Here is a 72,089-nt window from a genome sequence, read left to right as displayed (position 1 = left end):
ATGCTGAGGGCTTGAGCTTTATTCCATTTTGGCATAAATGGGGAGGGAGGGAGCTTTATCATTGCTGAAATTAGAAGGAGATGAGAACTGTGAGTTTAGCTAAACCATCTGCAAGTGGAATGCTTCACCACTGGGTTATTAGGATGAATGTGCACCAGGATCATGTGCCATGGTATCCCACATAGCAGTAGGAGTTGCTAGGCTACCTCCAACACCAGGAATGCAGAAGCAATGATGTACTTCCATCTTTCTCAATTCTGAAAAATAGAATAGGTTTTGGCATAAAATGGAATGTGGCACCGAGGTAATTTCTTAGTGGAAAGACCAGAGGAAAGGTGTCTTTCATCTCAGTGGCAGTGGTATACTCCTGGTTGTGACTTACAGAGGGCAGAGGTGGGACAGTTCACTGGCGTGCCTTTGTGTGGGAGGATGCGTGCAGCGTCTGCACCCCAGAAACTTCTGTCCCAGCCCTGCATCCCCAAGCCAATGGACAGCTGGTACTCTCAGTCCCATTAGTTGGTCATTCAGAAGCTCCTGACAGCCCCAGTGAACTTGGGGGGGGGGGGGACATAATGGAAACAAATCTGACAGGTCTGTTGGAGGCTCTCAGCTCTCAACTGGTGCTGTGTTTTGAGCTTTATTATCATTGTTATTGTCATCATTCTATTCATAGGTAATGTCATAATTTACAGTCAGATGTTATGCAAGCTCTATGATTGATTCTGCTTGCACCTTTCTATAGGACTAATAATGGATCTTCAGTGAGAGGCATGGGGAAGGGGAGTGGTGGGAACTCCCTTATAAAAGTAGCCTTTCCTTGGATGCTCTCTTCAAGATAAGGTAGTTTCATCAAGCTTATGCACTGTGATCCTGTTGTACTAAGACAAAATGTGATGTCTGCACGATGAGAAGGAAGGCAGAGGTACCTGCCAGCCTTCCCCCGCAAGGACAGTGAAAGGGTTGTCCATGGGTTATGTTCCAGACAAATGGACCTATGGCTACACCACTGCTGAAGAAGACTGAGCACCACGGAGAGCAGAGGCTAGAGGGATCAGACAGATTTGTGTGTTAAGAGATGCTCTGTCCTTCCTTATCCAGTCGTATTTCCCAGTGCCCGTCTACATGTTACACCAGAGATCCCCTTCCAAACTAAGCAGAACAATCCCCAGAAATGTTCCAGACCAGGCTGGATGGGGACCTGAGCAACGTGGTCTAGTTGAAGGTGCCTATGGCAGGGGGATTTGAACTAGATGATCTTTAAGGTCCCTTTCAACCCAAACCATTCCGTAATTCTGTAATTCATATTTGACCTCCTACTGCAAGCTACTGATAGCTGTGAGAGCAGTGGCCAGATAATCCTTTTCAGCATAGAAATCTACAATATTGGCCAGTAATGCATGACTTCAGGTCCACAAGGAGTAAAGAAATGCAGCATCTCACCCAGACTACAAGAAGGTTTTAAATGGAGATTTTCAGTTGAGACATGGGACTGAGTTTGCCTTGAAATTCTAAACCCTCAGAGAGATCTGGGGACGGAGATGGAGATTTTAAGCAAGAAGGTGGAAATGAGCTTTTGCAAATTAGAAATATCTGAGTAGATAAGACAGAAGAAGTGGAAAGGTCTGGCCAGAGAGAAGATAGGGCTGGAAGGAGAAAAGGTGATTCTCACAGCAGAAGGGGAGCAATGTTGGAAGGGAAGACAAGCTCCTATGCACATCAAGGAATAGGGTCAGGAATACTCAGAGCTGCAAAAAACCTACTGTTTTCATCACCACAGTAGCAGCAGTCCCTGGTGTTCTTCATCATTTTGATATTCCTCAGGACCTCATGAGGGCTTGTGTTCATCTTATTTTTTCTTTCCTGCTCTAATCCCTTCTCGTCGCAATCTACCAGTAGAGCAGTGACAAAGGCAGATTGAGTACTGTCTCTTCCCAGCTGTGCAGCAGATTGCTGAAAAGTAGAGCCAATGGAGCTCCCATGAGGGGGGCAAAAGATTGTTAAACCATGGCGTATATTTCTCTAACTCTTCTGAGCAAATATCACTGCCCATCTGAAACAGCTGGCATCATCCCCACTGGAGGGCAGAGACCTTGGCACCATCCATCATGGCAGAGAGCACTCAAAGGGGAAGAAAGTGGGCAGTAGTGAGGGCTTGGAGCCAGGCCCACTACAGGAGAGGAGGATTTTAGGAAAGACTCCCGTTGAGGTGAGGCAGAGGTTCTGTTTGGGAAGATGGGCATGGCGGGCAAACTGCAGCCATCTCCCACAAGCACTCACTTCAGTCATAGCAGAATAAAGACGGAAGTTCAAAGGAGCCACATACATACAAAAAACCTTCTGTGAGTCTTGCTATTTTTACTGTGTTTGGATATCAGACCTGGAACAGTCTACAGCATAACAAGACTTGAGCATCACTTCCACATTTATCCTGTTGGATTCGGATGCAATAATGTTGAGCATTTAGAAGATAACATGAAGTGACCTATGTTTTTATAACTGCTGAAATTTTTAATGCTAGAAATACAACAGTGTAGGCATTGATATCCCTATTCTTGAGTTGGTATTAGAGTTAATAGAGAAATGTGCTTGTTTTTAAATGTTATTCACTTGGAATGCTTGTTTGCATTTAACAAAGCAAACCAGAGTTGTATTTAAATGTTAAAATTGAAAACCAGCCTACTTTTTCTCCAAGTACCATTTCAAATGGCAAAGAAAATTTTACACAAACTAAAGGAGCCACTACATTTAATTCCTGAGACGAATTATATTTCCTCAGCTCATCTTCTGGTTTGGTCAGGTACTGCTGAATCAATCTAGTTCTGGGACTTCCCTTGCTTGTTATAGGCCTTGACTTTCATTATTTCATTGCTGTGGCATTGCAACAACAACAACAAAAAGAGTTGCCCTGCTGGTGTAGTGCTGGTTAGAGGTAAAGGCTTAAAATTCCTTAGCATCATGTTTACTGTCTATAAATCCAAACCTGAAATGTCAATTCATGTGCAGAAGTGGCTTCTTTTACATGCTGTGATGTTACTTCTCTCTGGTTTGGGTACCCTCATGGTTATCTGAGGACTCTGAGATACTGAGTTTCATAAAATACTGAAATCTAATTTTACTTTCTGCAGAGTGATGTGGAATGTCATGCGTGTCATACCGAGGCTTCCAGAAGATCTGCTGTGCATGCGTTATACAGAAACACTTCAGGTGCTTCACCATTTCTGCTGGTTTACATCACATACCATGTGTTCTGCTTCCAGGGGGCAAGAATGTATTAAGGCCCCAAAGGAATGCCTTTAAAGAGACATTTTGGCCTTCAAAAACCATAAAAGAATATCATTACCGTGTGGAAATATTTGGGCAAGAGGAAAAAGGATGAAAAAAGCCACAAATGAATTTGAACAGAATATAGTGAGTAAAAATCAAGCAAAAATAAACTTAGAGCAGAAATGTGAAGATAATCTCAGAAATTTTACATGGATGGATAACTTTATAGGAATCATGGAGGAAACAAACCAAAACAAAACCCCAACTGTCTCAATGCTTGATAGAAGCATTCATGGCACTACATCAACTTAAACATGGTTCAATACCAGGGTGATGGACTTAATGATGAATGGGATCATTCCCGTAAGATGGAAGTCTTGTAAGTCTTCTCTCATCCTTTCACATTTTCCTGAGGAAAACTGTGCACTGCTGAAAATGTAGTATCCAGTATCAAATAGTGCTGAATCCCTGCCCAAAAAAACTTCAAGAATTATTGGGAAAATTGTGATGAGCATATGCCAAACAATATGTTCCCATTAACTCAAGTGTCTTCATTCATGCAAAGACTTCCATGTGAGAGAGATGCAATGTATCTCTGAACATCATTCAAGTCTTAAAAAATACAATGGGAAAGCGTATTTTGAGACATCTAATTTGTTCAGTATTTTTTTGTTTTTAGATGCAAGTCCTGATAGTTAATCTCATTTTTTTATTAAAAAAAGCCAATGACAGCAAGTCCACAACTCAAATATTAACTGAATTGTATCAATACTATGTTATAGTTATACAGTCACACTATCTCTCCTAACCCACAGGCAGGCTATTTAAAAATAGTAATTCCTTGTGGAGATGGAAGATAGTTTCCTTCCTCACTCAGATTTATTTTTCTTTTAATGTCTAACAATTTTTCACGTATCTTTTAGAGTTTATGTGTCTCTGAAAAATGTGATGGAAAGGTCTCAGCACACGCACACTTCTCTAAATCACTAAAAGTTAGCTCAAGCCTTGCTTCCTCCTTCCAGGAGCTCAAGCCAAATTTTCAAAGCTCAACAAAATCTCAGTAAGACATGGCCCCTGAAAATGGATCCTATCTCAAAAAGGCATTTTTTAACATCTTGCCTTACCTAGAGGTAAAACTGTAATCTTCCAGTCTGTAAATCATCTCAATGAGATGAATGATAATTAAGTTTCATGAAACCATGATGGAGAAATCCTGTCATTTTGTGATAGTGCTGGTAGTGAGGGCACACAGGCAGGACATATGTTGTGGAGCTTGCCTTGGTGATCCTGAAAAAAGAATTATTAAAACAAGACTGTTTTATGGTCTTCCTGCATCTTTGCCATTCTGCTCAAATATTTGAACCTTGAAATCATTAAACATATTTGAGAATGAAGGGATTTAGAGAAGAGTCTGAAGGTGGAGAGAAGGTGGAGAGAAGACTGGTACTAATGCCTTGAGGTGCCCACCTAAAAAACAGAGGCTAGAAAAACGTAAGAGAATACAAGTAGGTATTTATTTGAAGGGCCTTCAAAGGCACACCCTGGGCAGTCAAAAGGCTACACCCAAGATGGACCCTGTGTCACGGGTTCTTCACACTTTTATAAGTTTGGTCCATTTGCATATCAGGGTTAATTCTCCAATTGTAAGTTCAGTTAATGATGTAATTACCCCAAGTTTGCCCCTCATCTCAAGGCTTTAGTTTACACATTTTGGGGCCTGGTGTCCTTGAAGAGCAAACCTAGACAGGTTTGTTATGTCTAACCATCATGAGAGAGCAGTAGTTAACAGGCCACACAAAACTTCAGTTACACACTAGGCAGTACAGGATTTGAAAAATATAAGAGTTAAAACCCAAGGTATCATTATCTCAGTTACTTGTTCTTCTTCCTTCAAAACAAAGTGTCATTTCTTTTGCCACAATTAAGGTAAAATATCATTGCAACTTATTATCACTATGACTTTTACAACCATATGGAGGAAAATTTTTTGAAGCTAGTTTTGTACTTACTACTAATAAAGAAAAAAATCTATCTCCCACGATGTTTCAAAATAATGAAGTCTCACATTTATTTTTCTTGAACACTCATTCACACATTGTATTAAACTAATTTTCTTTCATTATTTCATCATCTGTGTGTAGATGAATTTTACAGTAGTAGGAAAACATTATTTGCATTTGCCATTAAAAGTTGTTAGTACAATTATTATTTAATAACAAAAAATAACCTATCATGGAAATGAATATTTTTGTTGAAGAGACCATGTTAAATAGTTTTTAGTCTAAAAACAAAGAAACAAAAATCAACTCCACATTGTATTGGACTGCAAAATGATTTTAAAGACCAAACCAGAAATACTGAAAATACATAAAAGCATTTGTGACGTAGAGGATTTATTCTCAGGCTCTGATCATCATTGCAGAAAGTAAGAAAGGAGGTATCAAGATGAAGTGTGAAAAAAACAGGTGATGACAAATAATTCAGTAATTATTGCCAGATTGGTCCTGCAACATTTACCAGACAAAAAGTGCAAAAGACATCCAACTACTTCCATGCAAAGGGGAAAAAGCACAGGGTTTTAACGCATTCCTTCCAGCCTCCCATGCCCTCCTGTCCTTCCCTTGGGTGGCTCCCAGGATATGTATGCTGACTGGTAGGCAAAAAAAGAGGAAAATTTCAAAGTTGTTCATGGCCAGGATCATCCCTGTCCTCCCTCCACAGGGCACCAGGCACTTTCCTTTTCCTCTCCCCACCCCGGAGATTTTGCTGGGCGAGCGGGTGCCTCCACTCCTCCCTTCCTTAAAGTTCTTTCTGCCGTGCAGTTCCCTACAGGGTAAAATTAGGGAAGGGTTTGCTGTCTCTGAGGATGCCTTCTCCCCCTCACACTGAAGGGAATAAGCCTAGAAAACACCTTCCTTTTCTCTGCCCTTTTTACTCCTTCCCCTCCCCATTTTCTTCTTGTTTTTCTCCCTTTTCCTTCGCTCCCCCTTTTTTCTCTCCTCTCCCCCCTTCTTCTTTTCCTTTTTTGCCCTTTTTTTTTTGTTTGTTTGTTTTAAACGCTGAGAAGGAAACAAATGGCGCGTCGCAGCCCATGAGCGCAATTTGAGCGGTATGAGGGGGCGGAAGGGGAGCTGGAGGGAGCATGCACAGCATCGCACCCATGCATACACACACCGCCTTCCCGGAGCTCTGCTGGTCCTCAAAACTGTGCGAACGCTCCAGAAACTGCAGATAAGAGAAGCATTTGGCATGTCCTTGGGGAGGGGAGCGCCTGCCCAGGGTGGCTGCAGTCCTTTGAGAAAGGGGTGGGGAGGTTCTCTCGAGGATCTGCCTCCCCGAGGCTTCCCGGCCACTTCTTCAGCAGCTGAGAACTGTCATTTGAAACAAAATTTTAAAAATTTAATAAAACAAACCAACCAACAAACAAAACCCCTCACAACACGCTGTCAAAACAACCATCCCTCTTCCCAAACTAACGGCAAAAAGAAAAACGTAAAAAACTCCACCCCCTCTCCCCAAACCCAATAAAAGGGAAAGGAACAAAGAAAACCAACAAACAAAAAAACCGCAACAGAAAAAAATCTAAAAAGAAAATAAGTAATAAAAAAAACAACTACCGAAGGAAAGCAGGAGGCAAGGAGGAAGAGGGCGGAGGAGCAAGTATGCCGTGAAGTCGCTCTCTCGTTTTGCTACAGCCTCCCAGAAGCTCGGGAACATCCTTGCTCACCAGGACGGGTCGGGTCGGAAAAGCCCTGTCAGTATAGACCTGACAGAGAAAACATCGAAATGTTATTATTATTTGTTTTAAAGCAGATGCTGTCACTCGTCTCCCCCTTCAAATCACTTGAAGCTGTAAACTAAATTTTTTTAATGTGTGGCATAACATTAATGGTTGTAAATATCAAAATAGCAGTTTTTAGTTTGCTCTACAGAAAGTTTTTTACTCAAGCAGACTAAAATAGTTTGGAGAATAAAAGGCCTGAATAATTCAATACTAATAGCTATCACCCCCACCCAGCACAGTGTGCCACTTAGTTGCATGTATTGCATATCCATACTAAATAATGTTTGAATTACTGATTTGTTTTTCATATTTCTGTTTAGAAATCCAGAATGGTTTATAGATTGCAATTATTCCAGTGTTTGCATTGTTATTGTGATAAGAGGACCTGCTATGCAATGGCTGCATTGTAAAAATGACTTAGTTCAATGACAAAAATTGTGACGCAAATCCCTGCATTTTTCTCCCCAAACTGTGATTTATTAAATTCAGTATGAAATACAGATGTAAAGACATTTTGCATTTTTTTTTCTTTTTTCTTCTGTGTTTTACCCCTAAGTGATTATAAACCCAGAAACTGTCCTGTTCCTTTCTTTCCGTAGTCCACTTCAATTGTGGTAGACTAATATAGTTAAATTATAATTTTTACATATTTTTCCAATTTGCTTTCACTTTATATCTAATTACAACATTTTGCAGCATTTTGGAACTGATACCTCCAAAGCACTTTAGCAAAGATGCCAGGAAGATACTTAAACACTTCAGACACAAAATAAACACACTTTTTTTTAAAATATACATTGTATTAGGATAATAAATACAGTTCCCTGTATATTTAAATTTGTAACAGAAGTATAGATATTTTTAGTCAATCTCCTAATAGTAAATAGCACAGCCTATATGATTCCAAAAGAAACTGCAAAAATTCAAATGCTGTTTTAAAAAATCACCAACTTTATTATGATTTAGTCAAAAGTAACAACCACTTTTTCAGAAAACTACCACTATGGTTACTGATTAAATTAATAAGGGGAGAGTGGATGTGCATGTTTTTTTCCTTTTTTTTTGCTAGCAAGAGATGTCTTTGCAAAACCAGGGTAATTTGATTTTATGGAAGTTTCAATTGTTAATCCAAACCACCCTGAATCTAAATCAATACATTTCTGCAAGGATTTTTCAACTGTTGCTTTACTCTTTTGCTTCAATCAGAGCACCTGGGGCTTCCCAAACAGCCCTTTTCGGCTGTGTTTGTCAAGACAGATACAATGAGCTTGCCTGGGAAAAACCCTGGGCTTTTTGCAGGTATGGCAGCTCCTTTCCACAGAGAGGAGAGAGCTTGTAGAGAGCTGCCTGGCAGAGCACCAAACACTGTGTGAACTAAAGTGAGCTCTGCTGGCATCTCCAGGCCATGGGAGACTTTTTGTTTTGGTAAAAGTGCAGCTTGGGGAAGTTAATGGGAAAGGTCTGTCATGTCAGAATCACCTGCTCCTGGCAATGGCTTGAAAGTACTCAGCCAGGGGATACGTGGCTGCCAGAGCTGAGCACATTAATACTTTTCATTATTTTGCAATTTTCCATTGAGAATCAAGGCTTCATTTCATCAACTGGGCAATCAAGGGCTGTATGAGATGTCTCCCCTGTGGGTGTCAGCAGACTGAGCAACTGCTAGAAACTTTTCCTTCCTTTGGCCAGAGCAACGTTTTTACCAAGTGTTAAAAAAAAAAAAAGTTTTTAACTGCAGCCTGATTGTGCCAAAATGCACAGTAGTTTATGTTAGTTGTTGCAACCATAATCCTGTGAGGTTTGATAGGAAAAGTTTGCAGTGGTAGGGCTTTCACACCCCCAAAAGAAAAAATCACAAATAATGCTAGACAAGGTTTTAAGCTGTCTTCAGTTCTAAACAAATCACAGATATTCTTACAAAATATATATTCACAACAATTTAATTGTAAAGAAAAGACCCAAGAATACGAACACAAAGAAGAATTCCTTCTTCAGCAATACTCTGAAATTATGCTGTGGGTCAGTAGGATTCAATTTAACACAAAATAGCATGGGCAACAAGGATAGACACCACACAGATGAAAACACCAAAATTATTTCTGAAACTCCCATAGCAATTTTGTATGATTTCAGGAAAACTCTCCAGCAAGAGTAGTTTCATTCAACCCATGACCTGCCTTCCACATCAGTGAGAGGAGCATGGGGTACCACGGCTGACACTATGCCCTTTGTAGCCCCTGGGAGGGGGTGGTGGCAGGGAAGTAGTGACAAAAATCTTTATAAAAATATTGAAGATCAGTTTTCTTTTTTATTTTTTTTCTTTACAAAGCATCTGCTTTGCGCTACTTATAAATAACCTAAAAGCTGGAAAATTTACCTGTAGAAATCTCTCTAAGTTTGAAAATTTCTGTGAGGTGATGGTCTAGAGAGGTTGCTGTGGACACTCCCTCTCTGTACTCTTCCTCTAGCAATAGAAAAACTTCACATACATCCATCTCTGGAAAAGAGGAATATGGTCTGTGTACCAAAATGAGTAAATTGTGGCAGGGTTTGGGTTGAGGGGCTTTGCCACAGAGCTGTGCAGACAAGTCCTACCTTCTCACAACAGTTTTCATGCTTTCCTTTTGATGTTATTCCATAGGAGGGAATGCGAACTAGTTACCTGACACAGGAACATGTTTTGGTTTGTAGGGGAAGTTTTTGTATAGAATAATGCATGTAGAATGGCAGAAATGAGATAAAAAAGACCAGGTTAATTAAATACAGTCGAATGCCACACAGGCTTCATTGCTTTGCTAAAAAAACAATCTGCAAAAAAACCCAAAGCACTGGTAAAATTCCACCATTTTACTAGATGAGCAGTTCTCTGTTTTTCTAGTCTTGCTTACATACAAGTGAAGAAAACCTTTATTTCGTTGATGATCTGGATGCTGGAGCATGTTGGATTCTTGGTAGCATATACTGGTGGAGTGATAGCCACCCCTGAAGGGCCAGCACCAGGCAGCATGCCATCACCCTGCATGGGCTGGAGGTGGGGTGCCAGCACAGGCAGCCCCTGAACAAGTCACTCAGGGCTCACCCTGCAGCCAAGCTTCACTGGTCACCCACCTACCCCCTTCAGCAAGCAATGCACAAGCATCAGACAAGGATGTATATATATATATATATATATATGTATATGTATATATACATCTAAGGATGTATTTTACTTCTGGAGTAATTGCTGACACCTTATCTCCACTCCGATTTTGTCACTGGGATTAGAGTGTTTCATACTGGAAACTGTGGGAACCTTTGTGGTAAGTTCACTTAGTTCTTATGGGTTTCTTACTTTCCACACATGAGCTGCTATGATTTGTTGAGGAATGGTTGGAGGATCAGGGACATGGGTCCCTGGAAGAGCTGTACAAGCAAACACCTTTTTAGCTTGATATAAGCAGGCCTTTTGCTAACTGCAGAAAAAGGAAATAGTGAGAACAGAAATCATGAGAATAAAGAAAGAAGGCAAGGACACAAACACAGTGTTCTTGATAATCCTGTTATAGATAAACAACAGGACGTGCTGACAAGACGTACTGACCATGAGAGATGAGGAGGAACCCTGAATCGCAACATTAGCAATACATGTAAAATGTAGCTTTTTACCCAGCGTCAATAGAGAAGTGACAAGTATGCATATTTGAGTGTATAAAAGCAGAGTCTTGATTTCAATAAACCGAAGCGTGCATTATCAATCACACTGATTGTCTGCATGTCTTCCCTCACCGGAGTCAACAAGAATGATTATTATTATTATCATTATCAACAACAGCAATGTAAAACAAACCTTTATGTTTTGCAAATCCACACCTTCCTGAAGAGACAAGTTTTTCCCTCTTACAGGTCAAAAGGGATAAAACAGAAATATTGTAGGATCCCCTTGTTAAAATATTGAGTGTTTATTATTATCCTATTTTTTTCCCAAGAGGCTCTTCTTACATATTCAGAACCATTTATTACAAGTGAATTGTCCGTCAGCAAATTCAGAAAAAATTCCCAGAAACGATACTGGACTGACATTGAGCGGCATTGAAATCCTTTATCCACACACCAGAGCTGATGGAAGCTCTCAGCCACTTCTGCTTGCCATAGTATCCCCAAAAGTCTCAAGCAAACGGCTGCAGCCCCTTGGTAGTCCCATGTGATATGCCATGAACATGACACAGCCTAAAAAAATTAGAACCAAACCCACTTACTAACAATGTCAAATTCTCAAGTCAGCTAAGTAACATCACAACCTGTTGCTGGGGTTAGCCCTGCAGCCAGCAACAAAGTACACCTACAGCCACAGGAAACGGAAGGCTCAATTCCTCCTCTTCTTTTTTAAAATCTATTTTTCGAATCGTTTTTATTTAGTTCACTTTGCAGAGCTCATTCAGAGTCTATAAGGAATTGTTTATTTTGTAAACCTATAGATGTGCAGAGTACTGTAATGATGCAATTCAAAATTAAGAAAACCAACCTTTTTGCTTTGATAAGTCAGACTTCATTTAAAATTATTTGGGGTTAAGCAGGTGATTAAAGGTACAGAAGGATATGGCTCAATTATTGAACTCTCTGAAATTTGATTAGGCAGATACAAAAGCATTTTCAGTTTAATAATTAAGTTTACTTAATTATGCTTAATTAAATATACTTCAGCTAAGCATACTTAACGATGCTTGACACAAAACATGAGTAATTCTGCTGCCTTCATCAATGCATATATTTGAGTCACTTGCAGGAAAACAAGGAGATATTGATGCCTTAGCTTTTAACCTTTATATTTTTCAAATTCTGTACTTCTTGATGTGTGACTCTGAAGTTTCTTGTAGCCTGTTAATTTCTGCTCTCTCATGCTAGGTAGACATAACAAAGCCTCTGCAGCCCTGCTTTCCAAGGACACCAAGACTGTCCTAGGCCAAAAGTACAAACCAAAGAGCCACTAATGGGGGGGGGGGGGGGCGCGGTAAGCTCAGGGGAAAACTGAAGCTTTAACTGGAGAATTAACCCTGCTATGCAAATGAACCAAACCTATAAAAGAGTGAAGAACTTGTGACCTGGGGTCCATTTTTGAGAATAGCTTCAGGGTCCCCAGGGTGTACGTTTGAAAGCCTTTCAAATAAATACCTCTTTTAATCCTTTACTCCTGTCTAGTCTCTGTTTCTAGGAGGCCTCTTAAGGCATTAATGTTGCCACTGCATTTTCCAGTCAATTCCAAAAGAAACTGGCAACAAATGGACTGCCTTCAGCTTTTGGTATATATTTATATATACCACTCTTTTGACCAAAGGCTTATTTTTCTCAAAATATGAATTTGTTGAATGTGGGCCATTTGGTAGTATAAAGCATATACAATGTAATGGCTAAAAAGGATCTTAGCAACTTTAACTAACTGAAAATTTGACTCCAGGCACTGGTATTTTTGGTTGCTTCTTCGGGTGACATAGGAATAATTAAAAATAAAACAAAAATTCAGAGTCAGCCAATTATTTTACATTTCAATGATCAATGTTCTCTGTTTTGGACCACTGAGGTTGGCCATGTAGATCTACTCCCTCACCCAGAGGTCTCACAGTTAATTCACACATCATTGAAAATGAAAATACATGAAAAATTATTTGAAAACCATTATAAAATTAATTTTTGTCTTTGAAAATTGGGCTGTCGGTAGGTTACTCGTTCTTACACTGCTCTGTCCTGAAAAGATGGTTGTCTATGCTTAGAGTGATGTATCAAAGGCTTTCCATGAGCTGTAAATCTCAAAGCAATGCACAAGAAGCTGGCTGTTAACACCGATGCACTGATGTGTTCTAGGTGCAGCACAAGGTTTCTAGAACACTTTTGTTAGCACTGTTACATAACAGCTTCATTCTTTGCTGTGAGTGGTGAGGCACTGGCACAGTGCCAGAGAAGCTGTGGATGCCCCATCCCTGAAAGTCCAAGGCTCGACTGGACGGGGCTGGGAGCAACCTGGTCCAGTGGAAGGTGTCCCTGCCCATGGCAGGGGTGTGGAATGAGTTGAGCTTTAAGGTCCTTTCCAACCCAAATCATTCTATGATAGCAGTAAAGCTATCATAAAGTAAAGACCGTAAAGCCCCACTTCTCACCTGATTTCCCTCTTCCTGTATTTATTTTTGTCATTTTTTGTTCAAAAAACAACTTAGAGCACTCAGGCAAATCAGCCAAGACAAGCTTAAGCTGCAAAGAGAACTTAAAAGGAAGAGCAGGGCAGCTGTCTGTTACAGCCATAACCCTCAGCTGTGCACTCAGCATCTCTCAAAACTAGATGAAGGGAGTTAAATTATCTTATCTCAGAAGCTGATGGGCTTGCTCCTCATGCAGGGAGACACATACACATTCTCTGGGCATCAACACCATGAGGTGCATAAGCACTGATGAATAGCTCAGTGGCAAAATGAACCATCTATCAATCAAATCCTGCTGCTGAGGCCAAAGCTCAGCAGTTTTCAGAAGGGATATTTTTCTGGGAATTCTGGAAACAACCAAAAGATATGTATGAGGTGGCAGCAGTTCTCTGTGTTCAGAGGGAAGAGGTGGGTGGTAGATGGGAGGAAAGAGCACTACATCAAGACGTGAGTAATTTTTCTGTTTTGCTTTGTTACATACACAACCCTACACAGGGGGTTCAATGTTCAAGAGCAGGTGGAATGATGAACTAATAACCTGCAGAGGAGTGACTTGCTGTAGTGCCCAAAAGATGCTAGCAATGGCAGTAAAGGGAGGAACAAGGTTTCGGGGAAACATTCCTGGAGCAAGCAGAGGTATCCCAAATGGTAATGATGCTGCTAAATTCTCAGAAAGGAGAGTATGATGAAAAGTTACAGCTGTGAAAGGGTGAGGAATATTCCTGGTGATGTGTAGTGACCTGGTCAACCTAAAGAAGACAAACAGTAGAAAATAATTTTGACAGAAGAGAGAAAAAGTGATGGAAGAAGGTCCCTTGAGGTTGGAAGAAGGTACCCTGAGGTTGTGATTTGTATAACCTGTAAAATCGTGCTCTTGGAAGCTCCAAAGTGGCCCTAAAGATTAATTACTCTGACTGATTGAAATAAGCTCTGAGAGAACCAGGTACAACCAGAACAGGATTTTGCAATGAATGCATCTGCCCACCAACCTCAGCAGAGAGACAGCACAAATCTGAGGGAAAAAATACCTGCAGCATGTCTCATATTGTTGCATTTTGCTCTGCCACCAATTCCAGTACATACCTTTTTTTTATTGTCCTTGATGCCATATCAGATGAATTCTCACCTGTCCTAACATCACTTCTTCCTTCCCTCACCAGGACTTGCACTCTTGTTACACCATGTTGTGCTTCCTTGGTGGGAATGCAAATTCCCAGTGCTATGGGGGCAGCCAGGGCGCAGGCTGGGCACCTGTTGACTGAATGGTGGGTAAACTTTGCATACTACAGTAAAGGAAAATGAGCCTTTGTTGCCTTCCAACCACCAAATCTCTCACCCCTTCATGTAGGAGTCTGAGAGCAGTTTGAGTGGGGCTCTTAGTAGGCCTTCTTCACCACCGAGCTGCAATGCCTCAAACCTCTTGGAATTTGTAACTTTATGACTAGGACTTCTTAAATTATATGTGTGTAAGACTGTGCATAACTATGTTTGACTTACTGCCACTTTTCTCTTTAACACTCCTCTTAGTTAGTCCTAAAAAGGTCAGATGTATCCATGGCAACAAATAAAAACAGTCTGCCCAGTCTTACTGACAGTATTTCAAAATTACAGCTATACAGTGTACGGCATATCTGTGTTAATTCACAAATGTGTCCTTAATAAAAGTGCTCTAAATAGGAAAGCCTAAAGACTCATTATTATGGGTAGACCTGAGCAAATACTACTACAAATTTTATCTGAATATTGTTGATACTTTTTTTCTTTTTCCCTTGGGTGAAAGTTCCCATCACCATTGATGGAAGCAAATTGCTGTCACTTGCTTCCAGGCAACCAACCCTTGAGAAAACAAATACACATTTCCAAACAGGCAAACATGAGGCTAGGGAGGTAGGACCAGATAACCCCACCAGTGATCCCTTGGAACCTTGCCCACACTTTGATCCTGGTTATGATCTTGGGTTTATACTCATTCAGAAGACAAAATACTATTTGAAGCACAGCTGAGAAGATGTTGGATTTCAAAAGTTAAAAGCAACCCATGAAATAAAAGGCACATAAAATTCCAAATGAGTAATGCTGAAAAAAATATTTTTTTTGCAGTAAACTTGGTGTAAATTTGTTAGGAAATTTTACTTTATTCTGTGTAATATTGACTAGAAAATGCATTATTGATAGGATATGTGAATGCTAGTTATTTCAAGACAGAATGTTTATATTATAAATCCACAACTTTGAGGCATTCCTGCCAGACCAGGATGGACAACTGAAACTGTTAAGGAAATTGAACTATTCTCCTGTTGCTTTTCAAAATAAGATGAAAAACTAAGGGAAAGCCATGATTTACACTCAACCACACCATCATCTGATGAGACAGTTTCTCTACAATTCCTAAGACCACTTTGAATAGGAAAGTAATTTCATGTCCAGGATAGTTAGTAAGAAAGTGACAACTTAGTTGTGGTTTTTTGTTTTGTTTTGTTCTTTTTCTAACTAGAAAGTAATTTTTTTTAATCTCAGTTTTGCAAGCTGTTTAGTCTTCAGATATGTGAGGGTGAAACACATCCTCTTTTTCTATAGCAAGGGGGTGATGCCCCTTTCACATGAGTAGTGTCACCACCAGAACCAGGGAATGGTGGTAGAGCTGCACTGATCCCCCTCCCATTTGCCTGACCAGGTTGAGGGTGCCTGTGGGATGCTGCTGCTCAACAGAAATATTTATATAAGCCGAGGGACACTTACAGCAACAGTACCAACATGCAGAGATGGGAAAAAAAGACAGGAAAAATTACAAGAGCATTTATAGGGGGTTCATATGACCCTGCTAAGAGTCCTACAAAACTCACTACAACACCGCTGGAGTCACTAACAAACTGAAGCACTTTACAAAACCTGTACCTCTTCAATAATTCTGAATTGCTCTGAAACACTTGTGCTCCAAACACTCATGCTCCATAAAGTCTCTTTTAGTCACTGCAAATTCATAAAAGGCACATTGTCAAAATTATGGTAATTCAACTCCTTCATTGTAAGTGTGAAATGAAATGGTTCTGTGTTATTTTCTTATAATTTTTGCTTATCATCAGGTTAAAAAAAAAATGAAAAAAATTACTTTTCTGGATTCCTATATAAACAAATTAAAAAATCTTTGTGGATTAAAAAAAAAAATCAATTATCTTATGCAACATTGGCTAAGCTATCATGAACTCTTTTTCTTTTGTTAATATCCACTTCATGAGCAAAAAAGTCCCCAAACCATGAAGGGGCTGGAAAATCTTCAGAGATTTTCCTTTAGTATTGAAAGCATTTTATGGACAGAAGAAGATGTACACTCGAAGCATTTTGTGCTAGGTACTGAAAATATATTAGCAAATATGTTAAGCTTAACACTTTTTTTTCTGTAACTCACACCACACAGCAGAGAGCAGCACTGAATTGTCTAGATCAGACATTCTTAACTAGGAAGTTGTTCGAATAAGGGTTATCTCAGTTTAGTTACTAAAGCAAAAGAATATTGGTGTGTGGGAGGAAAAAATTCAGAATAACTCAACAGGACAGGAAAATTTATTCAACTTCAATTAAGAAATCAATTACCAAAATATCCCAAACTCTTATTTAAAGGATGGGAATGGGATAATTCAACTTCTGCTTTGTAAAAAAAAAAATCAACATAATCAGAACCAGAAAATATGGGTTTCACGACAGTTATTTAGTTCACAAATCTCTTAGTTCCTTGAAGAGAGTTGTCTTTTGGATTTTAATTTTTTTAATAAAACACCACTTCCTCTCATGCTGCTCCCTGATGAAGTATAAACTTACCTTCCCAAAGAATGCATTTATGCTCACCCTGTTGTAAAAACCCTCCTGTCTCTGCCCTGAGAAGAGGCCTTAAGAGACACATCTGCTGAAGCTGATTATCATGCAGCACCACAGTATGGTGTATGAGCAATCCCAAGCTTAAAAAAAGTGAAAAAACAGAGAAAGCTGCAATGGAGAAAAATGAGTGCATTGACAGAACTGGAAGCAAAAACTTTTTTCTTTCTTCTTCTGTTTTTTCCCTTTTCTTCTTCTTTTTTTTTTTTTTATCTTTCTTCCCTCCCCTTCTCTGCCATGGCCAACTAAATTAATCAGAAAAACTAGGTCGGCACAAATGAACAAGGTGAAACAGCTGCAAACTAAATGGGCAAAACAGCAACGAGTGAGATAGCTGTGAGGGCATATGCTTCAGAGTTCAAATTGCCAGGGAGCAGCTTCATGCAGCTCAAATCAATTTTTAAATATGCTTACTCTTGGTTTTTACAAGTGAGTTTAAAAACACGTATTTCACACTAATTTCTGAAATATGTTTTCAATCAAACAACACAATAACCCAGTCACTAAATTGCAAAAACTTCAATTAAAGTTTCTTGCCTTCTTCAAATTAATCAAAATCTATCCCTTTTGATTCAGCAGTGACTAAGTGAGCATCAGTGCCCAGATTCCCTTAAAAACTTTCCACACATGTAGTCCGTAAAACATGTATATTTATCAATGAAATACAGGTTAAAAAAAAAAAAAAATTGCTGTCAGAACATGCCAATTCTCTCAAAGAGTAATAAAAAGCATAGGATGAAGGAAGATCAGAACAGGAATCTTGCAGAAAGTTCCATACAAAAAGAAAATGCTGGCAGAAGTAAGCTATGTGACATTCCTCAAGAGTTCAAAACCAGTCCTGTGAAAAGGAACCACATGTGCTACATGAAATACAACAGAAGTAACTCTCACATGGGGATGGATCTCATACCCCTCTCTGTCCAAGCCATAGGAGGGGAACCTGCTGCCTCCTGGATTGTTCCTCATCCTTGTGGCAATGTCCAGCCCTCACCTAAAGGGTGACTTTTCATGGGGGAAAACAAAGGAGAATTCAATTGTAATTTGCAGTGGGCTAAACACTGCTACATCTAAATCCACTATCAATGTGCTTCTACTTAACCAACAGAAGACTACTTAGACACATGTCCAAGTTTAAAAGCCTTAGCAAAACAAGACCAGGGCGTCCACACACTTCTAAGAGCTCACTCGGAGGTGGACAGGCTTGAACACTTCAACCATGTAATGGTCTAACATTTACCCACTAAACGAACTATTGACATTGCTAGTTCAGATTCATTGCAATATTATTGTTCAGGAAACTTAATTTAAAAACCCTTTTATCTGAATGACCTGCTAGAAGTATATTAAAATGATTTCATTATTTTAAAATTTCTTAAAGGAAAGGTCATTTGCATAGTGATTATTTTTTACATGCAAGACCAGTGGCCATTTTTCAGCATTCAGATTCCACCCCTTCCTTCCCACCTTACATTTAATTTTTACACCCGGTAGCAGACAGGTTAAAGAAATCACAATCATGAAATATAGTCAAGTACTTCAAAAGAGTTTAAAACACAGCTTAAAAGCTAATTTTATTAAGTCTATGAGGCAGTTGTACCTTGTAATTTTTTCAGATATAATATACATCTCCCAAAAACAAGTGTGCCAAAGATAAACCCTATCCTCTTCTATGTAGTTGAATCAAAAGATACAGAAGTAAAAAAAGGATTGTAGAGACTGAAAGCAAATTGAAGAAATACATTATATTTAAGCGGCATATCCTGCCCACTTCAAAACTTACTCCTCACTATTTCAGGTTGATGTTAACATAACCTAATTTGTTCGTTAAAAAGCAGAAATTCTACTAATTCCATTTAAGCAAATAAGCCAACTTTCAGGGTACTTCTTCCTGTCCTGCTGAAGAGCTGTTCTATTTAGGATAGCTGTGCATTGGAGGCATTAGCACCTGACTTTTGGCACATTTATCTCTATTTAATGTGCATCACAGATACTGCCGCCTTGGCAAATGCAATGGAGAGAAAACACCCACAAGGTTTTTGTGTTGATTAGCAAGTTAAGAGAACACAGATTGAAAGCACTGTGTTAACCAAAATCTGGTAAAAATAATGATAAAGCATGACTGAAGGTAACTACTAATTGTGCAACAAAAGTCCTTTTTCTGTGAGTTTGGAATAACTGTGTTTTGTATAGATGCAAACATCAGGAACTTATGGAGCTGCCAGAGATTGCAGGTTTTTACAAAAGGCAGCAAACCTGGACGTAATACAGTTTTCCAAAATGATAAATTTATGCTGCGGGGTGACTTAAGTATGTTTTAAATCTTGCAACAGCTCTTTCTCTAAAATGTCTAAGAAAAGTGACTTTTCTAGTGGGAGTGAGATGATAAATAACAGTGGATTAGAGAAATAGTAATGTAGAAGGAGAAAAAGACTCAGAGAGAGAAGCTGGATTTCTTTCATTACCAAACTCAGAATAAAAGCAGACGAACAACAGCACACAAAGAAGAGGAGGCATGAAAAAAAAAATCTACAACAGGAAGACAGGGAAAAAGCCAAGCAAACTGAGAATGTATAACAGACAATGGAAATAAGAAGGAAAATTTATAGCTGTCATTTAAGAGAGAAATTAAACAAATAAGCTGTTGGAATATTCCTCTTTTTCAAAATGGCAGGCCAGGATACAGGAAAAAAGACTAGGGAATATTAAGAAAAATTAGATGTATAGATGTAATCAGGAGTGCTTGAGGAAAGTCACTGGCTACCATGTGTTGCAGCGGGGATTACTGCAACAAGCATGTATCAAACCAGGAGTCCTGTGGAAACGAAGTATGTATGGACAGATTCGTGGTAGATGTTTCAGAGATGTTTATTTCTCCAGCCGCATGGCCAAGGCTCTGCTCAGGAACTCTGCAGTCACGGGACCCGAGGGTCCTTGGCCACACCGGGGAACCCAAACCAACCAATGGGGAATGAGGCTGAGCAGGGGCATGGAAACCCCGTGTCTCCCCCCCAGGGCCCCTCTCCCAGGGCTCCATGGCAGGGGAGGAGACCCCAACATCTCACCCGTTTTATTTTAATAAAAGGAGAATGAAAACAACTGGATAAACATAACAAGAACAGTTTCAAGACAAAACAAGCCACCCTCCTGAGTCTTTAAATGTCCAAACAGATTCTCTGGAACATCTTAGGGCTGACAGAAGGGAGACAGAACTCTCTGGGCATGCTTTGTGGGGAAACTGAGGCAGGAGAGGGTTTAATTTCTTCTCTCCCTCTTTTCATCCTCCCCTCGGCATCGGAGAGGAATTGTAGGGAAATGGAATTGTATAGGGAAGCCATGGGGTGAAAAACGGATTAGGAATAAACTGGGGATAGGGTAAACTTAGGAAGGGGTTCATACTGGGTATAGGGTAAAAGGGGGAAGTAGGCTGTGGGTAGGGAAATTGCTGGGATGGATATTGTTTATAATTTTGTGCATAACAGCTGCCTTTGATGGGAATACCTCCAGGCCCAGTAACATTCGCTGCTTGTAAACCCTTCTTTCCTTGCACTATATGAAATTGTACAACTTCCCCATCTCCTATGCTTTGCAAGTAATTTTTAGGGTTATTCCTTTTAATGGCAGTTCTGTGGATGAATAGATCTTCCCCTGTATCATCTCGTGTTATAAATCCATAGGTGTTTTTTACATTGTACCATTTCACAGTTCCTGTGACTTTCGTGGCTACAACTCCTCCTATCATGTGCCTGCGTGTTCGTCGTGGCTGCTGGTCCTGCGTGGCCGCCGCCTCGCCGGCTCCGACGTCTCGGCCGGGCCCCCGCGTTGTGGCTGCTCCGCGCTCTCCGAGCGGCACTGCTCCGGCGCGTGTCTGGGCTCTGCGCGGCCCCGCGTCGCCATCGCCGCTGGCTCCGTGCCCTGTGAGCGGTTCCGCTCTGCAAACTCCACGCTGCTTTGAGTGCGGCCCCGTTTTGGCTCGGCGCTGCGCTGCGCGGCTTCTTGTGTCGCTGTGGAAACCACTGCTTCTCCCTCCGCAGGGCTCTCCGAGCCGTGTGCTCAGAGCGGGCTGCCACGCCGATGCCCCGTTCCTGGCTGCTCGTGACCCACGACACCCGCGGCGCCTGCGGCATCGCTCCCTCACTCGCGGTCGCGTGGCTGGGGACCCCGAGACAGGGATGGGGTCCGCGATAAGGAGCGCGTTCCCGAGGGGGCCGGGCGCATCCAGCGCAGGCACCTCCTCTGGTACGGCTGCAGTCATGTGCTCCCGGGATGGCAGCCGCGCGGCCTCGGCCACGGGATAAGTATGATCTTCTGCTTTAGGGGTAATGGGACCATACAAATGCTCCTCAAGGGCTTCCCTGATTATAAGGTATGCACGGAAAGCTTCTCTTTGATCCCATACTTTATCCCAGATCTTGTCCCAGAAACACCCCTCACAAGATACAGGAGGTTCGATATCAAAAAGTAAGTCTCAAGAAATATAGGAGAACCTTTGGAAAAGCCAGATGAAGAAATGTTCTAGATCTCCCGGTTGCATTACTTTTTTGTTTTGTTGTTCAAGGATTCCTTTTACTTCTAGATACGCTTTTTTCTGTGGCTCAGAGAGCCCCATTTCCCACGATTCTTCCATAGTCCAGAGAGAATATCCAAACCAAGATGAGAAGAGAGGTCTAGAGTGGTTATTTTACTAATGAATCTTCCTCAGGGATCGGTGTCCTGCCCGCATTCCTCCACCAGTTTGTTGCAGTGGGGATTACTGCAACAAGCATATTTCAAACCAGGAGTCCCGTGGAAACGAAGTATATATGGACAGATTCGTGGTAGATGTTTCAGAGATGTTTATTTCTCCAGCCGCATGGCTGGGGCTCAGCTCAGGAACTCCGCAGTCATGGGACGCCTGGGTCCTTGGCCACACCGGGGAACACAAACCAACCAATGGGGAATGAGACTGACCAGGGGCAGGGAAACCCCGTGTCTCCCCCCCATGGCCCATCTCCCAGGGCTCCATGGCAGGGGGGGAGACCCCAACAACCATGGGGTTTGTGTTTATATATAAAAAGACATATATGTAAACACATGTATAATAAACATGTGCATGCAATTCTGTGATGGTAACACATTTCAGTATTTTTCTTAAAATCTTGGGGGCTGGACTAGATGACCCCTAAAGGTCCATTTTCGCCCAAACTATTCTATGACTGTAAGATGCTAGTACGTTTCTGTAGAAAACAAGGCAATCTAATGGACCCAAGTTAAAATTAATTTGAAGTAACTTTGATGCATTGGAGAAATGGTCTGAAATTAGTATTTTTTAAAAAAGAAACACAACGAAGTGCTAAGTACTACATTTGATAAAAATTAAGACACACATACATACAAAAAAAGGGAAACAATTGTCTTGCCTAGTACTTACTAAAAGGAGCTGAGAATTATCAAATATCCAGGTAAGAACCAGAGCTGCAAAGTTGTTGCAAAAGAACAGGTAAAGTTAATTGTGATATGCATTAATAAGGCTGCCTAATTAGCACTTGGGAGGCTATTATCTTGGGGGGTAGCATCAGGGGTGGCATGAAAAGACCAGGAATACAATACTATTCTGAATGAGTATACACAGAGTGAGTAATAGTTTTGTAAATCTGTGAATTACAGATTCACGTAGGAGCATTTGTGCCTGGTGTCCTTCTACATGGGGGAGGATGACAAGGGTATGGGATGCAAAGAGAAATGGTAAGTATGTGCCTGTGCTGGCTGGCCCACTGTGTCCATGGGACAACACAGCTGATACCTTTGGAGGTTGCTGCACTGAGAACAACACTCCTCAGCTAAAAACTGTGCCAATGGAGTTCAATTCAGCTGCATTTAGAAAATGAATTTTCACAAAGTCTACCTTTTAATATATCATTGTCTTTAGACAGAACAAAGTATTTTTATTACCTTCATATTTGTTTTCAAATTTACATTACCTTTTTACTAGATGTCAGCAAAGTTTTAAAGTATTTTACCACTAAAACTTTTTGAAAGCATTAAAACCAATGCAATATATAGAAAAATGACTATGCATAGTCTGTGTTGAAGAAATTAGATTTGTGCCTTTCATGTGGCAAACCAGCCACAGCTGTGCCAATCCAAAAGTTCCAAAATTCCAATTCTAATAAGAAAAATTGATTGAATAGTGGTTTAGTTGTTGGTCCCCTGGTGCCCTACAGCTTTTCCAGGTTTTCACATGAAAAACAACACATACCATCTCACCCTGCAGTTTTATGGCATTAGTCCTGCTTGTTCTGCACTACACAATATCATCTCCAGCTTGCCCCTTTGCTTTTTAACATGGCACTCATTCCTCATATCCCAGATGGAGTCTAGCAGTGTGCACTGAAAAGACAGGTAACCACATTGTACCTTCCCGAGGAAAAAAAAATCCCTGTCCAGAACAACTGCTTTCTGTACCTTTCATTTTGTAAACTGCAGCCCAAATTCCTCAATACACAACTCAGCTGATGTCTCCCCTAATGTCCCCTTTCCCAGTTCTGTGAGCTCATGCTGTCTGTGAAATGACAGCAACAGCTTAATCCCACTCCATGAAGAAAGAGTAAATGAAAATCTGGAAAAGAAAATATCTGAAGATCTTTATATTTTACTTTTCTTGTCAGGCTGATACCAAAACATGTGTTCACTCAAAGAAGAAAACAGATTATATGACTAAAACTTGGGAGGTTTGTCCTATTCACAATAGAACACAAATGAATGCGAAGCAAATGGACATCGCTGATGCTTGAAGACCAAGCCAACTCCAACTAAGACCCTGGATTCTTTTAGTTTCTGACAATGCACAAATTCTACACATTATATATCTATAGAAATGACAGTTTCAGGAAATCATACTAATTTTATACTTGTTGAAAAGCTGCTTTGAAATTTGACAGGTGAGAGGAACGTGACAGGGGTTCGTTATCCAGAACCACTGAAAGTAGCTTGTAAAGCTTGTAATTCAGAGAGAAAGATTATTTTCCCGTCTGCTTTAAAGAGAGACAAATCATAGAGCGGTTCCCGTTTCATGAACTGAAAAGCTGACCTTCCCTCAGACTCATCAGCGCTGCATCCCCTGGAAAGCAAAACACTAATCTCAACTCTGAAGTATAAAAAAAACCCCTTTCTCTTTTTTAATATGGATGTCGACAGAACATGAATATTTCTCCAAAAGAGTGATTTTCCAGTCTCTGCATTTCATGGTCCACGAGGTAACAGCCTATTAAGGAGGCAAGCAACAATAACTGTGTTGCACGTTCTTTGAAAATTTGTCATAAAATTGAAATCAAACCAGCAACATCTTAAACATTTTCTCAGTCCTACAGTCAGACAGCACAGGAGAGGTACCAGATGCTTGCCCTCTTGGCTGGAGGCTACGTCCAGGCTTTCCTCTCCTACTGCACATAATCTGCTATGGAGCTGCACTGAATCATGCATGTTTGCACGTGACAGCAGAGGTCAACTGAAGACCTTTTAAGTCATTTGAATTACACAGTGTGGAGCTGGCAAATTCAAAAGCAAGACTTCATACGACCCTTGAAATCCAAGGCTTGCTTTCATTCCAGCAGCATACTGCAAAGGCTTTCACTGTATTTTGGGCCAAACTATGCTACTGCAAAGTCCCAGGGATTGTGGATTCTAAAGGCAGGCTGAAGTTTCAGGCTGCATGAAGAAAGCAGAAGGCTAAGCTGCCTTCTGAGACATAAGCAGATCTCCCACTATAATTTCCTTCCTCTTAACCATCACTTCAAACTCACCTTTGTTACACTTTCAGGAGGGGGTCCCACAGCTCAAATGCCTTGTAGACTTTCAAATCTTCACCCAAAATGTCAAGACTGGCTCTTCTTAGCACCATGGCACACTTTGCCTCTGCAACACAATTGATGGCTATTGCTGAATGGCTCTTTGGTACCACTTTGGGTTTAGGTTAAAGAAAGATGTTCTCTCAAGGATTTTTATTTTTACAGCTGTGGAACTATAGGAGCAATTTTGGCATCAATCACCTGCATTTGTTGCACACATGAAAAGAAAATGCAGGCGTAACCAAATCTGATATTCCAAAAATCAAATTCAAGATGGTTACAAGATGTTATTAAGTATACTTCTTAGTGCTGCTAGGATGAAACAAATAGGAGAGACCATGTAATGCTTTTAAACACATTTCTTTTCATAAGAAGCAAACACAACCCCTTTCTAAGTGATTTCCTATCAGGAAGGGTGACAGTCAAGAAGGGTGACAAATCCTTTGAGTGTACTGGGAAACTTAGAATTTCCTCCACTTACTATGTTGTACAGCCAATCTTTCTCCAGAAATGGTACAAAAATTTAAATAGTGAAACACACAAAAATGAAAACATTCATAAGAAATCTCTAAATGGTTCGTTGTGGTTAAACTGCTGTTCACATGAGTAAGACACTACCTGCATTTATATTCAAAAATTATTTTTTTTGCTGCACCCCAAAGAAGGCGGGACTAAGTGGTCTACTCAATTATTTCTAAAAGAAGTAAACAACTTAGACTAGTAGAAAAACTGCTAAGAAGCCTGGTTATTACATGCTCTTGGGAGATTCTGCAAGTTGATAAAAAGCAGCATATATCATAAAAAGTAGGAGAAAAAAATCACACTGGTAGACAACGAACATTTATTGATCTTTGGCTTTAGAAATTGTCCTATTTTGGATATGGGAAATACTATATAAAATAATGGAAGGTTTTTTTTAAACCTGAAGTACCGTAAAATGGTCTATCCTTCACAGTGCACAAATGTAAGGCATGCAGAGTACAATGTCTACTGCAGTAGACATTATATGTCCAACATGGATTAACACTTTACAAAGGCAGGCAAGTTGATGGGGCCACTTGGTAAACAGCAGATATCACAGTTTCTCTTAGATTTGCTGTGTGCAAACTAATGAGCAACTAACAGATATAAATTTCATTTTAATAAGGTGTGCATTATAAAAGCAGAGTTAAACTGTAACATTTCAAAAAATGTACAGGTAATAAGAAAGCATAACCTTGCTTCAATTTTGTGAAATTTACTGTTGTTAAAGAAATTTAGGCATTTAGGCAACAAACCAATTCTTATTATTTTTACATTAGTATAAAACGCTGCCTGAGCAAGGCAAAACCAGCTTCCTAAATGCTGTACAGTAAAAAATGTAATGTAAATTCTTACAAATAGTGAAGGAAATATTTAGCAAGCTTACTGTACCAGGTTTCCAAATAGTGTACTATATAGAGTACAGATTTCTACACCCACTTTTTAGAGCTAAAAGCTCAACATGCTGTGACAAGCCTTCTTCAGAAGAAGGCTTCCTTTGGTAGATTTGAATCAGGAACACTAGCTCAACTTAGAAGCACTTCACATGAAGAATGTATAATTAATTAATTCAGGAGCAGGGGCTTGCTGTTTCCTCACTTTCTAACTTCCCTGCTGAACCAGGCAGGTTCTGCCTTCAGCTCTTGCATTCCTGAAGGTGGAGAAGGAGTTTTAAAGTAAGGATGGTTTCACTGTTAAATACCCTAACAGAATTCTACAAAATTACAAGGCGTAACTTTTTGGAGCTTGGTGTCAGTCAGCCATATCACATTTGGTACTCTTTGTGCTCCAAATCCATAAAGATTCAGTGAACTTCAGTGTAGCCTTCTGAGCCCAAGCTGAACAACTTACCTGGCTGAAGTCACCCATATGCCTGGACAACTGGGGTATAATTAACACCCCAGGTGTCACTACAAAACTTTGTAAGTCAACCCTTTCCAAAGCTTGTAAATCCTTGCCATCAGTCATAAAGAAAACAATGCAGAGGTGGCAGGTAGCAGAGGGGTGTTAATTTAAATTAGGGGCATTCAATTACCAGTCAGATATGGGCAAAGTTGTTAGATTACCATTAAGTACAAGGAACGGAAAAGATTTCTTCAAAATCTTGTCTCCAATATGTTAACAACACAAAACCACACATGGACATAAGCCAAAAACTGTATGAAAAAAATAATTTCATAGCAAACCCCATTCCAAGGGCTACCAGAATCACCCATGATTAGGCACTTTACAGTGTATAAAAATAATGCAATATTAGTGGAGGTTGTTTATTAGTTGTACCTAAATATTATCCACTCCACTAAAAAAAAAACCCCAAAACAACCAAAAAAACCCACCCTAAACCAGAGCTTTTTCAACATGTGTTATGCTCTTCTGATCACAGATCCTGCTGAACCTCTAAAAGCATAGGAAGCAATTTGTTTTTAAACAGCAGGTAATGCAACACCAGATCAATATAACACAAACACCATTTGGCACCATCCTCACTGTGAAGCATGACAATCTTAGTACTTGTAAAGCTGTAGGTATAAAAATCGTATTTTAACAGTATTGCAGCAATAAGAGGAAGCTAAAATTTACATATATAACATCAAAGTCTTTCCCATTTGGCAAATACTTAAATGAAGGGAGGCAGGTCTTCTTGTCTTAGGTTTGTTCTAGAATGGAAAGTATTATGTGCTTTTCACTTTAAGAAAAGAAAAAAAAAAGACTATTAACTGAACAACAACACTGAATTTGTGCATTCCCAGCAACAAAGAGACAAGTAAAAGATTTAAAGTAAAATATTTACAACTTGGAAGATGTTCCCTATGCAATTTGTAACAAGTTTACCTTATGAGAAATTTTAGGCTGAAATTATTTAATAGCTTCTTTGCATTAATATTTGCTCACATAAATGGGAAGACTGAAACATTAGACAGCTTTCTGTAACTTCTATTACAGAATATTTTTCCATGTGTATTCCTCCTAGAAAACCTTACATGCTGTTTCCAATGGAACAAAGGAAAGACCAAAGACAGGAAAAATAAAAACAGTTGGCACATCATGATATGTATGAACTGTAGTTATGAAATACAATTTTTGATGCTTTTTCTTTATCCTAAGTTTTTATCAAAAATACTGTGAATACGCACTCTGGAAGCTTAGAACCTGTATGGGAGGCAGAGTTACTATGAACAGAGGAAGAGAGAATAAGGTTGGCTTTAAGTGCAAGAATTTTAAGCCAGGTTTTAAAAAATTTGTTGCAGCACAACAGAACAGTAATGACCTACAGGTAACAGGTTTGTAAAAAGCTATTCAAAGCTCTTCTGAAATGTGTATTTTATAGATAGCAGAGTTGCATGGATTGTATGTTGTTGAGAAAAAATGCTGCAAGTACAAATTTTAAGGGTTCTTGACTGACACGTAATCACATGGAAAAAATTTGGTATTTACAGGTGGATTTTGCACTTTGATATAAAACTACATACCTGCTAACACTTCAGTCTGGACATCAAACTTAAAAAAAAAAATTGTAGAAGTTTTTGACTTCTAGTTGCAGGCACTGATATTAATTTAAAAAATGAAAATATGATCCATGGTATTAGCATTAAAAATAGTTTCCATTAAAAATGCCTTTGAAATCAAAGGTATCAAAATACATATACACTGGCATGCAAAACAACATCCAGTGTGATATTACTCTTCTGATAGTCCACAGTGAGAGACTGGAAAAAGTTAAGTGCAGCATATACAGATGTCAGTGAAAGCAGCCTGGAAATGATATGTTGGCTTCATGATCTCACTTAGAGGAGGAAGACCTTTCAGTCTAGTACTAAGGAGTGCAAATGAGACAAGCCATCCACTTCACTGCTTGTGCTGCACAGGTCACAAAGCACGGCAGGCCTTCCTAAAGAAGGAGTCGCAAAAAATCACTCTGAAGCATAGACAGACCAATCTGCATCAGCCTGCTTAGTGAGATCAGGTATTTGGCTTCTAAGCTTGTTGCCTAGATGCTCTTTAGAGTAGATATCAGTGAGGTTAAAATATTGCTCTTGATTTACCATTTGGGATTTAGGCTGCAGATGCTAAAAATAACAGTCTTACTCATAATGGTAAAGATTCACATTTAATATTTGATTTAGGATACAAGTAACCTGCTGTTGTCTTCCTCCATTAAGATTTTGCTCAGCTGTAACATATTTCTCCAAGAGAACACACAATTTTGTTTGGCCTCATTCTTGTTCAGTGTCTTCATTTTCTCTGGGCACTTAATTCTTAAACCTTAATTAAAACTATCTAGTAACTTTCTAGTGACAAAATTAACTGTGGGGTTAAGTCTGGGTGGGGAAGGGTTGTGTTGAACAAATACACGTGCAAATTGTGCCATATGAAAAAGCACGAAGTGTAGTATTTAAAAACTGATCAAAATTACTCTGTGGAAAGCACAGATATTTGAGAATAAAGAGACATAAGGCCTTTTACCTTGGAGAGCCTTCCAACAGCTTTAAGATCAGATGTGTTCAAACTTCTATGTGATATCCAATATCCCTATTACCACTTAGCTGTAGTAACTGTAGTGAAGTACAGCACTTTGAATTGTTCCTTTGAAGTTAGCTGAAATTTCTGTACTTGTTAACTACTGCACAGAGTGAGGTAATGCTGCCTAATTGTTGCGTTGATGTCTTGGTAGCATTTTTGTTCTTAGACAAATTCGACTTTACAATCCAGGGAAGAATGTATCTCAGTTTAGACACCTTGCAGTACTTGTGACCCAAATGAGAAGAACAACTGCAACAGAAATTAATTTTCTGTAAGTATCTTCTGTACAAGGATGTTGTCTTGTACTGATGCTACTGTTCAATCTGTTGATCCTTATGCAAGTGAATTCTGGAAGAGAAAAGAACTGAGCAGCTAACAAAACCTCAACAACTGGCATAACCTATAGCCTGAGAAGGAATAAAAGAGGACAAGCATGGCCTGAGAATAATCACCTGTAAGAATAGGCTTTCTATAATCTATTCTCCTTTTCTTAATCAACTTCTCTTAGCTCAGAAATAGCCCAAGTGTTATGTTTGGACCTCCCTGAACTTGCTGGAAGACTTGGGTTTATCACCATCCTAACCCTTTTTCTCAAGGGACCTATTTAATGTAAGTGTAGAGTTTAAACAATTGTTAACAAGTTTTTTCATGTTTCAGCTGGAGCTCAAAGTTATTTGAACTATTTAAAGGAACTTATCCTTCAGAAATAGGTAAATTTAAACTAAACAGAAGTCCAAATACAATCTTGGACTAATTTAGCCTAGTCAGATCTGAGAGGGAACATAGGGAAAGCACTGTAGATCATCTACAGAAGTTGAAGAAAGAAGTCATGTCACTAAGAGAGGAAGGGAGATCCGAATTTGAAAAGAAAAACAAAGATGGGTTCTTTGCCAAAGGAACCTTTCCTTCTACAATCTCTCAGAAACTAAGGGAGACCCCACTGCGGCCTTCCAGTACTTAAAGGGGGCTTATAAAAAAGAGGGAGAATGACTTTTTGCACAGGCAGAGAGTGACAGGACAAGGGGAAATAGTTTTAAACTAAAAGAAGGGAGATTTAGATTAGGTGTTAGGTGGAGACTCTTGCCTGTGCAAATGGTGAGGCACTGGATAAGGTTACCTGGAGAAGCTGTGGCTGCCCATCTCTGGAAGCGTTCAAAGCTGTGTTTGACAGGGCTTGGAGCAACCTGGTCTTCTGGAAAGTGATCCATTTCAGATCCATTCCAACCCAAACCATTCTAAAAATTTTTAATTAAGTAGTGGACAAAAAGCAAGACAAAATGTTTCAGAATCCTGAATAATGCCCACCAACCTTTTCAGTCATGTTTTACTTTCTCTTCCATTTCTGCAAGATGCTTTCCCATTGCCAGGTGTTGATAAAGGTCTCCATGAAACAAAGAAACAAAAAAAGCATTTACCAGCTGCTGTTTCAAAGGAACTTACTAAAGAAGTAAGCAGATACTCCTTTGAACCTTACACAACATACATGGAAGTCAAGATTATCAGGGTTGCTACTTTACAAGACATTTTTGAGCGTATCACATACTTGTAGGAAGCACTGCTCACAATCTTAGCAATATGGTCCCTCTGGTTTCACTGTCACCTCACATTTCAAAGGCTTTTATTGCCATATTTAGTTTTTCATAAGCCTTCTGGACTCATGTCAGGATTAAATGGATCCAAAGAAAGACCATCTCCCACTCAGATCAGACTGCTGACCAAAAGGTCAACCATTCAGTTCTGCAGAACAATGGTCTGTAGAACAGTGGAACAGCACAATGGCTACAAGCACTGATTTTCATGTTTGTAACACCAGATGCCTATTTTTCACTGTGATCAGTGTGATGTCTGAATAGTAAGGCAGCACCAGCTCTTAGGAAAAGCTCTGTGAAGTTCAGCTACATGATCCAGTTATGACCTTTGCTGAATGCATTATTATATAACTACAGACCACTTTTGCTTAGGGGCTATCAGAATAACTGTGTCAACAGAAACTGCTGTTTAACATTGTTTTGAAGTATTCTCAAATATCCAAAATTCACTCCTTCAGATTGCAACAACAGGTTACATCTTCTATATAGTAAGCTTCAACAGGCAAGTTCACTATCAGAACCAAACTGTTTTGCATCATTTCATTTTACTGAACAGAAGATTAGCATTGAACACCTAACTCTAACCTAAAAGCTGGCCATATTAATTCTACTAGTAATGACGTATCTTGTAGTAATGACATACCTAGAACTAATACAAGAATGGCTCCAGTATTGTTGGACCTGTCATATTTTGTCATTCTGTTATTCATCTGAAAGATGCCTCCTAGGAATGCTTTGTGATTTGAAAACTATGAGGTCAAATATTAACCTTTAGGCCAATTCACAGTTAAGCCTTTGTCCCTGTTAGTTACAAAAAGTGAAAACAACAAAGCTTGCAGCCCCAGTCACACTGAAACCAGTAGCATCATGCAAGGTGTTCTCAGACATCCCAAATGCATGCAGTAGGTACTAGGCTGGTGTACACAAATCTTTTCCCAATATCAATAAATGCAACTTAATAAACTAATAAATAACTTAAAAGGCTTTCAACACAGTAAGATAGTTTATCACCAGCTTCAAAATCTTGATTTTCTGCATTCATTCAGTTTGTTTTCCCATACGGTAGGTTTGCTACATATTAAATATTTAGTTAAGCTTTTCCATTTATAAATGCTTATTATATGCCAAAGCTGTACACAAATTCAAGAGAAAAAGAACAGTAACATAAAACCAGCTAGTATTAATTAAAAAATCCACTGACATTTGCAAAGTGTAATATTAACTGTTTAAAAAAGCTACTGCATATAAATCCCCATTCCTGTTTTGCAAATACACAAAACATCTGAAAAAACAATTTTTTGATTGGAATCTATCTCTCTAGCTAAGCAAAAATTGTAAAGCTAGTACTTTGCTCTTTTTCATACTATATAGCTGCTTTATTGTACAGAAAATCTATTTCTGAAGCCAAGATATATTAATTATCATTATATGGTCAAGTTAGCACAGATTACAGTGGCAAAAGATGATGATTTGACAGAGCAGAAATTTTAAGATTAACAGTTTAAGTAGATCTTTTCTTTCAAGACAGTGTAAGTTCTTTAGTATAGCTAAGTACCTCTAAAGAGGCAGAAAAACCAAATAGCCCTTTCAACTGAACTCCAAAAAAAGAAAAGAAAAATTTAAGTTTCATTTCAAAAGGGGACCTTGAAATCACTAGATACACATACATCTTTCTCCCACAGCCCTGTAAGACACATTCAGTAATTTAAAATAAAGATTCCATATTTCATACCTTCATATATATTATATATCTAATATATAATATATATTTATATGTACATTACACATATACATACAGTGTCAATCAGCAGGATTAAACTGTTTTGTTTTGAAATGTTTGACTGGTGTCATTAATTATTTTCTATTCTTTTGTGAATTCAATGGAATTTATCCACTACCTTAAAAGAAGAACTTTAAAAGATCCAGATGGAATCTGTGGATCAATACTAGCACCAATACAGATGGCCATTACTTCAAAATGACTGCAGGGACTGAAACAATATATTTGTTATAACTCTCTTCTTACTGCACAAGCACTCCTGCAAAATATGTAAGCAGCAATACCTGTCAGGTACATACATCTACTCCTGTTAAATTTATATTTTATACAACTTTCCTTACTGTAATATACAGTATCTCTTTTTTCCTGTTGGATTTTTTCATTTTCCAAGGAGAAAAGTGATCAACAGCTATCCAACAGAATTTTTTTTTTAAATCCCCTCTCTCTCCTTGCACTGTATGGCTCAGTTTCAAGACTTAATCCATAGGCAGCCACGGTCACTATGTCCAGTACCCTTTGAATGCAGTTCAGTCAATAACTGTTGATGCTTAAAACAAATTTTTGAGTTTGGCTTGCTGTTTATGGAAACCAAGATACTCAGAGGTCGCATCTTTTCAGCATGCTTACCACCATCTACAACACAATAATGTCAGTCAGTCCCAATACAATAATTCAATTAATTACCTACCATTTGGGTAACAAAAATAACAAACCCAGTTGCAATTTTAAGCATTTTAAGATTATTTACCCTGAGAACACCAAGGAAGTGTTTAAAAATAATTATGATATGTTTTCTCTTCACATATATAGCTTTCCTTTCTCTTCATCTCCTCTTGGGTACCTGGGTTTGTATCTAGAATTTGACCTCACACTTGCTTTGTCAATTGACTTGTTCATGCCACAGTCAGGTACTGGTGATAGAAGAGCCCAAAAAGGCTTGTAGAAAAAAGGCAAGCAGCAATCCACCAGGTGAGGAAAGACAGGAGTCCCCGGAACAGGAGAGGAGTGAAAATATTCTTTAGGCTTCCCAGAGCCATTGTTATTTGGACTACAGTTACTTTCATCTTTCCATCAGCAGGTGGAGACTCAGAATAAACAGAACTGGGAAGCAGACTCTTTTCTACTGGAGTGTCAGAATTCAATTCTGAGTAGATGCCCCAAGAATAATTACCTGTTAAAAAGAAACAAGTAACAGATTTTTGTAGAATTAAATACAAGTTCTGTTAATTCAATCACTTTACAGATGGGATATATCTTCAATATATTTTTAATACATACACAAAAATGTTAAGTTTTTATAACTTAGTAAATACAAACTATATTCATCTGCAGGACTTTCTGGTCATACCAGCAACCTACTAGGGTAGCATTCATCTTGTATTTTGACATCCTAACATCTACATATGATATAGCTGCCTTGAGACCCCTGTACATCCTGGGTATGATTCATCTCACCAAATGGAGATGTCTACTTCAGGGCAGGGCTAAAGCCTATCTCTATCCATTGCCTTTTTGCAAAGAGAATGACACAGCTGCATGGCAGGTTATGAAAGATATCTCTCACAAGAAAGAAAGAAAAAAACCCCAAACCAGAGCGACTTCAGATCTCCCACTAACTATATGAACCCCGTATCTCACAAGTCCCATTCTAAAAGCCTACTAAAGGCAAAAAAATGAAAAAAATTCCTTCATGAGATGCTAAGGAAGTTAAATCAATCATGTTTATACAGTTCACTTCTCAAATACTCCTAAAAAGACAAATATTTCAACAGAAGTAAACAACTTAATTGGTTGCATTACACAATTTCTCAGAAATAAATCAAACAAATTAGCATGGAATTGAAAAATATCAAAAGGAGCAACAGAAAAAACTGCTTAGAAGCCACACATGAACATTTTAAAGTACAGGAAACTAAAGGGTGTTTTTCAAGTACCCATGAATTCTTCTTTAGTCAGGTGAAAATAAAAAAGCCCTGTGTAGAACAGAATAAACTTTTGTTGATCCAATTTTGCTTACCTAGTGTTTTCAAGAGCAGAGTTGTGTGAAGGAGCATTACCAATGGTGCAACATACTGCAGTGCAATTACACAGAGATAATAGAATACCCGAGCCACCTGGAAAAATGAAGGAGAGTGAAGTTCATGAGTCCTGGTTGATCAAAGCAGACCTTTATGAACATGTCTAGAAAAAACAAATAGTTTATTAAAAATTATTATTAAAAAAACACAGTACTTATGCATTAAAGCTGTTTTAAGAATTTTCTAGTAACTCTTGGCACGTGACATATCATCTTCAGAAGAACTAATGAAGAAATCCCCATAATGAATTCTAGTTTCAGGACATTTACAAATCTGAGAGGAAGTGCTGAAAGAAAATAATTAAAAGCATCAATTCTGTTAAAAAAAAAGAGCATCAATTTTGCTTCTGCAAATTGTATCCCATCATTCAATTTTAATACACCAGAAACAAAAATAAATATATATGTTTAATTTTTCAAGTTCCCAGTTATTTACAAACTAAATCCTATTTCTAAAATGAAGTAGTAGTCACAGTCCAAAGCCTCATAAAAAATAAATGAGAGTTTGGTTGATATTACAGTCCTTTTTCAGAAGCGAGATATTTTTAAGATTTCCCACTGGAAAAACACCTGTATTTTAAAAACAATGACAAGATGAGTTTTCATTAGATCAATAACAGCATTTAAATGATCTTTATTTCAGTTATATGCTATGGTTCATTGAAATGCATATAGATATATCCCTCCCCCTGCTCTCCATCTGTTCCATTTTTCTCAAGATTGTAACAGTACATATTTTATATAAACTATTGACCTAAAAGATTAAATCAAATAAAGAAGGAAAAGAGTCACAAAATCAACAGCAAGCAAGCACTGAAATAAAACTACCCGGGCTTTTAAAAAAGAACAGAATGCAGGGTGGCAAAAATTATGAACGCAGACATGACAGTTTTAGGAATACTTCTCAAGCCTCGAAGGGCTTCTTAACAAGCAAGCATCAAAAAAACTAACATGAGAAGAAAAAGTAGTGGACACTGAGAGAAGAAAAAGCGGGAGACAAAAATATTGTAAAAAAATTGATGGAATATGACAAAAATAAATTAAAAAGTAATGATCACTAGAATCACAAATGATCAGTAGAATGACAGACAGGAAAGAATACACTGGCAGAAGTTCCTAAAAAAGGTAAAGCAGGTATGATTAGTAAAACAATAGAAGACTAGACCTAGAGGCTACGGCCTTCTCAAAGAGAATATATGAAGATACTGGAGAAATGGATTTAAGAAATGCCACAAAGAGAAGACATTACTGTTTCATAGATAGGAATAAAATTCCCAGTACTAAAATAGCGCATTTACAGCAATCAGCACAGTTCTACCCTAACCAGTTGCTACCACATGTTTTTCCTAACTTTTTTTCTGAAGCAAATTCCTAGCCACTTTGTAAATAACTACTGCACAGTTCTCTTATAACCTTCAGACACCTAATGTAACTATAACTAATAATGACAATCCTGGAAGAGGAGTCTTTTTCTTACAGCATGCTTCAATATTCCTCCTGCAATACATCCCAACTCAGCAGGATCATTAGATAGCCCTATCATACAACACTAGAAATTTAAGCTTATTTTGCAGGTAGCACACAACACCCATTCTACCTCCTCCACTTGTTCAAGGTATGCTTTACTACTTTTCTTTAAAAAAAAGAACCCTAAGAAATGTCACCTTATCCACAATAAGATAGGCAGTTTTTAAACTAGGCTGGTGCACTTGAAAGTGGTTTGACAGCATTAAACATCTGTTGTTTTATTCCAAAATATAACCACCTTATCATAAATTCTCCCTCAATTTAAAAATCATAGTTGATATTTTACCCTTCTATCTAAATTTAATTTTTTCTTTCCCATGTTGTAGTTAGAGATCACCACTCACTGGAAGGGATCTTTTTTAACAACTTCCATATAACCAAGGACAAACCATCCACATAACACAGATGATACATCTCTCCATATTTTGGTTTGCAGAATTTCTCTGTAATGGTGCTATTTTTATAGGAGATATAGTCTAGAAAGCTTCATTCAGATTTGAGCTCTGCTGCTGCAGAAGACAACCAACTGGAAAAAAGTAATTTGCAGAGTTGAACTACTACAAATACATAAATCAGTGCCACCATACTTACCATTTTCTGTAAATCAACCATACTTATTCTACCAGCTTCCTTTTTCATCTGATCCACACTTTTCTGGGCTAAATTCAGATAGGCCTGTAAATGATGACGCATCATAGCCAACCGTAAAGCACATAACAGGATTATAATCCACAATCTGATGGTATCAAATGTATCTTCTGACATTCTGTGGATAATAAACAAAGGGTAATGCTGTTTTCCAAAGACCACCTACTGCTACAGTTATTTGTTTGTATAATCTGTAAAGTAATCTTGAGGCAAATTGTCAAAACTAGTTAACACACAAACTACAGTTATGAAGTTCACATGCAAGTAGCATTTACTTTTGCCTTCTTTTTCCTACTTCTTCTCAGAAGCCCTACAGATTTAGATCCAAATTAGTATTCATTTCGCTGTAAACAAGAGCAGTTCTTAAATGCTTAAATTCTGCGTAATGAAGGAAGAACACTAAAGCCCAAGGTTGCTCAGATAAATTACAGGTTTTCAGACACAGAGGACTATACAGTAAACAGTACTACACTGTAAATGGGTACTTCAGTTGCCTGATAAACCCAGTTATAGTTCAACATTCATTTTAAGATAAACTGAGGAACAAAAGATATACAAAATATGTATATTTGCTGTGTTTTATGTAATAGCTCAATGGTCACAGGATCACTCTAGAAGCTTATCTCACCTCTAGAAAGCAAAAAATGTATCAGCCCATCGTATCTTTTTCAAGACTATTTTGAATTAGCAAGACTAGCTGTGACAATGACAATCAACTATGCTTCTTATGCAGTATTTAGGTACCACTCTTCTTGGAAACTCTTTCCCTTTTTGTATTTTAAATATTTTACCTATCAATTCAATACCACTTCATCAGCATGTAGATCTTAAGACAAACATCCTTTCATGTTCAGCTCTCATGCCAACATATCTCAACTATTTTCAGTGAAACTGCTCCTTTCCTACATCAATATGCAGGATACAAGATTCCAACAGCTAGTAGTGAGGAGGTATTCCACCCTTACAAAGAACAACCCATTACTGCCACTGAGATGTCAGAAGACAGCAGCTTTTTGGGAACCACCACCTTAACACTCAATATTCTGCAACCATTTCTCATTCTTTTGAAATAACAGAAGCTCTTTAGAACTCAGCTGCACCTTCCACAATACCTCTGACAACAGATTCTATTAAAAGTCTTTCATGGTTCAATGACTTTCAAACAACTCTAAGACAATGTTTTGTTCTCAATACTCGAGAAAGAATTTTTAAAGGAAATCTTACAAAGGAATGCTCTCTTTGCCCAAAGGTGGGTTCATAATGTAGTCCTTAGTGATTGGTTTTACCCACAGTAGAACCATAAATAAAGGTGCCAAGAAGTTTATATGTAGCAATGTTCTGAAAGAAGAAAAAAAAGAAGGAAGTTAGTAAACAAAAACAATGACCATACTGTTGAAAGTGTATACAGATTCAAAAGGAGAAATCTTAACTTTAAAATAGTTGGGAGAAAGATAAATAAGAAAATTACTTCCCTATTTTATAGGTATCAGTTACATTTCAACAAAACAGTAATACTGCATATTGTGAAATCACACTGGATTTTGGCTTTAAAAAAGAACAGAAGAAAGAGTTGTCAGAGGTCAGATTTCACAGTTTAATGAAGTATTTTATTTAGAAACCCTGACTAAATTAAACTTGGTACTTATATTCAGTCAAAGATACTCAGACCAAAAATCCAAAAAGCCAGCATGGCTTTTCCCTTTTAAAAGCACTGCATAAAACTGCACAATAAAAATAAATATAGTTCTCTTTAGTAATCTTTGAGTACAAAACAGTGGAATTTAAAAAGGGGATATAGTTTTGGAGTTATCCCTGAAATTAACATCCTTCTTTATTTCTAAATTTTCTTCTCTATTTCTAAAGACATTTTCCCAATCATTTTTCATACTAAAATGAATTAAGAACAGTTGAAGGGATTGGGTTGTTTTGTTAGTGCAATATTTCCTCACTAAGAGAATCAGGGTCACTATACTATAGAAAACACTACACTACTTCTACACAATAGAAAAAATGATGTAATCAAAAGTTGTTCTAAAGAACACAAGACTTCCAGATTGCAAACTATCAAGCTTCCTAAAATCATTAAAATCTTTGCATGTTACAGAAATTGTCATCACATACAAATTTTAATCTTTGGTTTCAGATGAAGAAGTCAGCCTGGCTAGCTATTAAGTATTGCTAGGGAATGCAACAGCATCAAGAACAGTCCAAAGCATTTCATTAGATTGTGAAAGCCTTTTACCTGAGCTTCTACTTATTTAAGAGATCCTACTGATTTAATGGAATGTGCCAAAGGGTGGTTAGAAGCACTTTTTTTTTTTTTTTTTTTTTTGGGAACAGGCAGAAAGGCTGTTGAAATACCCTTTCACACTCTGGCAAAGGAGGGAATGTGTACAAAAATTGTACAAATTTGTTAAGAAGACTCCAAATATATGCAGGGAAGGATACTACTGGCAAAGAAAAAAAAAAAAATCAAACCAGTTCTTAAAATCAAAATGGACACCAGATGATTTTTATTCTGTTTGCCCAAAAGTGAACTTACTCCCTATACGCATAAAAGAATCACAGTAATAATTCTGAACATATTAGCAAAGTGGTACTTAATCATTAACCTTGAAGGTTTTGGGCTTTTTTTGGTCAGTGTTCCCTGCAAGTTAAATGTTCCATTCCATTAAGGAAGAGATTTTGTGCTGGGCTTTTTTGGGTTGTTTAGTTTTGGTTCTTTTGTTGGATTTTAAGGGAGATTGCTATGTTTTTTGGACAGCTTAGGGGACTTGGACAGCTTGGGGACTTTTTGGTTTGATTAAGGTTTTTTCTTTGGTTTTTGTTGTTTCTGTGTTTTGTTTGTTTGGCTTTTTCTTTGTAGTTGTTTTGGTTGATTTTTTAAAGTAGAGTATGTATTTGACTGCAGAGACACACACTGTTTTTAGCACCCAACTTAGAAAGCTTTGTATCAGTGAGACGTCATCCTCATTTAAGAACCCCCTTTAGTCACTGTCAAAGAACTGTAGTCAGTAAATGATCTACTCACTGACAAATCAATGTGCATCAGCAAAGACAAGTTATGTTCTTCAGGTTTATTAGAACCTGGCACTTGACAATTACTCTTTATAATGACTTTACCTAATTATATTGGTACCTTTTAATCTATTTAATATAATTTTCACATTGTTCCACTTGAATAGTCAAAGTATTGGTAGACTTTTGAAAATAACTTGGTAGTGTTGCACAAAGTTATCTTCAACAACCAGTTCCAATATCTTCTAAAGAAGCTAGAGAAGTTTTAATTTTCAAAACCACACTTTAGTGGGTATTAATTCCCCTTTAGTTCTTGATTAATGGATTTTTGTTTCAGAGTTTGTATTTCTGCCTAGGATGTCATGTCCATTGATCAAGGAAGATGTTGAAATACAAAAAAGACACAAGGAATTTTAAAATATTGAGAACCATAACTAAGAAGAACTAAGCAGTTTATTTATCTGAAAAGAACAGATCAGGAAGTGACTCAGTCACAGTCTACACACAGACAGAAATGTAACAGCAGATAAAACAAGCCAATAGCTGGCTGCTATACATGGACAACTACACTGGGTGCAAGTGTACTTGCTTATAAATTTACCAAGACTGATGGACTCACTTCAAACAGATTAATTTTTAAGCTGAACATTCTGAAGGGAAAGAAAAAAAATGCAGTTTGAACAAAAATTATTTTTCTATTGGAAAACATAATGGTTGTCTTAGGAAATTTAGCAGACTTAGTACCCACACAGCCCTATGCTGCAGAATCTGTCATTATCATGTATTAAACATCAACAGTCAAGATCTCTGAAAACCACTTGGAATTTCACCCTCAACCTGAGAATGCTCAAGAGAAATAGTTAAATTGAACAGAACATTTTATTATCAAATGAAAAGATGGCTGAAAATGAAAATATTCCTTTAAATTGGTATTAACATGATTCTTATTAAATATTCTGGGTCATTTTTACATTTTATCGTATGCTAAATTTATTAAAGGAATAATGCCCAGCTGGAAGTGTAGGTGGAAAAAAACAGTCTGCGGTTGTACTTCTATTTCCTGAAGGTTATCTTAGCTTCTGGAAAGACATGATGGGGGAAAGAGCTGGACACAGAGACATTCATGGTGGAGCTCTTGCAGGAGGAAAGGAAAGCTCCTTTAATTGGGACTCTAAATTACAAGGTAAAGAATGTAACAGACTGGCATAGCACAGGTTGAGCAGAAAGTGGCAGGTTGCAAATCTGCTCCAGATATGAAAAGCAGGCAGCAACAGAAGTCTTAAGTCACTACCTTCTTGTTGGAATAGTTTGCTTTGTTTATTTTTAGACATAAAAGATTTAAGACTGAGTCGCATATACCTATTTGCATATATTTTCTCTTACTGTGTTATTTTTTCTGTTGCTAAATTCAGAGCATCCAGATGCATTTGAGCCAGTCGCAAGCCAGGGAATGTCAAAAAAGCACCAATAAGTGAACACAGAACAGCCAGGAACAATTTGAAGGTTAGTTTAGACACAGGACCCCTAAAAGAAAAGAAAGGAAATAAGCATTTTCTTGGGGAGGAAGTTGGGGGAGTGGGGAGTATCAGAGACTACTTTCAACCCAACAGTATCTAACATTTAATTTAAAAAGCCAACAGTATTCTATAGGCTTCCTCTGGAATACTAACATTACTCAAACCAATCAGAAATTAAACTTTTTAAGGATACTTTCAAAACCCAACCAAGTCACCTATTTATTTCCTAGAAAAACAGAAAACCTAATTTACTGCCTGTGAGATGTTGATTTGTTAGTAGAGAAGAAGAAAAAATAGAATAATTTTATATTGTAATAAACAACAAATTATATAACAGAAATAACTAAAATAGAATGAATTGTGTTTTCAAGAGGAACACATGCCTCATAAGTTTACCTGCTCAAAGATAAAATGGGTATTTTATTCTACCATCATCCATTAAAAAGCTCTATCAAACTGTATTACTGCATCTTTTCACAGATTTATCTGAAATGTATGTGTGGCCATTAACATGTCTCTTCCAAGTGATTACTACTGGATATAAAAAAAATTACAGGAAAAATATCCAGGATCAACCAAATCACAGAATTAATTACATAAGTAACAAACACTGCATAACACAAAGAAAAAACCAAACCAAACCCCTCAAACAAACAACTAAAACATCATAGTTACAGTGAAATATAACTAAGAGATTAAAGAGGAACAAAACCAAATCTAGTGATCCAAAATGAGTTTCAGATTCTTTCTTAACCTATGTCACCTAAACTATCAAGAGACACCATCATTAACTCAGTTGCTGCTAAAAGCAGGTAAAGCACTCCAATAGTTTAAAACTAAACAAACACTTATGAAAATGAATACAGAAGTTAGTGAACTTGCAATAGCTTAGGAAAGCAGGTTAAAGAAAGGCTAAGAAATACATGGGATTCAGTTACCAGTTTCCCATGAGTTTATTCATAAATTACACTAATCTAGTTTGAGGAAATTTCTGTTCCTCAAAAATAAAGATATGCCATGGCTTCTGCATGATACTTGAGACCTATCAAGCAAGAAATTCAATGTTGTGCTTCCAGTGATGAAATACTCCCAAAATTTTAGCACACACGTATAAGGAACTGTAACAGAAATCCATTTTGCAATATACAAAGGCTGCCTATGACAGTATTTGTGTATTTATGTAACATCGCAAGCTATGGCATGCTCCTTCAGCAGTCCATAAAAAACTTAGATGTCCTGTAGCAAGCAGATGTTTTTGCATGATAGGAACACAGTTACAACCTGAAAACAAGACTGAACAATACAATTTACTCCTAATGCCAATTTTAACACAAACTTTATCATGTAGGTTTTGCACACTCATCCTCTTGCATGCCATAGGAATGACAAAAAAATATTTATCTATTTAAAATAATCCTTGCTGAAGGGAAATACTGTGAAAAAAGTGTTTACACTTTTGAACTATATTTTACGAACTACAATCAAAATGTCAGAAAATATATCCATATTAAAATGAAAACACTAATGCAACTTCAGTTACTTGTTGGTACTTTCAGATTCCTATCATTAATCTCTTTAAACTATTGTAGGGATTATAACCCTGTACAAAAGCAAAACATTCAACACAAATGCTTGCTAAGAAAATCCAAATGGTTCAGTTATAAATTCAGATATAAAGAGACAAGTGTATTTCCAGAAACTTACTGGGATTCCAAACCTTGTTTTTCAAGAAACTGCATAGCACTTTCTGAGAAATTCGAGAATCCTGCAGAGACACATATATTTATTTTATTACAGTACAAATGAAGAATCCCTTTTGTGACACAAAACACTGAGCAACAGGTCATCTTTTAAAAATTTTTTCCTATGGCTAGCAGAGCTCTTTCATGTGCTAATTAGTTAGCTACAATACAATAAAACTTGTTTAACAACATTTGCAATATTTGGACCCTTCAGGAAGATGAAAAAAGCTAACTTTTAAAATTCTTTTCTGGTAAGGGAGCTACACTTTACTATGAAAGTCAAGAAAGGCTAACCTATAACTGGAAGGTAAAGACAATCAACAAAACAAACAACCTAGGCAAAGACTACACTACTTAAGAGAAAGCCAGGAAATTATACAGGATATTATTTAGAATCCTAATTCCAAAGCAAATTTTCTTAGAATTTCTTACGACTTACATCATTCATTTAAACACAGATTTTATCAAAAACACTGGAAATAATTTTCTTTCAGATCATGCAATCACTACAGCCATTTCAAACAAGAAAAGGAGTTACCTGATTCCAGTCCAAACTCTAGATAGTTTTCTGTCACAATGAGTATTGCCATTGCTTTCACAAAGAAGAAAAAACCAAAGGTGACACAGACTGATCTTTCACCTCCGTCCTCAACTTTGAAATAATGGGTAGTCAATGAAAACAGTACCTTACTACACATGAAAAACGTCAAGGAAAATCTAGTTTGTAAAATAACTGCAACCAAGAATGATAAACTTGTATTTCAGTTATCTACACTAGGGCTGTTCTATTGTATGCATTTATTTCTTTTGAAGATAATATGTGTTCAGCCGATTTCAGGTTAAATTACAGAACACATTAAAGCATAATAATCACATAATGGGTAGCCAGGAATACTCTGGAGTAGAATTTTGATCTAGGCTTACTTATAATAAGAAAGAAGACACATGAAAAGACGGAACTTATATTTCTCTCCTTTCAGATAGAGTAACATTGTTTGAAAAAGACCTTTAATATCAAGCCCAGCCATGAACTCAACACCAACAAGTTCAGCACTAAGCCATGTCCTCAAGCACTTCAACTATGCACACATTTGAGACTTTCAGCTATCAAAGAGACTTAAGACAACAGCACATTGAGGCCTATCTAGGAAGGAAAAATCTATCCTGTGTTCACCTTGGAAAAACAAGAGTCAGCCTTAAAACCCATCTAAGATCTGGTATGATATATCAAATCCTTTTATCTAGTCCCACTGCCACAAAGACAAACATTTAAGACATTAACCTGCCCTGTTATCAGGGTGTGTTAAAAATATTTATTGAGTATTACTTTTTTACACATTTCTAAATTAATTCTAAAGTGAAACAGATTAGGATAAAGTTTTCATGATACACTATCAACTCTTACTACTATGAACTGCAGCTCGCTATAATTTAAATGGTAGGCAATATATAGTCCAGATTTAAATGAAGTATTTGGAGATCACTCCAGGCATTATGTGATTAAAAAAAAACCAAGAGAAAAATGAAAACCAAGATTTCAAGTGTAATCTCTAACACTTTTATCACCCACTACACAGTAACATAGTTGTATTTGCCCATGGGCAAATACAACTATGTTATTTCATTTTTTAAAAAAAAAATCATTTTTTGGCTATCTGTTCAGTAAAACATTTGAACAATTATCAGTCTCTCAAGAAACTATGATTATGCAATATCATAACTGATAATATAATATCATATAACCACTTCAGTGAGCAGCACACATTTAACATACACATTGCTGAATTTCCTGTATACGCAGAGAGATTCTAATATGCACAATGTGGTCTAAGGACAGCATCTAGTAATTCCGATCTCATAGTAATCACCTTCAGATCCCTTCACAATCTACAGAAAGAACTGTTACATTGAAAGGAAGACTTACGTCATCCCAAAGAGAAGTACGTAACAGATCATACAGACTGTGCTCTGGAAAGCCTTGTTTCTCTAAAAACACATGCTTAAACTAAGGCTCTTTTTACAGCTAGGAACATTAATTACAAATGGAAAACACCCTAAAGTTATACAGAGGACTTAATAACAGTTTGTGATCAACAGTCCTAAATTATAATCAGATTTATAACACCCTAGATACTTCATGACTTCAACTATAGATTGTGCCTGAAGGACTTGGAAAATTCAGTGAGGAACAAGAAAGCATACTAACAATAAATTCCAATTATAGTGCAGATTCAGAACTCAATAAATACTTAATGATTATGTAAACTACACATGACTGAAACCCTCTGTTAGTTAAACAATCACCACTGCTTCTATTTTTGGGTTGGAGAAAATGGAAGCATTATGGCTTGCTTCATATCACTTCTTTCCACTGCATGACCTAATACTCAGGATCTACTGAAGGAATAATTTCGGAGTATTCAGTGCTACGATAATAGATTGCTCACACCAGCCCTCCCTTCATTCAGTTTTTTTTGGCCACAAGAGGCAGTATAAAATTGTATATATAGCTGTATATAGCTGCAGGCACTGTAGAATTTATGGTATAATAATAGAGAATTTATACCCTTTTATGAAAATAATTTTATTTTTTGAACTGCTGCGATTTTGGATTTCTTTATAGTTCATATGGTTGAAGTGAAAAAGATCCATCTTCTGTTCCTACTAAAACACATAAAAACTGTGAATTCACAGAAGCACAGAATATTCTGAGTTGGACAGGATCCATAGGATCATCCAACTCCTGGTCCTGCACAGCACCATCCCCAAGAATCACACCATGTGCCTAGCACCACTGTTCAAATGCTTCTTGAACTCTGTCAGTCTTGGTGCTGTGAGCACTTCCCTGGGGTCCTGTTCCAGTGCCCAGCCACCCTCTGGGTGAAGAACCTTTTCCTGATATCCAGCCAAAACCTCCCCTGACAAAACTTCAGGCCATTTACTCGAGTCCTGTCGCTGGGCACCACAGAGAAGAGATCAGTGTCTGTCCCTCCTGTTCCCCTCAGGAGGAAGTTGCAGACTGTGATGGGGTCTCCCCTCAGTCTCCTCCAGGCTGACCAGACCAACCAACCTCAGTCACTCCTCATACGGCTTCCCCTCCAGAACCTTCACCATCCTTGTGGCCTCCTTTAGATTCTCTCTAACACCTGAATGTCTTTCTTAGTGCAGGACAATACCATACCATCCCTTGCCTGGCTGGCGATGCTGGCTCCTCCTGGCTGACTCACATTCAACTTTCTGTCAACCAGCAGCTCCAGGTTCTTTTCCATGGCACTGCTTTCCAGACTCCTGCTCCCTAGTCTGCCCATACATTCAGGGCTGCCCCATCCCAGGTGCAGAATCCAGCACTTTCCCTTGTTGAACTTCATATGGTTGGTGATTGCCCACATCCCTAATTTGTCAAGGTTTCTCTGCAGGGCCACCTTGACTTCAAGGGAGTCAACAGCTCCTCCCCAGTTTTCTACCATCTGCAAACTTGCTTTGTATCCTTAGTACAACTTATCACCTCTTACAGGCATGAAACAGAGGAAGCACTTGTCAGCAAAACTCAAAATTGTTCTATATTTAACTTTGACATATCATATTGACTGCTTTCTGTTGAAAATATTGAGGCAACCAGATTTTTCTGAATCATCCATTATCATAGAATCATTTCTGGTCTTGACATACTGAGTTAGTGATTAGTTGAGTAAGTTTTAAGTATTCTCTGCATCCCAAAGGTCTGATGTCACAAGATATGAATGAACTCCTTCTGAAATCTCCTCTGACTAGGTTCCAGTGACCACTAGAATTGTTATCAATACCTCTGTATTCTACCTCCTTCACCTGAAAAGCTGTAATGCCTGGAATAAGTTATGTTAATATATTTATGGAGATGTTTAGGCTAATATAAAGTTTAAACTGTGCTTCCTGTTACTGCATCCTTCTACATGACCACTAACTCCTCATACAGGTACTAAGCACAGACTCTAACAGCTACCTGCACATTCACACTACTGAGACAAAAATCTTGCACTGACAGGCAACTTAACCCTTTTTTGAAGTTTTGCCCTGAACTGATGACCAAATGAAAGCAATGACAGGACAGTGTTCAAAACCACGGTAAGAAAATATTACTGCAGTGGGTATTCCTACAATATATAATTCTCAACTCTGTTTCACCTAGAATTGTAATTACTGTTGTGTTATTTAAATTGACTACTCCTGAGATAGGAGAGATGAAGCAAACAGGGCATTGTCAGCAATAAATCTAAGAGTACATTGTGGCTTTAGTATTATAAGCTTGTTTTTCCATTAGTTCTATTAAACTCTCCCTCATCCTCAAAACAGGAGTGAAAGGTGTTGGCTATCACTTCTGATTTTTGAAGCAGTAGCTGCATCTTCTTCCTTCTGCAAAGATTAAACTAAAATTCGTGACTTCACACAAAAAGTAAAACAAAAGATGTGCAGTAACAACTATATATTACCTATACTATAGCTATAATACAATTAAAAGGTGTGCAAGAGCCAGACACCAATTTTCTTGTCACAGAAGACTACAAAATCCACCTTCTGGACCATGGATCTGTTCACTGACATGTCAAAGGAGAAATACCTGATCTGGCAGCAAGCTACTGACAGACTTTTTTCCAAATGGGAGTTGACTCTCTCTTCTAGCAAGTTTTTATACATTGCAAGCAAAAATTATGGAAAAATTCTATCATTTATACTTCAGTCTACTTAGAAAATAATTCCTGTCCATACCATAAAGGCAGCACACATTTTAATAACTATCAAAGACAGACAAGCAGTAAGCATACTCAGAACTCTTAGTCAAATGTAACCAAACATTAGAGTTCAAGGTTTTACGTAACACCACGAGCTACTGCTAGTATTACAAACCAACTGAACAAACCACAGCACATTAAGAATCTCTAACAAAGAACTAGCATTTATACAGAGGAAATAATTTTGAATATTCAAGACGTTTATCAACTGTAATTTAGCACTTCATCTGTTCTCAGCTGCTGAAGGAGCAGAGGAGCTGTAGCAAATCACTTTCCAGTTCACCTTTCCATAATCTGCATTCTTACAAGCCTTTGTTCAATTCCACTGCTCTATCCCCCATCATATCTTTAAAATGCAACTTTCCTCCCTAAAATGTGTGTCTGGATTGGTTTGAGGAAAACAGTTAACTACCATGCAAGCATCTATGTCTGACACTGCCTTCTTTGTAAAAAAAAAAAAAATTAACTGCCTTCTTCATAACAAAACAAACATTTTATGCTTTGATATTGCCTGTTTCCTAAATACTCCACTTCCATTTCCTTCAGTTTGAGAGGTGAGTTTAGCTCTTCACAGAGCTGTTCTTACAACTGTCTACATAACTTATTTTCTGTAAGAATGCCCTGAATTTATTTTAAAATTATGAATGAATGCACATATTTTTGCAATAAACTAGTATACACATCACTGTACTATTCTGTTCAGGAACTATGAGATTAAAGATACTGAAAACAAAAAATGTGCAATAAATTTCCAAACATCTCCAAAAGCTGGACTTTCTGTACACATAACTATTTCTGACTGCCAAACTGAGCAAAATCAAGTTAGTTTAGAACCACTACATACTACAGATGAGCACTAACTGTATTTGCATATATGTATTTTTCTCCTAAATGGTCTGGTATTGATGTTAACAAGCTAATGACACCAGCATTTACAAAGACCATGTACAGCATATACATTATCCAACAATGGCACTAGCTTACAGGATCCTTTTACCAAATGCTAAATATTTCTGTATCCTGTCCATCAGTGGCACACAGATTTATATGAATTGCAGAATGATGTAAACTATTTTAAAACACGCAGAGGGATTCAAGAAAACAGAAAAGGATACACTGCAAAAGCCAAGACAAGCAGACACCACACTATGCTGATATTCATTTCTTGTGAGGGCTTCATAATGCTGTAATAGGCTTCTGTCACCACATACACAACTGTAGCTGCAACAGTGAAATCCACCAACCACTGATATTCTGGAAAGTAATGCAATGCTGAAAAATATAAAGTTTGTGAATGTTAAAGGTATGTTTTAAGGCAGTTACTGATGTATATAGAATGGAGTAGCAATCAAAAGAGGTTTTGAATTGTGTATTAAGTGTATTGAAGTTAAGTTTAGGTAGACCCAGATCAACCACATAAAACTCAACAAATGTGAAAAAGTCACTCAACAACGTTAAGTTCATTCTTCACTTCTGTCATCCAATATGTGATTTCTACTCAAATTTATAAGGCTACAAGGTTTTACTATTCTATCACCTCAGTTTTTATAACATCCTAAATTCAAAAAGCATACTTAATTTAGATTTCACAACACAGAGAGTAAACAGTTTTCCAGTTTAGTCCATCTGCAAATCCAGGTAAGAGAGGTTTTTTGACCTCTAGTTAAAGACTAAAAGCTCACTGGCTATCATTTATTATATTACAAATAAACACTTCTTTTTATATTAAAAAACCCACCATCTAAAATACTGATGGTTTGCTCTTCGAGATTTTGTTAATACATTCTGTAAAGCAATAACCATTGTGTAAACTTCACTGTAAAAATTCTGGGGATTATACTGTGTTGCATACAGGCTGGATGTTATGGAGAGAGTTTCCACAGGTGTTGGAAACTGCAAAGAACAATTTGTGACAACACAAATGGTCCCTCCCAAACACCTTCCCTACATTTACACAGTTTGAAAGTGAGAAAACGTTACTGAATGTTTGACTTGACTACAAGCTACCTGCTAGCAAAGATATTAAATTTGGCAACCTTAGGTATTTCCAAGTCCTACACTTATTTTGAAATAACAATCTGGTTAGATTCCCCAAAAAACTGTATATATTACATTTCAAACACAGTAAACCCTATCCTGTATCACTCAGGTTGACAATTAAATGCTATAGTTTAATGAAAGTAACACTAGTTGAAACTTGTGAATGCTCTATTTATGCGCCAGCTTCAAAAACATCATTTCTGTTACACAAACACTGTCACCCACAATTTAAGCCAAGAAGTCTCCTGCATAGGAATATCCATCCTTTCTTTCTATACTTATCCAGAGAACGCACAAATATAAAAACATAGGTAGGAAAAAAATACGTACCACATACATACCCATGTATGAATTTTCTATAACAGAATGACTGATGATAATGAAGTAACCAAAAATTACCATCTAAAAAAATCCAGTACCTTCTACAACACTTCATGCTGTATATTTCTGTACTGTCACTTGCCATTTTTAAGCATTTTACCTGAATGCATCAGATGTGTGGTTGAAAGGTCTTAGGTTCCAATGCTGAAGCACATTTCCTATTTTAGATGATCATAAAGTAAATGGCTTGATGTCTGAGAATTGTTACTTTCTTGTACAAAGCTGAAAACTCTATTTTGAATAGACTATGATGTGATTCTTCTAGTGTCATCTCATATTGCTATAGGAGCCTGATACAATAGTTGTGGTTTATGCTGGATTTCACCTACTTATCCCCTTCCACAACACTGCTATTAAAATGTCACCCATGGAACACGAAAGGAGACTTAAGCCCTACTGCCTGCTTTCTGATTTACGACCAGTTTTGCTTCTATTCATTCACTGTCTACAAAAAAGATATTTCAGCATTCATCACAAATAAACACTTCATAGACTCAGGATATATTGGAAATAATATATTACTCTTTGCATCCTCTTACCAATAGTGTCCCTTTCTGTTACAGATTTTGTTTCCAGATGAAGATCAATATCTTTTGGAATGGTTAAGGGTTTGTTTTCAATATGACCATTATATTTTCTGTAAAATAAATAAATAAATAAATAGGTAGCACAAGCATGGATGAAACAAAATAGAATTTTTCAATATATAATGACATTTCACATTCAAGAAAAATGCAGACAGCTTTTTTTTTTCCAAATACGAATATTTTTATGTCTCTAGCTAAAAGTAGTGCTTCAAGTTCAAATTTTGGAAAACAATCAGGTATGTTAATGGCTTCCAGCTATAACCTGACAGACTCTGACATCCTATTGTGGTATGGGTTTAAATGGGTTCCAGATGCTTTAATCTGAGCATCTGTTGAGTCAAGATCCAGGGGACAGTATTTATTTCAGCCCACTGATTTTTTCTATTCAGAGCTACAGGGTGTTCCCAAGGTTAAAAAAAGAAAAGAAATCTTGCATTAGTCCTTCTCGTCACAACAAGCAAGTACATCACATGAGCTGAACTAACCTAGATCCTTGAAATGTCCAGCCAACTAGCCATCAAGCAAAGGCAATTAAAGTTATCTTTCTAATCTAAAAAGGCATGTATTTAGAACAAAAGGCGTTTTTCATCTGGAACTCTCAAACTATACCAGTATCATGATCTTTGCTTCCCTGAAATTAAGTCACACTAGTAGACTTCAATAAAAATCCCAGCACGCTCTTTAAAAAAAAAAAAAATTAAAAAGATCGAATGGTGTTTTGTTAGATTAAAAAATCAAACCTAAAACTTAAAACCTCTGAAAGGCTAGAAGGAAACAACAGACTGCCACATTTTAGAATACCACCTCTGAAATTAGAAAAGGGGAGGTGGATTTTCCACAGAAAAACAAATTATTTGGGTATAATAATTAAAAGGAAATCCAATCAATCATGAACTTCGTTTTCAGCAATTTTTTCATTTTAGCTCATATGTGAGATGAAAATACAAGCAGAAAACATTAATAAATTTTTTCAGATTATATTAATGCTTAGAATAACCTGAAACAAAAGAATTTTAATGGACAAACTGAAGATAGGAATCTAAAGCATTACTCAAAAAATTCAGTTGAGCAAATCTACACAAGAAGTTCCAAACACTGCCCAAGGACTAGACTACCTGCAAGCTCCTGTGTACTTCCCTGCCCTTAGCTGTACTCCTGATTATTCTCCTATTGCCTGTATCCAGGAGTACTGTCATCTTGAGTGAGATGCACATTTTGACAACAGAAGTCATTTCAGATCAACAAAACTTGGTGTTCCTACACTTTAATTATCCCAGAGGCTCCACAATCCAAGAGGCACAGACAGAACATATCCAGCATCACTGAATGCTTTAATTCAAAGTAATTCAAAGTAGCTGTGGACCTTTTCATTAGCCTAACAATTTCATATAATACAAACTATTCTGAAGCAGAAAACCTGCCTAATATTCATGTGCTATTAAATCCTACAGCATAAGATACTGAAGTGTAATATGCACTGAATAAAATTAACTAAAATTTCACACTACAGCTGTTTCTAAGGCTAATTTTCAAGCAAGCTCCTTGTATCTCCTTTAATCATTTATCTCTAAATTAGTTCAGACTGAGAGCGTATTTAAGGAGTAGGTATTACACTTTGAAAGACTATGGGCTTGACGAAGCAGATTCTTTATCTTGGAAAGACATGGGGAGTACTAAACAGATGCCTCTATTTCTCCTACACAGTCTCTTTCACATCTCCTTGTTGAGATGACTCACAATATGTACATTCCATTTTGTGCAACCTAAATCAATAAATCTAAACCAACTCCACAGGAACAATTCCCAGTTCACTATGGTTCTTCTTGAGCAAGAGTAGCTTCTTTCAAGGACACAGAGCATTAAAAAAACATAATTTATTATTCATTCAGCTGTTAAACAAGCAAAGCAAAGCAAACGTTATTTAAGCCTCCACATTACCGTTTTAGTTTCTTTGAAGTTTTATATTGCCCTGTGATTAACATTCATCCTGGTACAATCACCTACTACTACTATTGCAAAAGACTGGCAAGGCTGAGGAAAGGCAGTAAGAGTACAATTGTTAAAGTACTATTATTATTTGGCAGTGCAATTGTGTTTTCCAGTTTAAAGCTCCTACAGGTGGACTTAAACTTATAATTACATAATTGAAGTTATTTTATGTATGAATAAACACCACTGGTTAAATGAATAATTATAAATTGTAATCTTATGCACAATTTTTGTCTGATTTTTGTCACAGAAAACTGTTAAGATAAAACAAGATTCTTAGTTTTAAGGAATGTTGCAAAAAAAAAAAAAAAATCACTACTTTACAAGGAACAACTTAACCCAGAGAATTGTGGTGAATGATGCTGCATCCAGTTGGCAGCTGGTCACTAAGAGTGCTCCACAAGGCTCATTATTGGGCCCCATCCTGTTCAAGGTCTTTATATGTTGCAAAATTATTAAAGGATCAGGGGCATGGATCATTGACAGAATTATGGGATCAATAAAAGAAGTGTACAAGCAAGAGCCTGCAAGCAAAAGGCCTGCATGAGAAAAGCCCTCCATGAGAAAAATCCCTGTGTGAGAAACAGGCCTGGGAAACAAAAAGGGAGTTTTGAAGCGATGCAGCTGTGGAGATAAGACCCGGAGGGAGGAGGGTGAACTCTGAATTCTTTTAATCATAACATAACTGTAGAAGCTTGCCAATGTAAGTCCAATTAGGTAGAAGTAGAAATGTGCTTTGATAAGTTTTAAGCCACTTAGGAGTTAACAAGCTGGTATACTATATAAGTGCCTTTGGATTGCTAATAAACGGAGCTTGCTCTTATCAACCACATTGGTTTGGACTGCAATTCCTCCCCCTGCTGGAGTCCACGGACCTTTTTTCCCAACATTTATAGATCATGTGGACAAGGGGATGGAGGGCACCCTCTGTAAATTTGAAAACACTAAGCTGGATGGGAGTGTTGATCTCCCAGAGGGCAGAAGGCTCTGCAGAGGGATCTGGACAGGCTGGATTGATTGATGGGCTCATTGTAATCCTATATTGAACTAATATAATCAAATCTTTCTTTTCTTGCTTCAAGATGAAGAGCTACAATCCTAAGATTTGTTTCCTCAGTTTTTATCTAAATGCATACATTCACTAAGAAAAACCCTTGCCATCAAATTAGCATTTCACAGACCATTTTGTGGGTGGAAATTACCCAGTTTTGCACAATTCGGGAATGTCCAACTCTGTTAAACTGAAAGAACATGTTTTGCTAAAGAACTGTGACAGTTAATGCAAGCAGGGCAGTCACATGCAACTAGGAGTTTTTAACTCACACTATGACAAAAGCAGGCTGGAAAAGTTATTAGATGAACCACACCATGCTGAAAAAAAAAAACAAAAGGGGGGGGAGCGGAAGAAAAGCATAAACCAAGTATTTACCTGTCTTTTTTACTCTTCCCTCTTTGCTTCCCTGCAAGAATCCGCAATTCTTCTTCAGTGGGATGTTGATACCACCGTAAGCTAAAGAAAAAGAAAATCTCAAGTAAAACAATACCATCATTAGCAATTTAGAGCATGGCTTTCAAAAAACTGTATCACAACAGTTATATACAGTTATATGTTCACTGAAACATCTGTCATTGTGACTCCTAAGCAAGGCACCCTTGTGTGCCAATTCCAAACCTGGCTGAACTGAACAATAGCTAAAGTTCAGTTCTCTTCAGCAAATGAGACATTTATACATCATTAGAAAGCTCTGCCACTTTGTCATTCACATTATAGTCCTTCAGTTCTCAAAACACCAACTGTTAAAGATATCATCAAATAGAGCAAACACAGTCGTGCAAGGTAGAAAAGGTCACTAGACCATTACAATTAGTCATCAGAATAAAACAACTTTATAAAGCATAATTATATCCCTCCCAAACCCAGCAATTTTCCAGAATCTGAAATAGCTATTATCTAACAATCATTACCAGTCTTTTTTCTTAAGCAGAGCAAATTGTAACATCAACATTCCTTTTCTTAAACACCTCCTCAGTGATATCTTCAACTTTTACTACAAAAAGTGCTATTAAAAAAATCACTAGTTTACACATAGTTGACCTACAAGTTTTTCCAATCAATACACCATTCATTTAAAAGACAAGAAATGGCACGGAAATTCTGAAGAGGACAGAGATAGGTAAATGTCTAAGATGTTATATTTTACCTAAATCTCTACGTATGGCAAAAACCTTAGTAGCTGAAACAGGGCCTTTCCCACATTCAACAAGGGACGGTTACTGCCCAGATGCAGGAAGGGTGTCACTCTGATCTCCACTCTGAAATGCTGAGGCAAAGGAGACCAAGTATTAACAGGAACAGACTTGAGAAATGTGTATGGAAGTAGAAGGCCACCAACTGTCAGCCATGGCGACACAGGGTCAACACAGAGATGATAAAAGAATCCACAACCACCACCTCAAATTAAGAAAACTTCACCAAGTAGAACCATTCAAATCCATGTTGGTGAATTAGAGATGATGTCAGATCCAATTTCAAAAAGTTAGCAAAAGCAAATTTGGAAGGCATCAAAACCCAAACAATCTCAAGCCATTTGATAACATTTGACTCCCAGTTCTGTTTTGAAAAGGCTTCCTTCATCTTGGGAACTCTTCAAGAGAAAAGAATGCTAGTACCAGCCCATAGAACATCAAACCATTGCACACTGCAAATTTCCGCTGAAGGAATTCACTGCCAGTTCCAAAACTGAAAACGGCAAATATTGCAGATTTTGCACAAACACAGTTTTGGAAGGGAAGAAAGGAACCAAATTTTGTATAAGTAAGAGTGAAAGTTACTTCATTAATTTATTTTTATTATGTGTGGTCCAGTTGCAGAATCTGTGATTTGCAAACTTTGCTGCAAAAGACACTTAAAGACTGAGACACAAATAAACCAAAGAAACAAGCTTTTCATCCAAGAAGTCAAATTACTCTGGAGAAGTTAACCTCTTTCACATGACCCAAAGCAACTGGGAAAAAGAAGAGATATATTCTCCTGTTTCGTCATTTACCACATCACCCTGATCCGAACTTGGGATGCTAATGATGAAAGTCACCTATGTGGTAAAGAAATTTTTCAAAATCTTCCCTGCACAGACAGAGAAATAGTACCTAATGCAGCAGAACAGACAAAATTCTTGTTCTATGTAGCATGCTAACACAATTCAAACAACAAATTAAACCACAATTTGCTCTTAATTATATCAGAAAACAATGTTGCAAGTGATGCCTAATTACAACTAATAGGATAAAGAGTTTTGGTATTTTTCAGCTGATAAACCCCACACACCTTGCATTTAAAATCTCAAAACCAAGAGATTTGAACAAACATTTTCACAAAGACAGAGCTAATAAAAAGTAGTTTACATCTATTTTAGCTTACATATGTTTAAAACTGAAATCCCACAACTGATTACCCTGTGGTTTTGACATATCCAAGCCAGTGTGAATACCAACAGACACACAGACATGCCCTAGTTAATCTGAATGAAGGTCATTAACGAATGCACAACAAAACATCCATTTTCTCCTGTCTTCCTGACAGGGCCTGAAAACATAGTAACTGAAATAGCTGAGTGACTTAAAAGCAACGTTTTGGTAGAGAATGTTTTGTTAGTTAAAAATAATGCAAGGCCTACGCAGATATTTAGGTTGCCAATTCTAGCAATAAATATATTTAGTTGCATTCAAGCTCTGAAAATAGCACTGATTGAAAAAGTTTCTTAACAAATTTATGTAAATAGCTTTTCATGAGTCAGTGATAGCTATTTATTCCATTAACAAGTAATTACCTTAAATCTGTCTATCCTAACAATTCTCTTAGATTTTGAAAAGTCTTTGTTTCCTTTTAACGGACTTCCTATAAACACATAACAGGCATCTTGAAACAAACTGGTCACTTAAATGTTTCTGTCTTGTCTGATAACATGTTTCTCCTCCCTCCCATTTAGAGAGGACTATCCACAGACATTTCAGACCTACCTTGCCTACCAATCCTTTGGAAGCAAGACATTCAAACTAAATCACTTAAAAACCACTGCTGGATACCAAAGACTAGTCAAAGTCTACTGACAAAGGAAAGGAGGAGCAGCTGGTAATTTTTCCTTAGACAGCTGGACTGCTTAGGACTGTGCCTGTACACTTATGTGTATAAAACCCTCTACCACTCCACCCACACACTGCTGGCAAAAAGACAGCACTAAGGAGAATGGGTTAAACATAAAAGATAGTTTATCAGGTTAAGTAAGAAAATAACTGTTTTTTTTCTGCCATTAAAATTCAGCTTCTTGTTGCAGTGAAGCTTCTGACTTGTTTTTATTTTTGGAACACAGGATTATTTCTGACTTCTTATACAATTCCTGTATTCAGGGAATTACTCAGAGTGCCTGAAATTACAATGCACTAAAACAGTCACCAGATAAATAAAAAAACACTAAAAGCAACAATGAATTTTTCCAGGCTACTAATGTGGAAGGCAGTAATAAGACTTTCACTGACTTCACTAAGAGCAGAATTACCTAAGGACAAGAGCTGAAATCCTGCTTTAGGTTTTTATCAATCTGCAGATGCGCAAAGATGAATGGAGAAATGGATTTGAAAAATATTTGAACAGCAAACTTCTCCCTATCATTGGCACACAGCCTACCTTAAAACAAGGATACAGTCTGTGAAAACTTCACAAGATTGAAGAACATGGGCATAATATTGACAAATTATTTTAGAAAAGCAATTGGATATTTAGATTTTCAAGTAAAAGTTTAAATCAATCTTAGATATAAAAGGTACAATATGTCATTTGGATAATTGCTGATAAAAAAGACTCTCATGGTGACACACCTTAAAAATAAATGGTAAGCAGTTTCATATTCATTAGTGTAATGTTCTTTTTAGAGCACAAGAAAGGTGATCAACACCCAGCCAATATGGTTAACAGTGAAACTTCACACAACAATTAAGAGTATGATTCCTGTTTGTGTTATCCATCTGACAGTTACTGTTCTCTGTTATACCCAACACACATATAAACAACATTTACAGTCACTTCTCATTAGCAACTTGTTGGGTGATGAAATGGGGAATATTAAAAAGGAACATCTCATAATTATAAGATGTAGAGGAAAAAAAGTCAATGGAAAGACTTGTTAATACTCCTATGGAGTACATTATTATTAAGGATACTCCTTCAGAAAGCAGGGAATAAAGATTTTATATTCTCAAAATTTTAACAATTATGAAAGACAGCACACTACCTGCTAATCATACAAAGTGTTGTTCTTACCAAATGAAAAAACACAGTGTCTATGATTCCTTTTAATGTTTAACATACCGATTTATGTTCAAAACAGCTGCTGTTTTTCATTGTTATTATGGTTACAGCCACACAGGGAATGCTCCCCTTACAACTCATTATGTCTGTTTGATCCATTGTTACAAGGAAGTAATGTACTGAAATTTATACTAATCCTGTCCTATGAAGTATTTAAAAAGAATATAATTTTTAATAAATACCTAAGCATTCCTCATATGCAAGGCTAACCAGGAGGTGGATTATCAACAACACAGAGACAGTGCAGAGGAAAAAAGCCCTTATATTCTTCAGTATCTTGTATTCAATTTAGCTTTTAAATATTACAGGATGCACCTTGTACCTTTAATATAAGAGCTCAACAACAATTAACTTTGTGACTAATAAAATTAATAAAACAAACAAGTATGTTCTTCTACAGCAACACTGTTTTTTTACCTTGAGCCCACAAATCAGGTGTAACAATGCTATAGTAATAAATTTAATAAAGGTCAATTACTTTTTAAAAAACCAAACTAAATCAGTACGTTTTACAGTTACTACTCTGATGCATAATTGCATTATCATATTCAGACACTTTCTTACCTGCCACTACAGAGAAGCCAACGAGCAAGAGAATAGTGAGGTATGATCTTCTGTATGACACTAGCCATTACCATGGTAACCACCAACTGTACACCTATTACACCCTGTAGAGAAGTAAGTAAATAACAAGTCAGTATCTGTTTTAGAAAAGAGGTGAAGTATCTTTTTAAAAACAAAAAATTAATAACACTGTATACAGGTATAATACAATGCGGAGGAATGGGGGGGTGAGGGGACAGAATATGGTAGCAGTTAAAAAAAAAAAAACCCTGAAACTTGCTACAATCACTTGCAAACTTTATCAAAGGGAAAGGGCATTCCCAGGTCACCACAGCTAACCTCCCTGAAGAGGTCTAAGATCTTCCCCCTCATAATGCTGGCCTCATTATCTCTGTACAGGTATTTCCTCTTTGTTTACCTACATGTGTGGGTTTCCATCTTCTCTGATTAGTTGTTTTCAAGGACTCCTCTCTACATCACCCTCATCCTTAGCTTACCAGCTCAGCTTACCACTTTTTCCTCTTGATTTGCAGGTCATCATCTCTTTCCTCTTTAAGTCCTAGTCTAAATACCAGTTTGGTCAGACTATTGGCAAAAGATGATCTTGTCCCAGTTGGTCAGGTGGATACTGTTCCATGCTAGTAGTCCCTGCACCTCAAGAAAGAATCCCGTGGTCACACAAGCCAAGTCCCTGCTAAGCAATGAGCTGTTAACCTACAACTCTTCACCAACCTTCCCCCTCCCTACCAGCAGTATCATCTTTCATCCTAAATAATGCATTAAGGAAATTCTTCCTTCAATGCTTTCTCCTTTCTTTAGTAAAACAGAAATTGTGTCAATACTGCTTTTATTAAAAAACATAGGCAGATGAAATGTTTTTGGATATACATTATTATCCATAATTCAGTATGATTAAGGGAGATGGAGACAGTAAAAATTTTTAAGTATTTATAAACACTTTCAATATGTTACCAAACTTTTTGTAAAAAAGTGCCACATATCAATTAAAAGTACTTGTTACTTCTTTATACTTCGAAGTAACAGCTTTGGAGGGGGTCAGATACCACCAAGTTTCTTTGGTACTCAAGATCTCTCTTTGCCTTCTCCCCCCAGGGAATTTCTAGTGCTTCTACACTTCAGTACTTGAGGTACCTCAAAAAGTAAGACCTCACTTTTGTTTATGTTCTATGTCACTGAGATCAGGATCAAGAGCTGTAAGTATTTGAACACTCTACCTTTATTAAAGATTATGCATAGCTCTGCACATAGATTACTCAAACCAATTCCACCAGTTCCCTAGCTAAGGGAAGTGTATTTCTAATGAAAGAAAGTGTTACAAGCTGCATGACTAATATATATGCTATATTCACATTACTAAATTGCTAAGGGAAGTATATACTCTTTGGGTACAAAATAAACCATGCATTTTAAAATCTAATGTTTATTCTGACCACCTCAAACTAAGTCTAACCATTTCCACCCAATGCAAGAGAGCAATCACTGTCCCTTCATCTAGCTTATCTACTAAACCATGATCCTCAGAATTCACTCTCTCAGGGGGAACTTACATTAATATTTCTCTAGAATAATGTTTTTATTAGAAGCACAGCCTGATCAGGTCAATTACGAGCTAGTATGTCTCTTCAATTACTCCTAGAGCTTCTGCAAGGGAAAGAAATTGCCTTAACTCAAGACAACAGGAGGGAAAAAGATGCAAATTGAGGCATTTACTTTTATACAGGGCAGCAGATCCACTAGCAGAGCTAAAATACTTACAATTCAAGAGACTACTTAAAAATTCACCAGCAGAAATTCATTTCCTTACTCAAGCAAAGGCTGCACATTGTAACAGAACCCATTAGGAACAATGTCTCTTAGCCACTGAATGTCTTTCTGCACCCTATCTACCCCTTTCCAGCAGAAACTTAAAGCGCTCATTCCCATAAAGTTACTGCTGTATTTGTCAAAAATAGAAATACCTACAAACATTTCAGTGTACAAATGAAAATAACCTAGCAAGGTTTAAGCCACACGAAAAAAAAAAAACCAAAACCAAACCTAAAACCCCAATGATATTTCTAAACTTAATTTTGACCTTGTGGAGGAAATATCCCTCTGGTACTTTTCTACACTTCAAGCAATTAAAATATATATATATATACAGAGAGAGAGAGAGAGAGATATGCATGCACCACATATGGGCATTTTTCTCAATTCCTGAAGGTTAGTAATCAATCACAAGCAATACGTTAATAGAGAAAGGCACTCACATGAAACTTTAAAAAATCCACTGCATTTATCTTCCTGCAATCTGCCAAGAACACTAGTCACAGGAATATAGGAGATGATATGGTGAGTCAAAATAACAGGCTATGTGCACAGCATAATTATTTGCAAACTCTACCCTTTTGCCTGGATGTGGTTACACTCCACTTGTATGTTGACTAATGCACTCCAGAAAAATCTACAACTTTCCAAACTACCCCATATTACAACACTAGAACACATTTTCCCTCCATCCCCAAATACAGGGTTCAATTCAGGCCCTGTCTAGATCCAGTCTCCCCCACACTTCTAAGTCTTCACACTAATATCAGTTTAAATCCAAAACCACTCATTTCAGAAACATAAATGACTAGGTGTTGGTTTCCACCAACATCTTACATCCTCTACTTGCATGCTCTAAATTAGAGGACACAGGGCTTAGCTTTTAGTCAGAAATCTACAACTTTAAGAATCGAGAGTATGAGAAATAAAGAGTGGTATGTGTTTGAGGGACAAGATGCTCAATGGCAAAGCCCAACACCACAGGGGGTTTTGAGTACCTCTGGTAAACAAACCTTGGAACCCACCACCTGATCTGTGATGAAGTAATTAGCACAATCAGGTTGACTCAAAACTAAGAGAAGCACTACTCACCTGTTAAGAGATGAGGAACTGCTGCACAGATTAAATAATGTGTCTGCAGTTACAGAATAGTTTGTGGAATTGAAACCATTTCATAAGACCTTCAATACTGATTCCACATAATCCATGTCCCTACCATGCTTCAGCTTTGCAGCTTGAAATTTGAAATCGAAGTTCAAGAAACTAGAGAGAGAGGTCTGTATTCTGCTGATTGGAGACATTTCTGTGTCAATCTCTCTAATGCTGAGAAGCATGGAGACCAAAGAAAAGATGACTGTGTCAGTTTTTCTGCAAAACACAGGCTGGCAAGCAATCTCCTGGTCAAAAATGAGACTGAAATGGTACAGCCATGCAGCTACAAGACTGTCTAATAAACTGCAGTCTGGCTGTGTTTCTGCCACAGAGGCAGATCTTTGATGAGAGGTGTCTCAGAAGTCTTGAGCACTGTGTTCACTTCCCAGTCCCTCAGTAAGCATGGCATTCCTACCTTTGTTTGAGTAACACAGCACGCTTTACATGAAAGCTTTAAATAAAACCTAGCAGAGAACACATTACGTAGTCCACAAGAATAGTTTTAGCAGTTACATTAAAGTAAGAGTGACAGGTTAAATTAAAAGAAGATTGACAGGTTTCTTAAAATTGGTGGGAAAAAAGTGGCAGGTCCAAAAAGCAACAGTATAAGGTTGAATAAAGTATACCTTGAACTTTGGTTTTCACCGTCTTTTATACTACATACCTGGACACAGAGTCGCTGACTAGCAGAACAACAAAAACTAAGAATAAGCAATTAAGATAAAGTTACAATATTCTTATCTACACGTTAAGTGTACTTATAAAACACCAACAGCTATCTCTGAGTAACAAAAAGAAACCCCAACAAATTTTTTAAAGTACTTCTATCTAAACAACATTTTTCATCATTAAATGATTTATAGAACATGAAGTACAAAGACAGACCAGGTTGACTGTATTATGCAAAGACACCACTCCAGTCTCCTTATTTTGACTGTGCCCAAGGTTATTCCTCCTTACCTGTAGTAAAAGGTCAGGGGTTTCTGTATTTTCTTCCCTTTACCACCTATCTACATATTACAAATAATTCAAATACCCAACTTTACACAGGACTTTGAAACTACTTGTTCTCTGACAGTAACCATCTCCTCCTTTACAAGATGAGGGCCTTGAGCTGAAGCCAACCGCTGTATACACCAGGACTGCAGTACGGATACAGCTGCATGACTGAAAAACAGCTGGTAAAATCCCATTTAGAATTTCACCTTCAGAAATGTAATGCCTGCTGCTTACTTCCTGAAGTGCCAAGTCCTGTAAAAACAAGATTTTAACATAACTGCACTTGAGTATTCTACAGATGTTAGTACAGGGCATGACAATATCTTTCAATGGTAGCACACAAACATAATAACATGGCCGTAAATTTCCAAGTAAGAAATGGAAAAGGTGTTCTATCAGTAGTGGCCACCAAGGTTTGTGGAAGAATATAACAAATACTCTTATCTCCTGCAAATTCAAAAGTGCAATGGTATTTGTGAAGTCTGGAAGCTAAATCAATACAACCTCTTTGAAACGCCATTTAATAGCTGACACATTCTTGCTTTTGCTGTTAAATGAGACTTTTCCACATAAAAATTCTTCTCCATATGCAAATTTTTCTCCATATCTGTATGTCCATGCTAAAGCTGCAGCTTGCAAAAGCAAGGCAGTGTTCTCCTGGAACATGAATGCAATTGAAAATTCTTTCCTGAACAGTAGAAAATATTATATAGGATGGCCAAAGAAAAGTGAGCTTGCTGTGCAACATCTTAAAGTGAATGCTTCCTCTGAAAGACTACTTTCACAGAATATCTATAGTCATTATACTAATCAGCAATCCGAGGCAGTTCAAATCCTATGATTTTTAAAAATCAGACATTCATACAGCTAATTTTGGAGAAGAAATCTATACCAAAAGAATCCTTCAACATTCAGATTTTTACTTTTTTCTTCTATTCTCATGAGCAAGGCTTCCCTGAATTAGAATTTTCATGCACCTACCATTGTTTACAACAAAGCAGAGATGAACAACAGATGCATAAAGTGGCATGAAGAATATACAAGGTATTCAAGACTACCACCCAACTGCTCACCCTCCCAGTGTCTTTCACACCCAAAGGTCACTTCTCTCTTGGCCACAGTATCTTTCCACAGAGTCAAAGAAGAGCCATAAACTGGGAACAGTGGCTGTGCACGACTCCCCTTGAAACAAGGTGATTTGTTTAAAACTGAAATTATGCTTTAGTCAGTGAACAGCATTTTACCTCACAGTCTTGCTTCTTTTACCACTGAGGCTCTCTAAGCAAAGATTACAGAAGTAGTGGTCATTAGGCAAATCAAGTTATTGATACAGAACTCTCAGGGCTGGAATAAGGGCATTTATAAAAATGCAAATTTATCACTATCACTGAAGAGGCAATACAGAATACCTGTTTTAGTGAACACCAATATATGCAGAATATATTATTAAATTATAAGTAAAACTAGTTCAGTGAAATTATCTACTACATGGGGGGGGGGGGGGGGAGGGGGGGGAGAAGGTTATATTCCATTATTACTATTTCAAGAGTTTAGAAGTCTAGTTTGCCCAGTATTTCTACAAATAACACATGTAGGAACTACAGAAGTTCCCACCCTCTATAACACTTGCTTCTTAAAGAGCAGGCTGTGCCATTACAGGAATCATTCCAAGTGTAAAAACTGAAAAGCCTTTAACGCTTCTGCCGAACAGTCTAAAACACCATGGTCTTACAAAGTATTAAGACACCTGTGTAGAGTTTAAAGTCATGGCCTAACTGGCATTGCAACTGCATGGATGAGTCCTGACAGCCCCAGCTCGGCAGATGCTGATGTTTATAACTTGATTTCTAAGCCTCTTGGTACAAAATAAACTGATGAATGTTTCATTCTCCTGTTGCTTTGGAACTGGAAAATACAGCTTCCAAACAGCATAGAAGTAAACTACCATCCTTTGCCTTTGCTTACGTCATGGAATCACACACAAAGATTATTTGCCCACACTGCCAGCACCCAGCAAAGAAAACTGGACCTGATCTTTCAACCCCATTGCAACACAAGCAAGCACTCCATCAATTTAAATAAGGACCTACACTGAAAGGAAAAATTTTTTGCTTTCAGTTTTCCAAAAGTAGCTTTCAATACTAAACCACAGTACTCAGAGTGCTGCAAATCAGAGGAGCATTTGAAGACCTTTTGATTAAATAGTCTAACCCCTGCAGAAAAGGAGGAAAAAAAAAAAAAGAAGAAAAAGACTTAATGAGAAAAAAAATACAATTCCTTTCATAAGCCAGAATTTACACTATAAAAAGTACTTTAGTGGAACAACATTATTCAACTTTTAAGTATGAGAACAGTTAAAAGGCAGATTTTATCAAAGATGTAACTGCTAAGTGCATTTCTTAAGACTTAGATCAATGAACAGACACTGGTGCCATAGTTAAAATGACATATTCACACTTACATTCATATAGTCACATGGAAGAGAAATATATTAACGGCCAATACAAAATATATTTTTATACCTGCAGTTGCTTTTCCTTGTATCCCAAATATAAGTACATTAAAAGCTGAGCCAATTAACTCCTGTGTTTTAAATGATAACTAAAACCTAAATACAAAATTCAGCAGATCTTTATAGAGAGCTATCTTTATATAATTTAATATTCATTAAATACTTAGCCTACCCTATTGAAGGAACATATATCCAACAAGGTTACATCATCATCAGATATTACACCAGTCAAACTTTGTTCTTCCACTATGTTACAAGGTCATTTATTGTGCACTACATTCAACCCAATAAATTGTAGCTGTGATGAAATACTTGCGGTGAAAACCAATTTGAGGTGGGACTTTTTTCCATGAGGTCCCTTCCAGCCCCAAATGCTCTGTGATTCCATGACACTCACATGCTGCCACAGCACACATGGCAGCTATGACATGACCCAGAGCACCTAGAGTGAACTGGTGGCAATGAACAACAAAGCATCTGGCAAAGACTTCTGGATATATCCAAGATCACAAACACGGTCCATTTACAGGGGATTTAAGGAGATGTGATGAGACAGTTACATTCATAGAATCAACGCTGGAAAAGAACTTAAGATCATCAAGTGCTGTCAACTCACCACTGCCACTATAATCCCTGCCACTATAATCACCCAGCGCCAGCTCCAAACGGTGCTTAAACTCTTCCAGGGATGGTGACTCCACCACCTCGCTGGGCAACTTATTCCAATGCCTGACCACGTGAACAGTGAATTTTGTTTTTTCTAATATCTAATCTGAATCTTCCCTGTTTTAGCTTGAGGCCATTTCCCTGCATTTCACTGCAGGCATGGTAGAAGAAACCAGCCTTCACCTCACAACAACCTTCTGTCAGGCAGTTACAGAAAGAGAAAAGAATCCTATGCATTTATAAAGAAACATCCTAACCCCGTTACAGAGCACTAAGTGCAGTGGCTCACTCTACTTCCCAATGGTAAAGCACCAGAGACGGAAACAACCACGGGAACCAGTGGAACCGTATCGGTGTAAGATCGCGGAAGGCAGCAAATACCGCGGTGTTCCCTTCACGAGCGCCAGTTACAGCGCTCGATGATGTCAGTCCGCTGCCTCCCTACCCCAAATGCACCCAAATCCCCGAGGTGTCCCCACAGCCTGGGACCGGGGCCCGCAGCAGCTCAGAGCCGAGCCAAGGACGCGAGCGGACCCGCCGCCCCGCTCCTCGCCGCCCCGCTCCTCGCCGCCCCGCTCCTCGCCGCCCCGCTCCTCGCCGCCCCGCTCCTCGCCGCCCCGCTCCTCGCCGCCCCGCTCCTCGCCGCCCCGCTCCTCGCCGCCCCGCTCCTCGCCGCCCCGCTCCTCGCCGCCCCGCTCACCATGGTGCCCGCGCCGGCCCCGCCCGCCGCCGCTGCCGCCCGGCCTGGCCCCGCTCCCGGCACATAAATCTGCCCGCCTGCCGCTCCCGACCGCCGCACGCCGAGGTCACGCCGGGATCCTGCCGCGACAAGGCCCGCCTGAGCTGTCCTACCCGGTGCCTGCGCGGGCGGAGCCACGGAGCGATGAGACCGCGCCGCGACGGACAGCACCGGCCTCACCGCTCCGCGCCCGCGGGCTGGCGACAAGCGAAGAAGGTAGAGGCGCCGGCCGGGGCACACGGCCCACAGGCCCCTCGGCGACAGCCCAGTCAGGCGCCGCGAGCCAGCCGGTCCCGGGCAGGGCACCGCCGCGACCCCAGCCACGTGACACGGGAGGTCGCCCTGAGCGCAGAATTCCCCCCCCCCCCTACGCCCGCGTGCGGCGCGGCACCGCCGGAGCACCGGGAGAGGATCGAGAGGGGAGCGAGGAAGGGGGCCCAGCCCCGCGGCAGCATGAACGGAGCGCGGCGGGGCAGTAGGGGGGAGCGGGTTGTGGCCATGCGCGAAGGTCACTGCGCCCTCCCCGTGCCGGCGCTGCACATGCACAGCGGTGCGGGCTGGGGGCGGAAGTGTGGCTGGACTTGTGCCCGGCCATGGTCGCGGTTAGCGGGACCCGGGGCCGGCTCTCCGGGGGACGGGGCGGAGTCGCTTGGCCCGAGGGAAATATGTGTTCGCCCTGCAGAACGCCCACCACTGCGCGCGGCCTGCCTATGTCCGATGGAACGCGCGTGGATAGCCCGTCCCAAAGGAGCACTCGGAAATAGTCGCGTCCCTCAAGTGGAATAACAGCAGTTTTCTCGTAAATCGTGCGGTTTTAAATGCGCTGCCGTGGTCCCTTATGTGTGAGCTAGAAACAAGTAGGAGCATTCTGCTTTAATAGATAATAGTATTTCTGTGGAAAATACTTAACATCTGTTCGTATTTTACCAAGCTTTTCTTGCCTTCTGAGAAACCCAGAAGGGTAATTCACAGACTCACAGGATGGTTGGATTTGGAAGGAACCTTATGGATAATCTCATTCCAGGCCCATGCCAAGTCCAAGGAATCCTTTCATTAGAGCACGTTGCTCAGAGCCCTGTCTACCGTGGCCCTCCAGGGATGGAGCATCCTTCCATTTTCCCTGGGCAACCTATGCCAGTGCCTCACCACTCTCACAGTAAGGAATTTTTTCCTAACATATAATCTAAATCTCTTTTAGTTTAAAACTACTCCTCCTGGTCCTATGACTATCTGCTGGTGTAAAAACTCACTCTTCCTCTTTCTTACAATGCCATATTTAGAAAGGGGCTCTGAGGCCTCCCAGGAGCCTTCTCTTCTCTAGACTGAACACTGCCAACTCTCTCAGACTGTCTCCTTAGCAGAGGTGCTCCAGTCTTGTGATCACCTTTGCAGACCTCGTCTGGACTCACTCCAGCAGGTCCATGTCTTTCTTGTGCTGAGGACCCCAGAGCTGGATACAGAACCCCAGGTGGAGGTCTCAGGAAGTCAGAGCAGAGGGGCAGAATCACCCCCTTCTATCTGCTGACCAGGCTGGTTAGGATGCAGCCCAGGACATGGTTGTCTTTTTGGGCTCCACACACACCTTGTAGGCTTGATGAGTGGGAAAGACTCCACTACTAGAATAAGTAGTAAATTATTCCAGCGCTGGGACGCGTGGGGGATAGCTTATCCAAAGTCAGGTGTACCGACAGCTGCATTCAGCTTGGTATATATGGGGTTACAAGTTCCATATTCATTGAGTTTCCCAAACCGCCTATACATATTCATTGCCTAGACCCACCTAGCTTCGCTTCGTATTACAATGAGCCCAAAAGTCATTTACATCCGTGTTGCGCTTGCGCAGTGCTGTCTGGTGGTCGTGGGCAGGGGTCTCCGAGATGAAATAAGAGTCTTCCTCAGATGAAGTAAAGGGTCTTCCTTATCCTGAACTTTTCACCTTTCCTCCCTGCGCATGCTCTTTATGCCCCTGGGCTAAGTCCAAACTTCAAGACTGGTTTGAGTTAGTTTTAGGTTAAAAACAGTATCTTTGGTCAAGATTCCTTCGCCTTATTAATAGTCTCGTATCTTCTCATCTTGCTTTGGTAGGCACAATAAGTGTTGGACAAGTGGTATGCATTGCTTCTAACAAACCAATTCTTAGTAAATCATTTAACTTCTGCTTCCCCATCCCCCTGATTCAGTCTCAAGTCCAGCTTTTCGTCCACTAGAACCTTGAAATCCTTCTCTGCAGGGCTGCTCACAGTGAATCTAAATCTTGCTCCACACAAAAATCCCTGGCAAAAGCTAATTCAGTAACATCTTGACAACCCTCAGGAAGAGTTATAAACTCTGTCATCCTGAAATTTTTAATTGGTTCTTTGAAATATGTGGCAGCTAAAAAAAAAAAACAACAAAACCTATTCAATATCACATTTCTAAAACAGTAGAACAAATAGATTTTCAAACAAAGGAAATACTCTCAGTTACCAGAGATTATAGTACCAGAGATAAGATGATTTTGACCTATTCAAACCATTTAATTTTAGCCAGAAAGTAGGTCTTTGGTCTGCCAATTTATTAATGCTAATATGGTGACATTTATGACAAATGTAGCATGTCAAGAAAATAACAAATTCTGAAGGCATTTGTTTTACACCATGTGTTTCTTGCAGACAGAATACTAAAGAAAATTAATAAGCTCTTTAAAAGGCAAAGTTACAACAAAAAAGTGTCAGTCTTATTGTAGAAATAGAGATGAGATACATTTGGAGAGCAACTGATTTGAGACCCATTTACTTGTGGAGGTAAGAATCTCAAAAGTGTTTTAAACAAAATTCTGACTTGTTTGAACTCTTTTTAAGAAGATTTCATCACTGACATGAATGGTGGCATTTTATGAAAAATGATCAAAATTGGAAGTGAGCAGAACTGTTTCATTAACTGAAACAATTAATTATGTATTGGACAGCTTGAACTCTAGCAATCATGATTTCAGAGATCTAGTATTTTAATTCTAGTGTTGTTTAAATTTGTGTTTCACAAAACACTATTTACACAAAGACAAGGCCAAAGTTGTTCTAATCACAATGGAAAAATGGATTTTTGAATGGATCTATATGGGCTCAGTGGAACCTTTGCAGCAGCAAGGTAAAGAAAATTGTCCCATGTGTTACTGCCAGTGGTACAAACACCACCTAACCTGTGAAGCTGCTCTCGAGCCCTCTTGTCTCAAACAGTGGGCAAGTTTTAAGAAACGCATTAGCGCAGACATGGTTTTACTGCCTGTGCCAGCTGGATACAAGGCTGTCTAAAGCTCGATATATATGCTTCATTATTCAGAAAAGAGGCAAGGCTCCCCAAAAATACATTTCTGGACTGTCAAATGTAGTCTCAGCAGCTACAGTTGAGGCAGTTGAAACACTTAAAGATAATGAAGAAGTCTGCAACTGTAATGTAAAGGCAACTCAGCTGCTGAAGGAAAATTTATTGTAACACAGTCTACAGTCCCAAAATGATAGAAGGTAAGTTTAGATCAACAAAGGCAAGGTCACCTAATACAGGACAACTTGCATCCTATATCAGTAAAAAGTTATTTATGAGGTGCACAACAGGAACATATCATTGCAATGTGTTCTGTTTATTTCTATCTTTCCATTATTTGGGATACTTTTCATTTCTGTTAGGTGAAGACTATTAAGAGATTAATTTACAGCCTAATTTAACACATGAGAGGATATTGAAGAAATATAGTGGCAAAATCATCAAAATATGTTCCAAAGAGGGGTCATAAATTTCTTTTTCGGCAGATGGCACATCAGGCTGGAAATTTTCCATTTAGGGGTATAATTCTAGATCTTCCAACTACTATCGAAGTACTTCCCAGCATTTTAAAATGCAGTGACCGGACAAGGAGGAATCACTTTAAACTGACAGCGGGTAGGTTTAGATTTGGTACTAGGAAAAAATTCTTTACTGTGAGGGTGGTGAGTCTGACCCAGGTTGCCCAGAGAAGCTGTGGATGCTCCATTGCTGTAAGTGTTCAAGGCCAGGCTGGATGATGCTCTGAGAACCTGGGCTAGGGGAAGGTGTTTCAACCCCTGCAAGGGGTTGAAACAAGATGACCTTTAAGGTGCCTTTCAACTCAAATCATTCTATGGTTACTTTATGGTTTAGTATAAAAATATAAAAAGTGGGAGTGGGGTTTACTTGGTGGTACTTTTGACTTACGTAGTTGGCTGCTCCGCTTATTTGAAAAAGTTCTGTGAATAGTGGAGCTAATGAAGTTTGGTTTCCTGTGGATTTCTCTCATATGATTGATAGATTAGAAACACACGTTTCTGTTTTAGGAGTGTGTCTGTTTGGGGCATTTATGGTATCTCTGACCTACACACAGGCAGTGTAATTATAATCAAGAATTTCCACTGATAAACACATTTGAAACAGGCCAGTGGGTTCCAAATTAGGTGAAAAATCAGTTACCAGCATAGAAGCAGACAGATTCACAGATCCATAGGAATCTATATATGGCCACATTGCAACACCATATGCCTTATTTCTGTAAGTCATCAGAACAAAAGGAAAACACTTGTATTTGTGCCAGTAGTGTGTTTGTTTCACCTGTTTTACCATACCCTAAAGCACAAAGTTAGGACTACAAAGGCAGTAGGTTTGGTTTTGTGTGCATGTGTGTATGTCTGTGTTTACTAAGTTGCCTCAGGACCTATGTCTAGCATGAGATTTCTAGATATTGATCCCTACCCCCAGCCTCTCTATTGTATTTTGAAAATACGACCAAATTATTTTAACTATGTATGAAAGTATGTATTTTTAATACATTGGTTCACACTGCTGTGCCCTACACACACATATTCACACATGGATATACATCTATATGCATAGAAAATTTGTGTTGTCTAAATACGCTGTTTCAAATGGAACACAACATAAAACAGACAAATCAAATATGTCACTGTTAAAACTAGACACTCCTCATCTTATCTACTGTGTGACCTTTCTGAAGCTGTTACTGTTCTGTTCAATTAACTTGAAATATGCTTTCTGAAAGTACTTTTTTTTTCCCTAAAAGTCAAGTTACTGAGCAGTGCCTTCTTGCCGAGCAGTTCAGTAGTGCTAAAAAGGCCTGTGGTTTGTTGTGAGTTCATTTAACCACTATGTGTT

At 38.3% G+C, this 72,089-nt stretch overlaps 1 protein-coding gene across 1 annotated transcript; it reads right to left on the bottom strand.

The window, feature by feature from the left end:
• Positions 1-30,471: 30,471 nt before the first annotated feature.
• Positions 30,472-66,974, bottom strand: TMEM161B (transmembrane protein 161B). The gene is made up of 12 exons (XM_082300854.1): positions 66,894-66,974; positions 59,038-59,141; positions 54,541-54,621; positions 51,075-51,172; positions 49,230-49,386; positions 43,887-44,038; positions 43,311-43,371; positions 41,473-41,613; positions 38,296-38,409; positions 37,015-37,189; positions 34,837-34,933; positions 30,472-33,990 (listed from the first exon to the last, which is right to left on the bottom strand). The coding sequence occupies exons 1-12, from the start codon at positions 66,894-66,896 to the stop codon at positions 33,713-33,715; spliced, it is 1,461 nt and encodes a 486-aa protein (XP_082156980.1). The 5' UTR covers positions 66,897-66,974; the 3' UTR covers positions 30,472-33,712.
• Positions 66,975-72,089: the final 5,115 nt, after the last annotated feature.

The sequence above is a fragment of the Coloeus monedula genome (assembly GCF_965178545.1).
Source record: "Coloeus monedula genome assembly, chromosome: Z".
Lineage (NCBI taxonomy): Eukaryota > Metazoa > Chordata > Aves > Passeriformes > Corvidae > Coloeus > Coloeus monedula.
The sequence above is the reverse complement of the archived record's forward strand: the minus strand, read 5'-3'. Positions and strand labels throughout refer to the sequence as shown.

Coding starts and splice junctions, on each gene's coding strand:
- TMEM161B (XM_082300854.1), bottom strand. Junction 44,039..49,229: donor CTTGTCTTGGCTTTTGCAGT/GTATCCTTTTCT, acceptor TTTCATGTGTAG/TAAGGTACTGTTTTCATTGA. Junction 33,991..34,836: donor TCTGCTCTTGAAAACACTAG/GTAAGCAAAATT, acceptor TCTTTTTAACAG/GTAATTATTCTTGGGGCATC.